Here is a 72,089-nt window from a genome sequence, read left to right on the forward strand (position 1 = left end):
TCACTCTATGTAGATAACAGCGGTTAAGTATGTGTGTACTCTTCTCTGAATTAATGAGCTCCTCTGAGATTCATGGCTTCACACTGAAATAGGGCTTGAACTTGTGTTAATGGAAAAAAGCTTATTCCTGATAGCCACCCACCTCTTGACACATGGCGGTTATCTTGCATTCCATGCTCAGCCATTTCAATTTGCTAATATTGATCATAATGAAAATCACTCTCGGAGCATGAACTAGCCAACAGTGCCCAGGATTTTGTTTACTGAAAGGGAGTTTTTCATTAGAAGACTTTCTTCAATTACAAACAGAATAAAACTGTCATCATTATTTGTCATTTTTACTGCAAAACAGGCTCAGGTAAACTGCTGAAGAATGCTATCCATGGCTCTTCCTGTGTACACTTCAGTTTCATATTAGAACCTCACAAGTGGTCTTAATTTACTATCTACATGCACTGCCATTTATTTTACTGTTTGTTGCCATATTATAATGTCAGGAATTGAGGCAGGAGGCGAATGCAAGTGCAGGCTTTTATTTAAACTAAGGGAAACAAAGAAATAACCAAAAACAATCTATAAGCATGAACCTGGACTCTAGACGAATAACAAACCATAACATGGGTGACGCATGACAAAAGGTAGACAAAGGGTATGTCTCAACCAGCTCCCTAGTTCAGTAGATATGAATCAGTATATCGTGTACACAAGTTGAGGCACTGGTAAGGACCCTGGCTACACATTGAGAACTGAATTTCCAGCACCATGACTACATACTCGTGTTATACAAAATTTAAAACACAAAAATATTTAAGTTTTATGTGTCATATAAATTTGTTAGCTTAATCACTTGTATTTCTGTCATAATATGTCAAGCAGAATCACAGGCAAGCTAGTGGATTTAAAAATAATAATAATAATAATCATTAAAGACTTAAAAGTTGTTAGACTCAAACAAACTGTGTATAGAACATCAAATAAATATGCATAATGAAGTTCCTCACAACTATATTGGATGCATTTCTTTGTAAATTGGCAGACAAAATGTTCCTATAAACTTCTGAATTGATTCTGCTGCTACCATCATGAGTTACATCATCAATAAAGATTTGTGAGCCTGTTCTACAAGCTCAAGCAAGAACACTCCCTCCACCATGTTTCACAGATGAGCTATGTTTTTGATCATGAGTAGATCATTTCTTTCTATACACAGTTTTTATTTTGTTCATATTAATTATTAGGTATTTTTCTTATGTATGTGGAATAGATGTTAATATATTTCATGTGAAATAGCTTTATCAGGGCCCCTAGAGGGACAATTTTTCAAAGCTTTTGCGTTCTTTCACAAAGATACCTATGTAACGCAAAATCTGAGAACATCAAAAATTTCACCCAAAAAATAAAAACAGTAAGGCGGGTGCCTTATTTCTCAAACTTTCCCCATATTTGGATAGTGCATTAGGGTGGTCAAGACTAAGAGAAGAGTACAGATTTGGTCTCCCTATCAGACTTAGCTTTGCAGTATACTTGAACTGGAAGAGGGTCATGACATGTCGCTGTCCCAGGTTAAAACGGAGGATGGTGTAAACGCATGGTGTGAATTTGGGGAAACTCTGACAACATCAAAATTTCCCCCAAAAAATAAGAACGTAAGGGGGTGTTTTTTGTGGGGTGAAAATTGTGACTTTCCCAAAATTAGGATAGTGCATTAAGGAGGTCAAGACTGAGACAAGAGTACAAGTTTGGTATTCCTATCACACTTAGTTTTGTCCTATCACACTCCAAAGCTGAGATCCTCCATTTTCACAGGACGTTGTTCCTCACAGTTTCCATCATCAACTACGTTTATTTTCCTTGGCTGATCTGTTCCATGTTTGGTTGCAAGTACACCAATGGTTTCTATCTTTTTCAGGACATTCCAAATTGTTGCATTGGCTATGCCCAATAATTGTGCAATTAATCCTTCAATTCATATTCGAGCTAAATGTCACTAGATGACGTCATACGCTAATTAGCATATTCATTACATCATCACGTCCACGTTTGCATAGTGCCTAGTGTGAGCTGTTTACATTTGCTTCTCTCTTACTCTCTGTGCTCACATACTGTATTTTAATTCCCAAAAAAGCTGTTCTCATTTACTTATTTTTCTGTTGTTAGACAATGGGACGAGTATGAAATAGTGACTGAAATATGCCCATTAGGACATGCTAAGCAGCAGTCACTTCCAAGCTGCTGCTCTGCACTGCTAACAGCCTGATTTTATAACCGCGACGTCGTGTGACAAAATCATTATACACATAACTTAAAGACAACGGCTGTGCTGTGATTTCAGCTATATTTACCTGTAAAATGATCGCTTAGGGAGAAAGTTAGAAGCGAATGAATGTGCTGCTCCGTGAGAGAGAAAGAGAGAGAGAGAGATTTTCCACGCTCTTCTGGGGAAAGTTGCCAAGGTTTGCCCAAAACATCGTCAGATTTGTCGCTATGGGCTTTTTTGAAAGAAGAAAAAGTCGCTAAAGGGGATTGAGAAGTCGACCAGAGTTGTCTCTGTCACAATGAGTGAGTGAATGACTGCGTTTACATGGACAGCAGTAATCTAATTATTGAGCTTACTCTGAGTAAGATAATAATGTGATTAAGGTGTTCACATGAGTCGCTTTTGAATACTCCTGTCATGTTCCCGTTTTACATGTTATAGAACATAATTAGATTAACAGCCCGCATCATTACGTCACACCATCCGACGTCCCTCCAGAATTTCACGTATGGACATACCGTTCGTCTTCGTTGTGGTACCGTATACAGTTTTGGGTGTTTTTATTATTTTTTTTACGAACGCTTTAAGTGCAGTTAATTATTAGTCATGCTGTACGTGCAAATAGACGACTGCTTGAAGCGGTGGGTGTGTCCCAAATCGCGTAGTTACCGTCTATATAGTAGCCGAGATACATGTATTTTTCCCCACTACAGGCCTATAGTAGGAAAGTAAGCGATTTGGGACGCGGCCGAACTCTCTTGTTCACCGTAAAACGTACAACTGCCGTGTGTAATCGTGTCCTGTCACAAAATGCGGTGAAAACTCCCTCACGACGTTCATAATGTGATTAAGGTGTTTACATGTCTGTAATACACGTCCATAATGCGACTAAAACAGGAGTACTCAGCCTGTCTTAATTAGATTATTGGACCTTAGATTAAGGTCTTAATCTAGACCTTAATTAGATTATTATGACCTTAATTAGATTAAGGTAAGTAAAAATTGCTGTTTACATGGTAGTTTCTTAATTAGAGTATGGTCTTAATCGGATTAAGAGTGGATTATTGTTGTCCATGTAAACGCAGCTAATAACAAGTGTGGGTCACTGCAGGTTGGAGTAATGGGCGTGTCGGAAGGAAGGAATTTTCAATTAGTCGCGAAAGCTGTCTGTTCCACTGAAAGGCCGTAAGCTTAAACACTATTGGGCAACAGTTTATTAACAGGAAGTGACGAGCAGAAGTAGAGAACGGGTGTGGTGTGTACCTTGTAGTCACTATCCCTAAATTTATTTACTTTCTTTGTCTGCAAGAATGATAAGATAATCATTAAAAATATTAGATATAAATTTATCTTCGGAACTTCTTTCTGTCCATTGAGACAGCATAGTCGCGGGTTACTGACGTCATCACCAGTTTGTTTTGGTATTGGTGTACCAGCAGTTAGTTCGGGGTACTGTTGATGGGGATCATAAATAAGTTACAATTATTATTTGAATGATAATATTGTGGAAAAATCTCTCCAACCAAAGTAAAAAAAACAAACAAACAAACAAAAAAACTTCCAGATACCAGGGGTTATGGATGTCAAAAGAAATTATACTTTATTTAAAGCAAATAATGTGAGACTTCTGCAGACAGCCTAAATTATGCAAAAGAATGTAGTTTTTGATTATACTTCTAGCTGTTGATTATGTTTCTAGTATATATATATATCGATTATGCCTGTTAACTCATTATTAGATTATACATATTGATATATTCTATAATACTAATATCTTAAAAGAAGACTGTTAAATTCAGAAGTTCAAAATTTGTGCATTTTGTCTGAGAAGTAATAAAGCCATGGAAACACTGGAAGTGTTGATCAGAAAACGTTGCAACATTAAGCACATAATTATTAAAAGGTAGACTGCTGCTTCTAGATGATAAAGAACTATTCAGTCACCTTCTATTAATTGGCATTAAAGAATTAACAAACACACACAATTTTGACCAATAAAAATTTATTATTTTATCAATGGCAGTAGTGTGGCCCATGTGTCCACAAGTCATTTTGAACAATTTTAGACAAATCCAACATTTACACACACTGACATTCAGTCCATAGAGCAGATTTTCAACTTTGAACGCTTTGAAGAAAAATACAATCTGTGCTCCTTCTTACTGTAATATGTGTCTGCTAAAAACAATAAAAATAATTCTCAAGCAGCAGAACTAAAGCAATAAATTAATTATAATTGTATTGTAATTTCACACCACTTACCTCCATCTTCCTCCAGTCTAAAGCAAACGACGTATCTATTTGGTTAACGCTGATTGGCCAACGCAGTTCCAAGCAAGACACTCCTTTCACCAATGAAAAACCTTTAGACACGCCCATTTTCTCTGACCTGCAGCTATCCCTATCTCGCTGTGGAGGAGGGGCTGCAGAGGTGGGTCATGTTTTAAGTGAAAGGATTTTATTTGTGTTCAGTCGAAAATAAACACACTAAAGTTATTAGAGAGTTCGTATTTATTAACTTTTTATAATTCACGCACTTTTTAAGCACCACTAGATCAAGTATGTACTAAAAAAGTACTTACATTTCAAAAAGCTAAATTCAAGCACTTCAAGCACCTTGTACAAACCCTGTTTGAATGACACAGCCAGAGCCTAGACCTGAATCCAGCTAAAAATCTGTGCGGTGGCCTGAAACTGACTGTGCACAGGAGATGCCCTCACGCTTTGATGGATCTAGAATGTTTTTGTAAGAAAGTGTGAGAAAATATTGCCAAGTCAAGATGTGCCATGCTCATAGACTCTTACCCAAAAATACTGCTGTAATAAAATCAAAAGGCACTTCAACAAGGTATTAGTTTAGGAATGTGCACATTTATGCAACTGGGTTATTGTAAGTTTTTTACTTTCCTTTTAAAAAAAAAAATTCTGATTGTTTTCATTTTTTAATTTTTATTTACTTGCTGTAATTTCACACTGAGGGTGGAAAAAGTTCTGGCATGATTTACCTGATGATTAAAACCTTTTTAACCGGAGTCTGTAGACTTTTTATATCCATTGTATAGTGTGGTAGTTCTCAGTTCAAATTTTGACTTCCAAAGTGATATTGGGTTCGAAAACATGAAAGACCATTGCTCTAAATAATCCAAGGCTTTAAAAAACAGGTTTAAAAAAATTTGCCGTTATTTAACAAAGAAAACCAATCATTGAGGGTTTCTTTTAGGAAATGAGAGGAGTCTTCAGTGTCTGCCTTGTATAACAGACAGGAGGTTTTCTGACACAAGAGAATCTTCAAGACACAAGACTAAGTTTTACTGTTTCTTGGTAAGATAACAGTCTGCATGTATTCACTTCAAGAGATAGAAAATGGGAGGCTATTGAAGGAACTACAGCTTATAGCTGCTATAAGTGATAGCAGGAACTAACTTGCCTTGCAGATGTTCCACAACATTAAAACAGATAAAAAGCACAATGAGTCATTCATTAATAAATTAGAAGTTAAGTGTTGACAAATTGCTGCGGTATAAAAGGAATAAAACACTCCAAGGCTGCATCCCAGCACCCCATTGCTAATTTTCCTACAGCATACCCATGCCTTCATGACACAATCTTAGAATTAACTATATACTTTAAAGTATTATTCTATCCTTTCCTTTCGCTTAATCTCATCCAAGCATATTTTATTTTACAATCTTAGTAAAATTTTAGTTTTTTTAAATAAAAAAAAAAAAAAGAAAGAAAGAAAGAAAAATTTACAACCATTTCACACAAAAGCATACTAACAAAGCATTGACAACAGTAGTTTATAAAAAAAAAAATAGTGGAATGAGTTTGGTTTGATGAGTTTCTGATATGTGCCTCATGCAAAGTAATGCTGTATGTTCATATCTGGCATGAGACACTAAATGTAGACCCAATGTAGAGAAACTGTTACGAACCAGCAGTCTCCATTATTCTTTCTTAAACTTACTGTCACTTCTTTCTTGAGCCACAAAAGCACCTCCCTGTATTCTGATAAAATATTATATCAAATGGTTTGAAGAACCCATCAGACCCTTAGTAATACTCAGAACCACCATGACCGGGTTCTACTGGACAGTAGCAATATACCAGCACCAACAGACCCCTAGAGAGACAACCTGTACAAATGGAAAGATGTGCCTCTTAAAGCTTTACATTCATTACATTAATTCTATTTTAATAATTAAAAGCAAGTCTGTTATAGTCGAAACTAAGAAATTGCTTGTAGTGTTCTGTAGAAATCAGAAATGGAATTCAACCGTTTTAGAGGCAGGTGACCTCAGCTACACTTTTATTTCCCTTTCTGTTTTTGAGGCCCATTAAAATGTGGGTGCTGCTGGTGCATATTAGGACCCAACAATCCTCATGAAATATTGCTTTATAACAAAATAGTGAAATAATCATAAAAGGAACAATAATAATAGGCGTTGACAGTGAGATCCAGTCTATAGTAGTACACACAACAGCAAACCCATCAAATATAAAATGCACATACAAACATACTCTGCACACTTAATCTGAAATTCAACAGTCCTTTTTTCTGCCGTAGACTCCAGATAGTAATACATAAGGCTTTCGCGTTTGTTTCAGTGGCTAGTGTTCACAACATCCAGAGTATTCCCATTTCTACTTATCCTGACTCTTTGTCTCCAAATGATCAGGTAATTTCTCCTATTTTCATCTGCACCCATTTCAATGCCCTCCCCTCTGTGATTTGCTTGTGCATACATCAGCGAGTGTTTTGAACTTAGGTCCAAGAGAATCGAGGAAATCCAGTGACTCCTGTTCACCAAGGGTACTACAGCACCCAACAGACCCTGCAGGAGAGCCCATTCCCTCATACCCATAAGGCCTCAGGATATCGTCTGCAAATCGCGCATCTGCATCCTCCCGAAAGTAGACCAGTTTCTGCCACAAAGAAATGGAGTAGGCGGAATGAAGTGAAATGAAATCAGATGAAAGAGTCACTAATTCAGGACAAAGCAGTTCTTTAAGTGGCACAAAAGCCGCAGAAGATTTTAAAGATAGCAGGAGAAAGTGTTCAATGAAAAAGAAAAGTAATGCAAAACCTGCAAGGTGATCGTCCCCATCATCCCCCCTCCCCTCTCTTTTGCATCAGGGCATAATGTCTGCTATGTGATAATTAAGTTACCTAATGCAACCCCAGAGCACAATAACCACCAAGCAATAAATAGATATAGAGCTAAAGACCATATAAGTGATAGTGGTTATCTACGTGTATTAGAGCGTTTGTAAGATGCTAAAAAGTCACCAACTCCACTTACTTTATCAAGCTGAAGCCCATTTTCCCTCCACCCATCCATTGTTGACATGGTGGAATATTTCTTATAGGAGTTGCCATAAATGCCTGTGTTGTACTGTCCAGAGGACAATGTGTTGGTGTTCATGAAGCCTTGCATGTTGTTGTGGTACATGCTGCCTCCAAATGTTTGCTTCTGTCCAAAATTTGCTCCAGATGAGCTCAGCATGGTCTGCTGGTCCAGCAGGGCTCCTCCTTTATAGCTGTCCACTATATCTGCCCCACTGCCAGGCATCATCAGCAGTGCCTCTTTCTGTTCATGGTATGCAATTTTATATTAATATAACTACACATTACATTATGCAGAAACATTCATTAAAGAATTACATACACTATGTGGCTAAAAGTTTGTAGACACCAGACCATCACATCCATATGTGTTTGTTGAACATCCCATTACAGATTCAGTCCCCCTTTGCTGTTATAATAAGCTCCACTCTTCAGGGAAGGCTTTCCACTAGACTTTGGAATGTGGCTGTGGGGATTTGTGTTCATTCAGCCACAAGAGCATTAGTGAGGTCAGGCACTGATGTAGGGTGAGGAGGTCTGGGGTGCAGTCAGCATTCTAGTTCATCCCAAATGTGTTCAGTGGGGTTGAGGTCAGGGCTTTGTGCAGGCCACTGGAGTTCTTTCACTCCAACCTTGGCAAACCATGTCCTCATGGAGCTCATTGTGCACAGTTGTCATGCTGGAACAGGTTTGGGCCTCTTAGTTCCAATGAAAGGAAACTGTAACACTACAGCATCCAAAGATATCCTATATTGTGGCAAAAGTTTTTGGAAGTACTATATATGGGTGTGATGTTATGGTGTCCACATATTTTAGGCCTTATATAGTGTGTTTAAGTGTACTGTTAAGGATTTGCTCAGGCATTACATCTGTAAGCAATAAAACTCTGGTCTCAGGCTGTATTTAGCCCAAGCATCTATGCTTAACAAAACATTTATAACGTTGCTATCTCCTGGCAGTAGGACAAAATGTGTTCTCACCACTTCCTCCCCTGGAGCTTCAAAGTTTGATTTGAGCAGCATTCCACCAGAGCCAGGTACATCATCATCAGTCAAAGCCAGTTTCTCTCCCTTTGTGCTGCACGCTAATATGCATAGCAGACCTGTCCCAAGGAGAAATGCCATTATTCAATTACCACATTAAGAATTAATAATACTGTGCCAGCCCATCCACATTATTTGTAGAGCTTTCATATTTTTATTTGTGTATTGTACATAATCCTAGAAATAAACTAGAATATGACAAGCATAAAATCTAAATAAGAGAATACTTCAGTCCTTAACACTTCAGAATGCAGTTTAACATGCAAACTGTCCTGCTTGAGACAATGGGATATCAAGTGACAAGCAAGATAGGTACAGATTTATATAAAAGATATGCAACTATAAAACCAAAAAAATTTTGATGCTTGAAGGCTGTGATGAGCAGTTATATGAAGTTGTCATTAAAGACCTGTGCGATGCTGCCTGCATCAATACAGTAATGTCAATGTGTCAGTGTGTTGGTAAGTGTTTGTAACCTATGGCATGGCCAGAAAGGGGCACTTACAGAGCAGTAGAAGTAGCAGCAGTCCCAGAAGCATGGCGAGGACACCCCACACTCCCAGTGTGGTGGAAAAACGTTGAGGTGCACACACTCCCTCCATCGTACAATCACATACTCGCACTGACACAGTTTGCTCTTCCCCAAAATCCTGAAGGTCCTTCACTTGTATTGGGACTTGGTACATACCATTGGGCAAGTCCACAGCTGGCTCCAGCATTACTGAGGTATCTAAAGAACAAAAAGGTGCTGTCTTAGAGAAGTGTACATTAAAAGAAATTTGTGGGCTGACTTTCATGGTACAGTTTTAACTGGCTGCCCCAAAAATATTTCACCACCAAACAGATTTCTATTTACAATTATTACAATTTTACGATTCTTAGAATGAACCCAACAGACTCCTACAGAGATCTCCTTGTTCTCTTGACATACCTGTGGCACTTTTTAGCCTCCATTGTTCAGCATTCACACTGCCCAGTTTAAAGTTGAATGGAGCAGAGTATGGCTTCTGGTCAAGGTCTTTAGCCTCAATGAGTATGGAGCCCCGCCTACCATCTTTGTTGCACAGGACGTGGTCTGATTTATTGATTATTGGCATATTATCATTCACATCCTCAATGAGGATCAACACCGTACCAGTACCAGTCTTCTGACCTAGGAGTGGAGTGGGAAAGGGGTATTCAGTGTGTGGTGCAATAGCATTTGTTTTATTACCAGCATAAAGATTTATGACCTATTCTTAGGCTGTTCATATATGGCTGAGAATGGTATTCTGATGGGGGACTTACTGTTGGAGCAAAATGCTGAAATAGTGTTTACTATAGTGAATACTGTACTTTCACACCCACATAAATATGGACATACCACATATCCAATCCATAGGCTGTGAACATATGGTCTCATATAGCTTATTGTCTTCTTGTTGTTTTAATTAATACTACTATTCTAAGGGCAAATAAACATGAGTAAAAAGTCCTGACGCGTTCAAGTTGTTTCTTGTTCTTCAAGTGGCCTGAACAAGCAGAACCAAACCAAACATTTTAATCAGAGTTTCTAACTGATCACCCAATATTGGTGTAAGACATAAAAAACTTTCAGAACCAACCATGCCCTATATCAGAGGTGTCCAATCTTATCCTCAAATGGCCAGCGTGGGTGCAGGATTTCATTCCAGTACAGCAGGAGCCACACCTGATTCCACCGGTTTAATCACTTGATCTTGGCTTTCAACGAGAGACTCAGGTGTGGCTTCTGGTTAGAGTGAAAACCTGCACCCACACTGGCCCTTTCCAGATATGATTGGACACCCCTGCCCTATATTGTTCATTTTAGCAATTAAGACTGAAACATACTGTATTTTGTAAACACCCTTTTAAGATTTAAAACTATTGTGAATGGCCTGAAACTTGACACTATCTCCAATAGAATGTAGTTGTGTTTCACCAAGCATCAATAATTCTGTTACACATGTACTCACTCTTATCCACTGCTTTGACAGTGATGTTATATGTATTATTATATACAAGTGGTGATTCTCGGTCAATGGTCATTGCTGTCTTCAGCTCGCCAGTGCTGTCTATCACATTGATCCAGGTATCTCGTTCAGTCAACTTGTAGTATCTGTCAGAGGAAGACAGTTTGGGATTATTTTTTCCTTTTCATGTTCAGTTCCTGGACTGCACAGTGGTTCATAACATCACTGGTATTGCAAAAATTATTTCATTGTACCTGGACCATGCACCAACAGGCACAAGAATCCAACAATCATATATCAGTAAGTACTGATATAATCAGTATTTACTGGTATCAGTACTATTAATCCATTAATCAAGAGCAGAGAGAAATTGATTCTTTTGGTTCGCTTACTACTGGGATTGCATATAATTTAACCAACCACAAGGCAAAAAAAAAAAAAAGGCTAAATAAAACGTAAACGAACTTTTGCCAAGTGTGGACAGAAAACAACCGAATAGAGAACACAGAGCAGGCACTCAATAAATTGCTAGATTAGTATACAACTTAAACCAGAGTGAGACCAACTCACTCAGTCTCAGATCAGTTATTTTCTTCCATGCATGAGTTACATGTCTGTGTTCACATACATACATCTCACATACAAATGAACTGCATGAAGGGGGAAAATGCACACAGGATTGATTCAAATTGACTAAACACTGCATACGTGAAAGCACCCTAAGAATCACACAAGTGCATTCCACAAGTGTCCTTACTTTATGTCCTTACTGCTTTTGGTCTCTGGATCAGTGGCTGTGTAGGTTCCGATTAGAGTCCCATTAGGTACATTCTCTTTAACTTTGAGCTGGAGTATAGGTACAGAGAATTCTGGTCCTTCATCCACATTGTCTACATTGATCTCCACGGGCACTTTCTGCCAGGTTGAGCTGCTTCCTACTAGAGGAGCCTCATTACGTGCCATCACCTCCAGGTTCACTATCTGCTGCTTCTCATAATCCAGAGGCTGATTGCAAGAGAAAAGCACAGAACAGAATAAAATTTAAGACAGAACATAGTGAAATTTATGCTAGAGCAAGTATAATAAAAATTTGTATTTATGTCTCATTTGTGATTTCTACAAAATATGTGCTGTTTCTTGTTCTATGTATGTGTTGAATTTATATGCCTTAATTGACACACTAAGGAGATTTTTTTTTTTTAATCAGTTGTTATGAGCTCATAGGGAACTCAACATGTATTAGCTTGCTGGTCTGAAGGTAGGGTGTGACTGAGCCTACAAAACACACAAACATGTCTGACAAGGCAGCGCCCAGCCAGTCTCTCTCACACCCTGCTCACCAATTGCAGTCCCAACACTGTAAATCTACTATAATTAATACATGCAGAGCCTTACAAAAGTCACTGCACCACAGAAACTGGAGTTTCAGGGGGTAATGCCATACATTCAAAAGCAAACAAACTACAGCTAAATACATCTATAAGCTGGGTTGAAAAAGGACTTTAAAAGGACTCATGCCAAGTACATATACAGTTGCAATCAAAATTATTCAACACCCATTGCAAATCAGGTTTATTGTCAAAATTTACAGACTTTCATCTGTTTGCAATGAACAAATCAAACAAAAGCAATTGAAATAGTTCAACACAACAAATGCTTCAAGGGCTTTCCCCAAATTCAACTGAAAATGCAACTTATAATGTCTTCTCCAGCCTAAAGAAACTACATATGAACATCCTGTTAAACAGTTTTAAGTTTAGTGATGATAGCTCAATCTAACCCTTGTCAAGTACATGCTGAAAGCTTATTGGCTGATGGAAGTTGTAATCAGAAATCCACATTACAGCTTAGTACACAGGTGCAGAACACCACTTTCACTTCAAGTTTGAATCCATGCAACCAATAAATCATGAGTTACAGCTGTTTATGTAAACCAAGCTCTGGCATGCTAGGACGTATTGTCATTTGGTGGCCATATTGTTTAGAAGCGTCAACACGCATGTTTTTGATAATTACTGACATTTGTCGAGTCCAGTGAATATTTTGCCACCAATTTTGTGAAAGAATCAGAAGTTGACGCTGTGCTATAGCGCCACCATCAGGCTGATCAGGCTCTTCACACTTGCCAGAGTAGTGGGAGAGACTACTACCTTTCAACAAGATTATGACCAAGTTCATTGTCTGTACACCCTACAGTTGCATCTGCATTAGTTGTTTTAGAGGCGGAGGAGGAGAAAACTAAGTCAAAGCAATACTTGACCACCCTCTGCTTATAGAAATATAGTTCAAGCCTACCCTCTATCCTCTTACCTTTGTGACATAAAGGAGTCCTTCATTTGTGGCCGGATCCGTTTTGATCAAGAAGTTGCCACTCTCATTGCCCTTGGTGATTTCATACACTGCTTTCCAGTTAGGGGTGTTCTTCAAGTCCTTGTCATTCACAGGGATCCTGAGGACCAGCACATCTGCTTTGTTCTCCGTCACCTGGCCTTTGTACTATAGCACAACCACAGCAAAGAATACTGTAGGAGGTATACTTAATACATATTTTATTGTTTAACATGTATATAATTAATATAGATTTTATTGTTTCACTTTGTATTAATTTGGTAGTGTTGCTTGGTATTGTATGTTTGTGCTTTGAGTTTGTGCCCTCTATAGGTGAAGAGAGGGAAAAGATAGACTGAGCCATGCCTGAAGTAAGGTAGGGTCATGGTGGAGCACACGGTCGGTCAGTCAGTATGTTTACATGGACAACAACAATCTGATATTAATTCCGATTAAGACAACACTCTAAGAAACTAGCATGTAAACAGCGATTATTGATGACCTTAATCCGACTAAAGTCATTCTCAAAGTACAAATTGAAGACATGGAGTATTCCTGTTGTAATCGCATTATCGAAGTGTATTACGGACATGTACACAGCTTAATCACACTATTAACGAAGTGTGGGAGTTTTCACCGTATTCTGTGACAGGACATGTACACACACGGAGTTGCTCAACCGTTTGACGGCAAACAAGAGAGCACGTCTGCGTCCGAAACGGCATACTTACCTACTATATAGTAGGAGAAATACAGGCATTTCAGTTACTATATAGTATGCGGATTCGGACATAGCCCACAGCTTCAAGCAGTCGTCTATTTGCACGTATAGCATGACAAATAATTAACAGCACTTGAAGCTTTCGTAAAATTAAAAATGTAACACCCAAAACTGTATACGGTCCCATAACAAACACGAACTATATGTTCATACGTGAAATTCTGGAGGGAACGTCAGACGGCGTGGCGTGGGGACGTAATGACGTGTGACGTTAATCGATCCATGTTCTATAACATGTAAAACGGGAACATGAAAGGAATATTCTAAAAGTGACTCATGTAAACAACTTAATCACAATATTGTCTTATTCAGAATAAGGTCAGTAATTATATTACTGCTGTCCATGTAAACGTAGTCATTGACTATGACCGTGTACAGGCTAACACGGAGATGGGCAACAAACTTGATGGCTTTCAAAAAAAGTGTTTTAAATTTCTATGCCTTTATTTTGTTTCTAGTTTATGTTAATAAAGTTTTCTTTCATTAAAAGAATGCCTTGGGACCTCACTTATTACGAGTTAAATGGAACTACCTACAGTGAAGAATTTGGTATTATCCCCATCGAACCTGTTTTTTTGCCAGTAGAAATACCACAGATGAGAGTTGGAAGCCCTTGTCTTCCACGAGCTTTTGTTTAAAATATAAGGCTGAGTTGAGGGAATTTAAACAATAGATTAACCTTTGCTCTACAGAAACCCTTTGTTTTGTTTGGACCTGAGGAAATGCCTATATTACATGCAAGTAGACTGTTCTGTTGTTTATTGTATACTAATGGTCATTCCAAAATCACACACATGCAATAATTATACAGCATGATTCAATTTAAGAGCCCATATGATGAAAGACCCAATGGTTTCCATACAGGCCTAAACATTTTGAATGGTGTTTCTTATTTCACTTATGAATACGACTGCCAATCTGAACAGAGGCTGTTCGGTCTTAAAGACCCAAAGCCAAATATCTAATATACAAATGTAATTGACAATGTTTGGAATATGGCTTAAATGTTCAAAATAAGGTTTTTCCTTATTCCATAATACCACACAAACAATACAAAAAGTTGAGCAAATTTAGAGCTGAAAATTAAAAAGAAGAGAATTGTACAACGTCAACCCTTTGAGTTCAAAAATCTTTAATGCAGTTGTACATTGTAAAATGAAAAAGTGATTTTACAGCTAAGACTGACTGGAAAGGAAAATGATAGCTGAACTTACCACTGCTTGGGTAAAGGTAGGAGGATTATCATTGATATCATTCAGAGACACCACAGCCTTCCCTGTGCTGAAAAGACCATTAGAAGCTCCATCCATGTCTCTGCACTGTACTGCAAGAATGTACTTCTCTGCTGTCTGAAGGAATTTCACAATTGTAATCATTTATAAATGTGACTTCAAATACGGTCCTTCAAACAGACTATATTTCAAGAGACATTTTGTTCTAGAAGCATTCAAAACACAGGGAAGTACATGAACACACACAATTTTTTTTTTTAATGTGTACTGTCCACATTTTTTTTTTTGTATTTTTCCAATGCAATTGAAATGCTTTTACATAGTGTACTGTCCTTTCTCTGTGTAAAATATATCGTGTCATGATTTTTTTTTGTCCTGTTTTGAGGTCTTTTTTACATCCATAATTTCATAATCTATCAGGTAATATTTTTAGTGCTGAAGATGTTCTAATGCTACTCATTTTAGAAGCTAACAAAATTATTTAGGGTGATTTTCAAGATCTTCATCTGCATAGTGCCTTGGTATTTTAGAGCATAATTCATGAGCAGCTTCCAAATTCATGTGTAGCATATCTGTCACTTGTGCATTTTTTTTTTTATAATCATTTAATTATTTTTAGTATTATTTAAACATTGTTTGGATTATTCTTATATGGGAATTATGCCCTGTTGTATGCTTGTAAAGATGTTATTCTACATATCACCCCACAACACAACAACCACACACAAATGGACAATTGTAGCCAAAACACACACACACACGTATTTTAATTTTATAGGCAATACCTCTCTGTCCAATGTGTTGGTACTGGCAGAGATAACTCCACTGTAGGGGTCAATACGGAACAGGTTCGTGCCATTCAGTAGAGTGTACTTGATCTTGGTGTGAAGGGTGTTCGGTTCGTCCTTATCTGATGCATTCACTTGACCTACAACAGTGCCTTAACATGGATCATAAAATAAAATTAATTCTTGAACGTGATAGACCATATAATATACCAGATTTCATTTTCATAAACCTAGTTAAGATTTTTGTCAATAAATCACTATGAAAGTTCTCTAGCTGGTGTATTCATTTTGCATCGAGTCTCTTTGCTCCAACTCTTCATGTAAAAAGCTGTCAAGGTGCCTTACAGTGGCTCCTTGTGTCTTAAGGACATGTCGTCTTGTTTGTGGTAATGATCAGTTTCTTTCAAACTGTAAAAATTGTGCTGGACCCTGAACATTAGAAACATACAGATGACTTCTGTTACCATGTGACCTTTTACAGATTTTACAGGTTCTTTCTTTATCTTTTACTTACCCATGGGGCATTGCTCCTGCACAGCAAAATCCATAGGGCCAGAGAACTGTGGAGGATTGTCATTCTCATCCTCTATGAGCACAGTGACTGGCAGAGGTGCATCGGTCTCTTGTTTGGTGTATGTGTTGTAGGCATAGGCTGTAAACTGTGGGAGGAGACCAGAGTCTAAGAGACTTCAGGATACACCAGACTTTTCCTGACGTGTCATAGGATATGTACTTTTATTTGCATACATATCATTCTCCCATGTTTTATGTCAAGAAGAGTATAGGAGGAAAATATGGTTTACTTACTACAAACTTAGGGTACTGCTCACGGTCAATGGTGGAATGGACTTTTAACAGGCCATTCTGTGCGACAACTGAGAACAGACCCACAGGATTATCCGTAACACCAGGTCCCTTAATCACATAATAAACTGAGTAATTTGCTGAGGAGTCTGATGCAATCTAGGAAGAAAGAGAAACACAACATGAGAAATACATCCAAATACAGTACACTGCCAAAAAAGACAGTGAAATGGGGAGATGCAATGAAGGTTGAGGGTCCAGCAGAATAAGAGAAGAGAAATGCATAAATCACACTGCTATGGGCTTATTTATACAAGACAATCAGCAGGGAAGTGATAATGAAAAACTAAGGGCTTTACCATCTCCATTTCTTTGGGGAAAGGACCCCTATCATTTTCCCTGATACTGAAAGGCGGAGGACTCCATCTTCTTTTGGAGCGTTTGAGAACTGCATTGTTGGACACCTACAATCAAAATCAACAGAGAAACAAATTCGTCCACATTCCATCTGTTTGAGCAAGTGGTTCCTGGTGATTAATTAAATCTTGATTAATCAGCATACTGTGTAATACTGCACATTACCTGACCAGTGGGGGAAAGGCTGACATCCACAAACCATCTGTGACCCTTGCTGTTCTGAACAGTTATCCAGAAAGTCTTGCCATCCCCTGGTACTGTGGTTATAAGGACAACCTGGATGGTGCCATCCATTTGTACTGTGAAAGCTGGGTCACTGGAGGTCAAACCCAGAGGCCCAACTCCACAACCATCCAAATTGACTATGGAAAGAACACAAAGTGATTATGAGAAATTCTTAAAAGATAAATTGAAGCTAACATAACTAGAGAACATCACTGCAATTACTGAATGAAAAAAATATTTTGTCAGGTATTGCAACTGATGTTTAAACTGATGTACTAAATAAGCAATCAGAAAACTGCACCTTGAGAAACAACATAACCAGGCTCCAGCATCTCAGGAACCTGTGCTTGGATATGCTTCTGGACACATGACTCCCCGCAATAACACATCAGCTGAGAAAAACAAAGAGAAAGGTGTAGGCTCAGGTTCATCTTTAATCTGAATTCACATTTTGAGCTAGAGCACAAATTGCGCAGCATCCAAAAATGTTTTATTGACAGCAGGACATTCCATCTCCCATTTACAGCTATCAATGTATCTGTGCCTTGTTAAATCAGCATTTACCACTATTGCCAATACTGTGTAAAAACCTATTAGCAAAAGCTGAAAGGGTTTTTCACGCAAAGGAGTGACTATCTTCACTTGTCGATCTCATTATTTCTGGTTCTGAATCCTTAGTTAATGCTTTGGTTTGATTAGAGATGTGATGAGTAAGTGTTTTTATGTTGAAATCATAACAGGGAAAAGCTTTTTAAAAGAAAGGGATTTTTCCCTTTCCCAGCATTACCACCACATGCTAATTGCATGACATACTTCACATGGACCCTGTATACAAGCTGCTCTTTGGTTTAACAGTTGCAGGAAATGACAGATTTCCAGTTCACCTCAAGTACTGTCTATGCATTAGTCATTTTCATGGGAAGACATCTGAACAACTAATCCACCCCCCCCCCCCAACAGCTGTTTGTCTGCTTGTACAATGGCAGAAGTGTGACTACATGCTAAGCTATTACACTGAATAATTATGATGGGTAGTGTACAGTTGCAATCAAAAATCAAACAAATCGAACAAAAGCAATTGAAATAGTTCAACACAATGAATGCTTCAAGTGCTTTCCCCAAATTCAATTGAAAGTGCAACTAATAATTTTTCCAGTTTCAAAATTATTCAACCCCTTCATGGCAAGCATATTTAGTACTTAGTAGAGCACTCTTTTGCTGTTATGACCTGCTGCAAACAAGATGCATAGGCAGACACCAGCCTCTGGCAGCGTTCCTGAGGAATCTTAGCCAATTCCTCATAAGCAATGGCCTCCAGTTCAGTAATATTCTTGGGTTTGCGTGCTGCAACTTCCTTCTTCCAATCCCACCAGAGATTTTCTATGTGTTTCAAGTCAGGTGACTGTGATGGCCCTGTAGTATCTTCTAGCACTTCTTCTACAACCAAGCCTTGGTGGAATTTGAGGTATACTTGGGATCATTGTCCTGTTGGAAGGTAAAATGATGCCAAAGCTTCAGCTTCCTCACAGACAGCATGAAGTTTTCTCATAGGATTTCCTGATACTTCGATCTGAATCCATCTTGCCTTCCACATGCTGCAGGTTTCCAGTGCCAGAGGGTGCAAAGCAGCCCCAGAGCATCACTACGCCACCACCATGCTTAACTGTGGACAGAGTGTTCTTTCTTCATCTTTCTTCCTCCAGACATACCAATACTGTAAGTCTTGGAGTTCTGGCATGGAAAACTTCTGCGTTAATACGTGCCATACTGTGCTCACTGAAACCTCAGTGCCTGTTGCCACCAAGTATTGCTGCTGGTTTTTTGCAGTCACTCGAGGGTTTTTCACAACCTGCCTTCTCAGAAATCTGGTTGCAGCTGTTGATAGCAACAGTATCTACTTGGCTGTAATATATTCATAAATCTACCAAAGCTTAACAAAGAAGGCAAACAAAGGGATACTGTGACACTAAAATGACTCCGTGAATGCCATGCTTGAGATATTTATTCCAAAGTTTCTACCTGACACACCTCATGGGTTTATTTATATACCAGACACTATAAAACATCAAATCAAGTTCAAACCCTCACACCACTGTACTAAATTGTATGTCAAGGTAGAACACTACATTTCATTGTTTGTATCACGCCACTTGTCTGTGTTTACTACATAAAATTCCAATTCTACTAATGTTGTGCAACACTGAAACTGCTACTACACTTACTACAGGCTGTCAATCTGTGCGTTGCATGGCAACACAAAGGCAAGGCTCAAGCCAGCTGTGACTTCTTTGGGAACTATTTTCACAAATGGAGGAAAAATAAATAAAATATTTGACCATATTGTGTCCAACATATCAGTTGCTTGATGTTATCTTTAGAGAACTGTTGTATAAAAGCAATATGAAATTGTGCTGATATTCAGTTCATTCCTGCTAGTGTGATGTTGCTTAAAAAATATTCTGGAGCATTATACTGACATCTTAGCAACCACACAGACTCTCTCTCAGCCTCTTTAAGAGAAGTTAAGTCCTGTGCACATATGTGTAATCTGTGTCATGGCAACACTTGTTAATGGTATAAAATATGCCAGTGTTGGTCAGTATCAGATACAGTAACCAAACCTCAATATCAGATCAGTGCATCGCTATCAAAAACCAGTAGCAGCCACTTCAATTGGGCTTTCACCTAACCAGATGCAAATCTGGAACATCATGCTTAATATTCACCGAATTTTGGTGTTTTAAAAGGTTTCCTTTCAGTTTACTGTAAAACAGGATATATCCCTACATGACTGTCCAACTTGTTGAATCTGTACAGCACTTTTTTTGAACAACATGTTTTGTAATTAAATGTGCTTGATAAATAAATTGAATTGATCAATTTACATTTGCGAACACACCTGTCATGTTTCCAATATTCCTGCCAATTGTCAAGCCAAATAACTGACCAGAACACACAGAAAAGTGCTCATATGTGCCTGTGTTTCAACATCTGGTACATTTTGCTTCATTTACAATACCCCTATTCAAGCTGTAATGTCTGTTAATTGAAATCTGAGGTGTTGCTTTGATGTATATTTCATTCTGAGCTAGAACATACTAGGTTTATTATGTTGCCTAATGTGACAATAAAAAGGCACAACAGACCAAAGAGGTACCCCTAGTTACTTATTAACCCAAATGGGAGTGACCAGGTAAGGTTATGGAGTTGTTTTGTTTTGTTTTTTATGTGAAAGACATTACTAAACAGTTAATAGCGTCGAGCTAACAATACAAACATATAAATAAATTATATATATAAATACATTTTTATTTTTATTTATATTATATATATATATTATTTTATTTTATTTTGTGTGTGTGTGTCTCAGGATTTCGCTGGTTTTCCCTTAAAGACATAGCACACTTGTACTCTTCACTCCATGTTTTTGTGTTAAATTGATATAAAGCCGCTAGTAGTTCATCGTCCGCAGGTAACTTTAACGGAATGGCTAACTTTACAAAAGGCTTTTCCACATCTTATATTAGCGAAAAAACAACATACTTTTCTGAAATAAACTTACCGAAAGGAACAGGACGTGACAGAAAACGCTGACCCGAAACATGTTCAACACCGACTAGTTTCTGTAGTCCGGAAAAGAATGGCGCAGCGAGGCGAGGTGAAATGTCTTCTCTCTGGGCAGTGAGGAGTGGCGTAGGCGTGGAGACCAGCCTCTCTCTCCCTCTTTCTCTCCCTCCCTCTCACTCTCTCTCTCACTGTGTGTGTATGGGTGTTACAGGGCGTTGGCACTGTAATAAAGTAGACTCACACGTACAGGGAACCATTTGCACTTTCAAAATGTCTGTTTTGTACACTATATGGCCAAAAGTTTGTGGACACCTGACCTTCAACTTACACAGTATGTGTTTCTTCCCCAAAACTATTGCACAATTAACTGTGTTTAATGTCTGTGTATGATGTAACACTACAATTTCTCTTCACTGGAGGAGTGGAAGAATTTCAGTGTCTTGCACAGAGCCCTGACGTCAACCCCACTTAACACCTTTGGGAGGAACTGGACCGTGCCAGGTGTCCTCGCATGACATCTGCACCTAACCTCACTAGTGCTCTAGTTCTCTGGTCACCAACCCTTTTCCTGAAGACTTTAGCTCTAACCACAATTGTGCCGACCTGACCATCTAATCGTTGTCTTAAGAAGTTCTTGATCAACTAAGACAGGTGTGTTAGATTTTAGTTGGAGACAAAACCTGCAGGAAGGTAGAGCTAGAGGAAGAGTGGTGGGGACCACATGCTCTAGTGCAGGGGTCTTCGATTTTATCCGTAAAAGGCTGGTGGGGCTGCTGGCTTTCTTTAAAGCCAAATTGATGGTACACTTGACTAAGAGACTAAGTTGAACTGATTAAACCATTAAGTGAAATCAGGTATGGGTCCTGCTTGGTTGGAATGGAAACCTACTGCCACACTGTCCCATTGTGGATAAGATTGCAGACTCCTGCTCTAGTGACTGAAAATACACAATCTAGTGGAAAGCCTTCCCAGAAGAGTGGGAATCTGAGCTCATGAAAGCTGACTTTTTACAGATCCGTGGTTCTCACAGGACAGCGACGTTTCAAACATATGATGATCTTATAGGATATGATGCATTGCTGTAGATTAAACTACCAAACAGTATATAAAATAATTCAAATCAGCTCAAACTTAAACATATACAGCAATTTTTGTAACATATGCATTAATGGAGCGGTAATATCAATCCAAAAACATCATATATAAGAGTAAAACACTGACAGAGACCATTTTACTGCATAGTGAGCATGTTTACTTTAGAAACTTTAAATTAAATTTGCTGATAATACTAGGGTACATTTACTTAAGTAATTTTTTGAATGCAGGAAATTTACTAGGGGAGTATTTTAATAGTGTGGTATTAGTACTTTTACTTAAGAAAAAGATCTGAATACTGCTGCCACCACTGAGTTCTGTCTGGATCTGGGCATGCATTTCAGACAGTTATACGAGTCTAATCAAGATCAGTGACAGTATGCATGCTGTGTTTTGGGGAAAAAGTCATAGTTGGGTGGGAAAAGGCTGGGAGTGTTCAGATTTTATGATATGCGTAATTCATAGAAGATCTGTACCGTCGTGTGATGAGAACTGAACTTACACAGTGTTAGACACAGAGTCATCACCAAAATAAGCTATTTTTCTTAAACATTTTGATTGCACATTTGACAGTGTTCATTTTCTGACACTAGTTTCCTCATTATTTTCATCTTCCCCTTCCATTCCAGGAAAAGAAGGATCATCAGTGTTTAAATTAAAGATCCAGATTTACTTAAGACAGTTTACATGAAGTGCTGAACAGAGCCATGGTGTACTGGAGGAATGTCTCTAGCATCTCCGACAAGAGGAAGGAGAGAGGTGATACAAGCGTTATAGCTAAAATAAACTATTTCTGAAAATAAATATCACATATTACTGTTTGCCAGAGCAGAGGGTGTGGAAATATGGTGGGCATTTGACACAGTATCACATTTGGTTAGTGTGCTGGAATGGGGTCTGACAGTGAAGCTGTGGAATTTGGTAAATCACTGTGAGTAACACACCCCTCTCCAGAGCTCTTGCACGCCTAGTTTAAGTGTGTAAAGGACAATGAGCTGTAAAGTAGTGTAGACAAACACATAATCAAGAACACGCCAGAACATCAAGACAAGACAAGAACATCATCATCTCCTGTTAATCAGTATTAATTAAATTACTATCCACAATTTGCTGATTAAATACATGGATGAGTTTAGCATTTTGTTATTTCTCCTGTGTGTTTACCTACTAAATATTATAACATAATACTGATGATTACTTATTGAATATTAAATCCATCATATGATATATATTATCACATGAAAATGACTTAGATCAGGACAGCATCATGCATTAAATGAATCAGGGACAATAAATTACAGAAATACAGGTCTGGGCGTGTCTTGCTAGGCTTCAAACACACCTGGTTACACCCAAAAACAGAATGTCCCATGGTTAGTAATATGTTTTATTCCACTTGGCATGTTATGTCTGAATCACTAGGTGACAATGTGCATACGTGTGGAAAAGTGAGAGTGAGAGGAAGTATTGCATAATACAGTAGGTTTACACTGTTGCTTACACTATGCTTTTTTTGTATGTGATTATCTGTCTTCTCAAATGTACGGGCAAATATCTGATATGATTTATTATTAAATAAAAAGAACTTGTTGCATTGTTCCTTATAAACCACACTGAGTTGCCATATAAGCCACAGGTTAACAGAGATGTTGTAAATTAGTTGTTTAATAACAGGGTTTCACACTCTGTGGTTTCCTACTGTTCAAGCACTGATTTGTGCTGGTAATTCTAGAGCCAAGACCTCAACACACTCTCTGTTAAACATTCTCTCTCTCAGCCCCCTTTCTGAGCTCAGGTAACTGTGGTGGCTCGCATCACCAACTCGATTAATGCCCCTTTCTATCCTCTCTCCTGCTCATTGTGTTGTATGAGAGGACTGGGCACAAAGACAAAACTGATTCAGATGTAGTGTGCACTTTAGTCTCCCACCTCTCTCGGTCAGGCTAAAATAGAAGCGGTTAGAGTGAGGCCCTGCAGATAAACTGGTTCTGTTGGTCAAAAGTGGTGAGATAAGTGGTCTCAAATTCCACGTTTATGTAGGATGGTTAAAATGGACATTTCTTAGAAAAAACCTTGGTTCAGTTATCATACACATCAACACACATTTTTTGCGCAATATGTTACTTTGGGTGTGGCAACATGCTATCAATTATCTGTGGATCTGTGGATCTCTCTGTCTGTCTGTCTGTCTGTGTGTGTGTGTGTGTGTGTGTGTGTGTGTGTGTGTGTGTGTGTGTGTGTCAGAGGGAGAGAGAGAGCAGGAACAGGTGTGATCACAGACAGGTACCCTACAAGTTTATGACAAACAACACACAATCTGATATTTGTCATCTGATATAATTACGTGATCATGAAAATACTGTCACATTCACAAACATAAACACATTTTCTTTGACTCATACTTTCAGTGAGTGATGAATCACTTCCAAGAATTACAGGCCTATGAGACACTGAGAGTTTGTGTCATAGCAGAATCCTGATTAAATAAATGCACCTGGACCATTGGTTTTATTCATTGCTCTTTTTTATTTGTTTTATTTAAGGTGAGCATGAACACAGTACTCATTCAGAACTTGGCTTATACAAACAATAAAATTAAACAAACAAATAAATCAATAGATAAATATGAAAATCAAGTGAATCAATGTCTTTGTATTTATGTTGCATCCAGAAAGTATATTCACTAAAGAGATGTATCATTGGTATACCTTTTATTTTTTACATTTTATCATATTAGTTTGTAACACTTCACTTTACCATTCAACTTGAATGCCTTAGTTTTATTACAGCACATTATTCTCCATCACCATTCACTGTTTTTTATTTTCATTAATGGATTAGTTTTATTTTCCTTGTGTCATGTTTTATCAGTATGGCTTTTGTATCATTGTACAAGCTTGTATGGTACCTGTCCTTTATTATGATGGTGTTTTAGTGCCGTGTAAAAAATAAACAAATGAATTAAGATTTATTAAGTTGTAATAGCTTGAGAATAAAGTCAAAATTATGAGAATAAACTCGTAGTAATTCAAGAATAAAGTCTTAATATTTGGAGAATAAAGTTCTTATTTTGTTGTGAATGTCTTTTAAGTGATGTAGTGTACAAGCAGGTTTGCACCAGTGAACTTAGATTAGTTTAACGGTGGACCACAGCTGTACAGTTGAACTGGACATTCGGTGTACATCCGAGATTCATGCTTCTATTTCTCAAGAAATAATAATGAGTCTTTATTGGTCACATATACATTACAGCACAGTGAAATTCTTTTCTTTACATACCCCAGCATGTCAGGAGGCTGGGGTCAGAATGCAGGGTCAGCCATGATGCAACCTGGAGCAGAAAGAATTGGGGGCCTTGGGAGTGCTGGGGTTTGAACCCCCGACATTCTGATCAGTAACATAGAGCCTTAACTGCCAAGCCACCACTGCCCCAAATAAACACACCAAAATGGCAAAATGTGTATTTTCTTGCTCTGGAGTGGACAGACAACAAAGTAAAACTGAATATAATTTTTAATACACATTCTGTCCTTTTTGTGTGTTTATTTATTGAGAAATAGTAGAGTGAATCTCGAATCTGCGAATGTCCAACATAAAACCAAATTTACCACGGTGTAATTTTGACTTCTCAAAATATTACGAGCTTAATCTTGTATTGCTACGATTTTAATTTTGTATTGCTATGACTTTATTCTCAAAATATTTCAACTTTATTCTCGTAATCTTCATTTATTTTATTTTTTATGTGGCTCTAAAACACCGTTGTACTTTATTGTACACTGTGGTCTTTTATTTTATTTTCCCTTTCACAAATAAACTCGACGAGAAGCTTCACATGAACCCTTGTAATTAAACCTGCCTTTAACAGATTACTTATACTTTTTAATCATATGAGCCATTTAAATGAAGCTCTAAAAGAGCTCTTGAGCTTTCAGAAACAAAAAAATGTTGCAGGACTGGCGGTGAATGATATCCATTGATTTAACTTGTGCTACACTTTTTAATATTTTATCTTTTATAGAATTTTCTAGAAAAATTCAGCCATTTCTCTCTCTCTCTCTCTCTCTCTCTCTCTCTCTCTCTCTCTCTCTCTCTCTCTCTCTCATTGTTTCCCGTCTCTTTCCCTCTCTCTCTCACTTCCTTATCACCCTGCTCAAGTTTCACTCCCTGTGGTTGCTATGGAGAACTGGGGTTGTTTTGTTTTGAATGGTGCTGTTAAAGTGACACACACACACACTCACACACACAGAGAGAGAGAGAGAGAGAGAGAGAGAGAGAGAGAGAGAGAGAGAGAGAGAACAGGAGAAAGAAGTTAAAAAGTAATAGAATCTAATATTTTTGTAAACATTGTTTAGTAACATACAGTACATTTAATGACAGACTATGTAATCTTTAATCCTTCAAACGTAAACTTCTGTAGCCAAAACTGTAGACAAAAACAAATGTAAAAAAAAAAAAACAACAACAACTTTTTTAGCTGCATCATAAATAACTTACCGTGATGATTTTAACTGGTTGAATAGTCACATTGTGTTTTCAAAGTGCTTTTTCTGGTTACATTTACCAATTTCAAATACCATATATTCCTAAATCACATATCTACTCCTTTAAAAAGTTAGATCAGCATACTGACCTGCTTCTACTATTTACTACCTACTATAAACTTTGCCTGATCTAAAATTACCTAGAACTGGGAGAAAAGGGAGCGTGAGAGACTGATTACAGAAGGGGGTGAAGGAGTCAAAAGACAGTGTTCCAGTGTGAGTGTTACTAAAGAGGCCAAAGAACCTCATAAACCAGCAGGCATTTTGCACACATAGATACGTCTAAGCCAATACATTATTTAGCAGCTTCGGTACAACACAGACAATGAACTGTGACTCTGATATATTGTAAACCCATATTTTTACGTCAACCTTTGCAGCATTTGTATGCTGCTGTTTATGACTAATTTACAAACGGTGTTATACACATTGACATTGTAAACTAATGTGCATTTATTTAATTATTTATGTATTTATTTAGTTAGTTCCACTAGCTTACTTACTATCTTTGAAATTGTCTTAGACTACTGTGTTTTTGCCAGTCTTTGTCATGCACCTGTAATGTCTGGTCTTGTCTGTTCTGGGAAAAATTACATATGTGCCACAGAAAAAAACTGCCTTGACTTGCTTGACTTGTATTTTTGACTGCATGTTGCTCAGACAATAAATGATTATGTGCAGACAGATTTAAAGCAAACCTCACTATGGCAAAGTGACTGGCATTTAAGTGCCACGGTCTTCACAATCAGTTTGGATGTATCTGTACACAGCAGAGTGAATAGAAAGGTTATAAGAAGGTTTCGTCTTGGCTCCAAAGTTGCAGAATATTTTTTAAATAATGTTTTCTAAGTTAAACACTAAGTAAACAAGTCACTAAGTCCTAAACCTCAAATGATAACACCAAGGGCATAGCATTACCATTTTTGTTTTTACTTTAAATGCAACAAAGGATCTTGTTCAGGCAAGTTATCTATCTCCAGAGTTGGCAGATTTTATTCCATGTGGATTTTGGACACCTGTCTGAGTGTTTAAATCTGAAGCACCTTTGGTCTATAATACCTGAAAACATGATTCATCTGTGTAGTAGTGTAAAGTAACCACCAAAATTTGAATCACAGTGATTGACATGGGACACTGTCCTGTATGTAATTATAGCAACACCCTTGGACACACACCCAGTTGAAAGTCACCTGCCACACCCACCCTCTGTTTCTATACTTCTATTCTTCCAAGCCATACTCTGAGTCATCGCGGCATTCTGAATGTGTTAAAGGCATGCCTGTATGCTGACGGCAAGGGCAGGCCTGACCGTGTTTGTGGCTGTTTACTGCTCGAACAAGGGAGTTTCCTGATAGACTGGTTTTCTCCATGAGTCTTTGTCAACTTTGTTTGCTCTTCTCTAACTACCTTTCATTTCCCTGTCCTGAAGTTAACTCTTGGGAACCAATTTATGGAGGATCAGCCCTAGTTAACATGCAGCTCTTGTTCAGTTTGTCCTCCTTTAGCTGCTGAGGTGCGGTTCTGGTAAAATACATTTTGAACAAGACCTTGTGTATTCTAATGACTATACTGGGCAGGGTTAAACAAGTACACAAGGACTAAGAGAGGTAGGCAGATACTATATGTGTGTTTGTTGAGAAAATAGAGAGGGAGAGGGAAGGGAGGAAGGGAATGCAGAAAGTAAAATTTGTCTGTCTCAGCATGCCTAAAGGCAGGGCAGGTCAAGTAGGAGCCTTGTTCATGTCTGTCACTCTTTTTTTCTCCCTTAACTGTTCCGCTTTTCTCCCTTCACAGCCAAGTCCCTCTAGCAAGCAGATACCACCTAAATGCACCAGGGCACGCCCAGAGTTGCGCCCTCTCTCTCTCTCCCATACTCATATGACCTCTGTCAGAATCTCTCTCTCTCTCTCTCTCTAACACACACACACACACACACACACACACACACACACACACACACACACACACTTTTTGTCTTTTCAAAATACAGAGCCACAAATATTAATTTAGGTTTGATTATTTTTTTCTGGTGACATGACATGAGAATGTGAAATTATAATATTACTATAATCTAACTTTTTAATGATCTCACTGTGTCGAGTTTCTGTCTGAACACTGAACCTGTTTAGGCCCTGGTCCTCATAAAGCAGTAAAAAAGTGATGCATTTTTAAATGTAAGCTTAAGTGATTATGCATTGCCTTTGTAGGTTCTGTCCTGAGATTACCTGACAAGCTTTAAAATAAATACTCCTTAAGCGTGCTGCACCAAACTGACGCACCACACAGTTTAAGACGTAGCCACTCATAAAACTAAAGACATGTGTCTATATACGTAAAAGCCATGTCTTCTCAAAGTATGTTACACATCGTTAGCTCAAGAGACAAAACTCATGCAAAGGAATCAAAGCTAGCAAATAAACAATATACGTAGAGCACATAATCATTACATGTAGTGTAAAAAAAAAAAGATGTTTTTCTAAGTGCTGTACATTCTTATTTATAGTGTAAAAGATGGTATGAAGCAAACTCCACTGAATAATTGTATTAAAAAAATACATGGATTTTTTTTTTTTTTAAAAATCCCCTGATGAGCGTAAATGAAAATGAAACACTAAAACAAAAGGAAATGCTGTAACCAGGTGCAAAACCAACAATCTGCCAAATCAAGCTTCCTTGAAATGTATGAGATCAGTTGTTAGTTTGCAAAATGACCTACCATTTTAATTATTATCTCTTATCATAGGGGTGCATGAGTGATTGGGAGATCTTAACAGAGATAATGAATTGTTTCACTGTTACAGAGTTGTGGCACCCATATAACCCAAATCAGGCTGATTCTGTACTAGCAACAGAACAAAAGTGTGAGCAAGACGAAGGGTGGGGATCAGGTGCAATGCCAGTTGGGCAGTAGGCATGCTATGGACAATACCAAGCTGAGGGGTTTTTACCAGTGAACATAATCATATCTCATAGATTATATCTCACAGTTGGCTTGGGAACGTCTGGGGATCCCCGAAGAGGAACTTGAATCTCTGGTTGAGGATGGAGAAGTCTGGGCCGAACTTCTCAGTCTGTCATTGCCATTGTGACCACAACCATGAAATGGTTGAAATCCTTTGTTACAAAGGATTGTTATTGTCGGGTAAAATGGGTTTAATGCTAAGTAGGCTGGCATGTTTGTGAATTGTAACTTGGATACGCACCCTCTCGCTCACACACACACACACACACACACACACACACACACACACACACACAAAACAAGAGAGAGAGAGAGAGAGAGTCAGTCCCACACCTTCCTCTCTCTGCGTTGGATCCTCCTCTAAATTCCTCTAAAGGTGAGGGTGTGTGGTGGTTTTGAACGTACAGACTTCATTCTATCTCTTGTATTCGTCGCACAGTATCTGTTGTGGACACATTCAGCCATCCAGATATACTACATACAACAGCGCTTTCTACACAGAGCGCTGAATTTGACGCCTGCTCACGCTCCGGAAATGGCCCGGTTATGGCGTTCACTGCCACTTCTCTTCCTGTTTTCTTTCGTTATATGGGTAAGTTTTTCTCCACATTAGTTTTATTTATTTATTTATTTATTTATTTAACAATGTCGTGTCTGCATATGTAGCCTAGACAAGTCTAGAAAAGTTTCCAGTACTGCATTGTTTGTGTTAAAACAACCATCATCTGATTGTTTTTACGTTTCAACATTTAACTAGTGATTTGTCGATCGAGACGAGTCGGCTCTTTGAACGTCGGGAGTCGACTCGCATGTTGTTTTTTAATTAGGACAGGACGATTAGGTCAAGTGATGAACTCGCTGAATATGAGTCAATATTATTAATAGCATAAGGTAAAAGTGTAATTGAAAAGTGAATTGTATCATGTAGAGCCAGTTTTAGCAAGAAGACGTGTTTAATGCGCATTTCTGTTACATTGTTATAATATGTAGTGTATCATAATGAGTAAGTAAATATGAGAATAGGACAGGAATCTTTTTTTTCAGTGTCTTATGGAAGCTGAGTTTAGAAACCTCAGAAATTCTAATGGTTTCCACTACAAATACTAATAATAATATATCCAAACCATTACCACTAGACATAACATGCCATCAATATAAATCAACAATTTACCAATGGAGACCCACAGGGACCATTACAGTTTCCATTAAAACCAATACAATTCCCATTATAACCATTAAAACAATTACAAACTCTATGAGGATTTCTATTGGGGTTTTTTTTTTCCAGCAGGGACAGCAGCACCATAAAATTAATGCAGGAACGATTGCCTTAGGTCTATTAGTAATCAATGCAAATATGTGGCACTTTGCTATTTTACATGTATTTAACATAACAAATGCAATGCAAAGTATAATACTATTTTTATAATCACAATGAGATTCACTAGTGATATGCAAAAACCAATAACACTGACTAATTTTGCGGAAGTAAAAATGTTGGCAATTAAGCATTAGGAAGACGAAAGTGTCGGTGCTTTTTAGTGAGCTGAGCCAAGTACAGTGGCTTACTGAAAAGAGCAAAAATTATCACTATTCGTAACATTCCCGTCATCCTATTGCCAAAAGGTAAATTGGCTGCAGCCTGTTTATTAAATTCACTAGAATTGCTTTGTTTCCTACTATTGACCCAGTTCAAGTGGTTTTTCCAGTGTGCTCACAAGCTGTTGGATCACGACATGTCATTCTTTGTAGTTACAGACAGCCCTGCTGGAAAAAAAACAGTAGAAAACATCACAGAAGTTCGAATGGTTTCCACTACAAATACCATAACAAACCATCAGTTGTTAACCATTAAAACCATTATCCAATGTCAAAGGTGTTCTACTGGCCCTAAATGGTATCCATTAGACAAAACATACCTCCAATAGAAGGCAATAAATTACCAGTAGAGACCAACAGGGACCATTACAGTTTCCAGTAAAACCAATAGAATTCCCATTATAACTATTAAAACCATTACAGATTCTATAAGGGTTTCTGTTATTTTTTATTTCAGTGGGGATACTCCACAAGTTTTTGCAAAACCTTATGATCCATTGTTGATCAAATCCAACTGCCAGACAGCAGAGATATGAGATTAAATTTGTGCCAAAAGTACTGAATTGATATTTTCAAGAAATTAAGAAAAATATACAATGAAAATGAAAACAGTGAACTCAATGGCAAAAATTAAACACGGTCTTCAAATAAACTGCATTCTTTTTCTAAGCTTTGTTTTTGCCAATCTTTTATGAATATTTATGAATTTATGAATGCGCTGCCAGAATATGTGGGCGGCCTTAACAGAGCAAGTGAGATTTGGATTGACAGATCGAGTGTCCAGCTAAGGAGGATGGTGATGATGATGATGACAATTAGGAATGTCACGAGAACCGATACTTCGGTACCAAGTCGGTACCAACATTCTTAAAACGTGATGGTACTTGTTTTTCTGCACTAGCGTTCAAACCGGGTCTAATGGAGGTACCGAGGTTGCAATTCTTCCGGACCTGATGGGGGCAGCAAATACGCACAATTGTTTTAGTCGGTCCACAAGTGGTGGTGAAGAAGAAGAACGCCTACAAGCACACGGAAAAACTATAGAAGATTAGCTTAGCTTAACAAGTTTAGCTCTGCCCCAACTCGTTGAGAGGAACAGAGAGGACAACTAATATCGGTTTCCGGTGTGCAACCAATTCTATCGTTCATTTCAAACAAAGCGAGGAAACACATGGAATTTGGTGAAGCACCTGAAAGACAGTCCTATATTATGTTTGTTTGAGGCAGCTGGCATTTGTCGCCGTGAAACCAGCTAACGTTATGCTCCATGTAATGTTAGCGATAGCCAGTTATTTGTTAACGACGCTAACACATTGCAAACTACCTCCGAATGGGCCTCTGTGCATCGCCATTCAGCCCGTGTCCTGTCAGCAACATGTAGCCTAATGTCACTAATAATTATTTAAATGTTCATGCTTTTAATAAATCTTTCTGTCCTGCCACCATATCAGTGAATTTAAACTAATGCTTGCATTCCGAGTATAAAGTTTGTGTGCGTCTGTGTGTGTGTGTGTGTGTGTGTGTGTGTGTGTGTGTGTGTGTGTGTGTGTGTGGAGGTGCGTTTAGGAGTGCACCTCCACTCATTGTCAGACAGTAATATACTGACTAAATAAGTAAGTAAGTAAGTGATTTCCACTACATAGTACAAACACTATTACTATACAGAGAACCGCATCCATAACGCTCTCCAAAATTCATGACACTGAAGACTCTACTTCCTGATGAGGGAGCTTTCGATCCAAATATCACTAGCCAATGAGAGTAAATCACTGTAAAGCCCCGCCCACACAAGAGATTTGTGCCGGATTGGCAAACGTAAACGAAAAGTTTGGCACTGCATTCATAAACCATGATTAGCGAAAACGAAGCTTACAAAACTGTTGACAAAGAATTGTGCTGTAAGTGTGTTATATACGTGTTGTGGTAATGTGCAGAGTCCAGGTGTGTGCAATCCATAATCAGGTGACACGCAGAGGCTGATGGGTATTGTAGTTCAGCGCCCTTATCTGTGCTACCATGACACCATCACAGTGTTGTCTGAACACATGCTTCAGTGGAAGGGATTAGACTCATGATAATCTGACCTTTTGTACAAAAAGTTAACATGGTCAATATCACAAACTTAAACTGAAATAGTGACCTAGAAATTGTGCAACATCTTGAATAGTCAAGATGCTGCACATTTCTCTTTTATTCAAAATTCTGAAACTTTCCGTTTATTTCCAGTATGTATAATATATATTTCAATGTAGTCTCAGACCACAAGCTATACAAGCTATATATTCACATTAAAACCTTAGAATCTTCTGTAACTGCCTTGCTTTGGAAATACAACAACCATGGCTTTTTAATGTCAGTATATCAGCTAAAATGTGGAATGTTAACACGTATCATACTATGCGTGCTGATTTTTGTGTTGTGCTGGTGTTTCATCAGGTTTAGCAGTTTGTGAATAGGGCTCTAAGCACTAGTCTGGCTTGTTCGTGTGCTGGGTGGTATTTTCTGTGAGAGACATTTGGATGAGATGAACACAGTGTTGTAATAGACAAATATCCAGGCAAGCAGCCGCTTGTTTACACAGGACTGTGGCGGTTCTGGATTTGTCAGCCATTTTATGCCGTCTGTGTCGTGGCAACCAAAACGCGTAATGTTGGTTCATGCGCTTTAAACAAAATCTACATTTTCAGCACAATATAAGTAACAGGCCACAGCCTTTATAGCAGCTGACATTATACTGGTGTAAGAAAAACAATCTTGCTACAGTATGAACAGAGAAGACTGACACTAACTTCACTATAAATAAAGGCTTTAGGCAACCATACAAATCTGTTATAATTAAAAAATTAACTACATTGTGAATGCCTCTGTCTTTTCCCCTAGTGTGTGTTTGACACTGAAGCCAAAGCAGACCATTCTGTATCCCTCCAAAGGCACAGGAGAGAATGGATCGTCCCTCCACAAATTTTGGAGGAGAATGTAGACTACAGTAAACAGAACTCTATTGCTAGGGTGAGAATGCTTTCATTAATTAATTTAAATTAATTAATTCATTCATTTTAGTTTTCTACTCTTAGACATTTGAAAAAGAAATCACATTTTGCTACTTTATTACAGACTTAATCTTTATTTACTCATTGACAATCATTTTGTTATGATTCTGTTTCTTTTAGATTCGTTCAGACAAGGAAGATGCAAGTAGGGGCCCAATAAGATATTCCTTAAAGGGCATCGGTGCAGACCAGCCACCCTATCACTTGTTCGTTGTGGAGCCTTCCACTGGCAATGTTCGAATAACTGGGATCCTAGACCGAGAGACCATTGCCCAGTACAATGTAAGTTAAGAACCACTGAGCACTGATATAAACTGTAAACCGGATGTTGATGGCAGTAATGATAATGATGTTACCTTTCTGATGATGATGGGCTTCACAGCTCTCTGGAGTTGCTACATTCCCTGACGGCACAGTGGCAGAGAATGATATTCAGCTGAGAATAAAGGTGAAAGATCAGAATGACAATGCGCCCATCTTCTTGCCCATCTCCACAGGATCTGTCAGTGAGCTCAGCGCTGTAGGCAAGTCTGCAACACTAACAGATGATTTATTTTTCCAACAATTTAAAATCAGCACATTAGTAGGTCTGAAATACACAAGGGGTTGATGAGATGAGAAGGATGTTGATAGATACCAGTGTTAACATTGCTAATGAAATGTTTAGGTACGACCGTAATGAAAATAACAGCGACCGATGCTGATGAACCCGGGAACGTCAACTCTCAGATCCTCTATGAGATTGTTGATCAGAATCCTCCAGGAAATATGTTTACAATCAATCAGAATGGAGAAGTGATTGTTAACAATGAAAACTTGGACCGAGAGGTGAGGCACTAGAAATTTGTACAGAAAGCCATAACAAACCTGTTACGATAAATACATTGAAATAAATTGCTAGTATTTTTTGTTTTAAATATCTCTATCTTATTCCTTATGAATTTTAGCACAGTAAACACAATATAAAACACCAGACAGTTTATCTTTATTATTACATACACCATAAGATGAACGTCTCATTATCATACTTCTCTCTCTACAGGCAGTTGACCAATATGTACTTACTGTAAGAGCCTCAGACCTCAATGGGGGTCAAGGTTGCAAAACAGGGATGGCAACATTCAATGTCCAGATCCTGGACGTCAACGATAACGTCCCAATACTGGAGCATGAATCTGTAAGGCACCACCTGTTTAATCCCTGTGTTCCTACTTGTTCCAGTGTTGTGAAATTAGACAGTGCTTCTCTAGAATATGTAATATGCAAGACACAGAAATATATCACTATAGATGGGCCAGTGAGACAGTTATACCTATTTGTTTCTCCTTCTGTGTACAGTTTGAAGCCAGTGTTGAGGAGAACACTGAAAACGTGGAGGTGATGAGATTTAAAGCCACTGATCTGGACCTGCAAAACACTGACAACTGGCAGGCTGAGTACAGCATTGTGTCAGGCAATGGTGGTGGGCATTTCAAGATTGTCACTGATCCAAAGACCAATGAAGGAGTCCTGATGCTTGTCAAGGTTGTCAATGTTTTATTTCCCCAATTTTCCTGTATTGGTCATTGGGTCATTTGTCACTGGTCACTTATATTGCTATAAATTAGGACAAATATGCCATTTATAAATGTTACTTTGCCTTAGTATGAGTGCTTGTACTGTGCAGAAGAAGTAACCAATATTTTATATTTTAACTTTACTTTCAGAGTGTAGATTATGAGGAAGTAAAAGACATGAATCTGGGCATCACTGTGAACAATGTGGCTCCATACTATGATGGATCTGGGTCTTCAGGGATAACAGGAGTGGTGGTGTCAGGAGGAGGAGGAGGAGGAGGTGGAGGTGGAGGAGGAGGAGGTGGAGGTGGAGGTGGAGGTGGTGGAGGATCATGGGGAATGATTGGCAGTGGGGCAGGAGGAAGTCTTGGTAAAGTCTACAATATGCATGTTAATGTAAAGAATCAGCCTGAAGGCCCGGCCTTCATTCCCAAGGTGAAGGCAATTCCAATTTCTGAAAATGGCAAGATGGTTGATATAACAAAAGTCCTTACAACGTACACTGCTACTGATTCAGATACAGGACGGCCTGCTGAGAGAGTCAAGTGAGTCCCCGTTATTATTTTTTTCCCCTACATATTTAATTAACAAATCTTTTTTGAGCTATTCTGACATACAAATAGGTAACACCACAGAACATGATAGGCTTAATTAATGGCAGTATCAGTCTGGGAATATCTGCATTTAAAATGTCTGTATGTGAACTTTACTTCTGGTTTTCCTCTCTCAGATATGTTAAAGGGTCTGACCGAGACAACTGGCTATACATTGATGAGAAAACCGGTGAAATCAAATTGAACAAAATCCCAGATCGAGAGTCTACATACCTGGTCAATGGGACTTACATGGCAGAAATCCTCTGTATTAGTCAAGGTTCCTAACTCTTAACTAATAATTTTCTTATAAACTCTTATAGTGTATCTTCAATCTGCTCAACATGAACAGTAGATATTTTACTTCTTTTAGAAAGACTGAATATTAGCCAGTATTACAAGATAAAGAACACAGGGTCCAAATGTCTGAGAGTACTAGTGAAAATGCTTCTGTTTGGCATTATTTTTCAATTTAATACAAAGGTTTTCATTACAAGTGATATTATCAGCAACCACCTGAGTGAAAAGTAGAATCTTGGAAATATTTACTTGAATTTCTTAGTATTTTAATGACAGTGTGCACTCAAGCCGGCATGGACTCCACAAGTTTGTGCCAAATCTTACAATCCGCTTTAGATCCAATACAAATCCAGTGTCGTCTGAACAGGTGCTTCAATAGAAGAGATTAGGCATGAGGAAAATGTCACTTTTGTACAAAGCAGCGAATATGGCCAATATCACTTATTTGCTTGCATTTAAATAGGGACCTAGAAACAGTGCAGAATCTTTGAATAGTCAAAACATTACACTTTTCCTTTTTGTTTTAGAATTTCTAGTTTTAAATAAATAAGTCCCAGATTTTCAATGTGGTCTCGGGTTTTTTACCTAACTGTATGTGCGTATATTTAACCTGTTCAGTATGTATCACTCCAAAATTTACTTATAGATTTTAGAAAGGTTTGGGTTTCCTACCACTGGCTGCCATAGCAACATAGGTGGCGCAACTAGCGTTCCACTTTTCACAACAAACCAGTTTTGTTGCTGCTAAAATAAAACATTGTGGAGGGAGAGCGATCTTATATAAAATTCACCAGTGTATATATAAACACACACATCATATCCTACGAGATGAAGGAGAAGCAGTGTGTGCTCTTTGCCATTGCGGCCATCTCTCAGCGGCAAAAGCGCAAGCGTCAATTAGCTTAGCTTATAGCCTTAGCGTGTTTAAAGCAAAATAATAATAATTAAACACACTTCCTTTTTGTTGCAATTAAGCAAAATCCTGGTGTAGCTCCTTTCTCAGTAAGTGAGCATCACCATCGGTGTGTCATTCACTATATGTTTGATGGTGATCGGGAAGCTTCCTGGGTGAAGTGTCCGGCTTGGTGCTGCTCATTCCCGGGTGCCGAAGCAGCGACAAACCAGATACTTCACCCAAGATAGGAGCTACACTGGAATTTTGCTCGATTGCAACAAAAAGTGAGTGTTTCATTATTTTTCATTTATTTTATTTACTTATTTTGCTTTAAATCCTAAGCTAAGCTAATTGGCTACTGTCATAATGGCACTGCTTCTGCTAATGAGCAGGGGGTGGCCACGGCTGCCATGCACTCTATTGTCTTCACTCCCATTGTTAGTAACCTCAACAAGTCGTTCCAAATTTGCATGAAGTTAAACTTTCCTCAACTTTCTAAGTTGCTGGACACGCCCACATCTGGTCGCCAATTGTCGCCGTCACTCATGTCGCCAGCTCTCGTTGAAAATGAACGCCTCCGGTCTCTGCGAGTCGCTCTGTGTGTGAATGTACCTTAAGTGCATTACAAAAGCTGATGGGAGGCAATTAAAGTGCCATGTATTATATCAGGAGCAATTTATTTATTTGACAAAAGAAATAGCAAATAATGATAACTAGATACATAAAAGTGTTTCTTCTTCTATTAGTGTAGAAAGAAAGCAAGTTTGATAAACTATTAACACATTTGGCCTCTCCACATAGCATAAGTAGATTTCTGGAAGACCAGGCAGGGGCGGTTATATAATCACTAGTATAGCATATGTGCATTGCTTTTGCAAATAGTAGTAAAAGTTTATTCTAGGGATTATGGCACCACTTGTCCAACAGGTGGAGCCATAAAACGACTTATGATAGCATGTAATACGATAGATCACACAATAATAATAGTAAATTATCTCCTTTACACCTTTGTTAACATTGTTTTTCAGTTTTTTTGATCTCTTAAATCTATTTTTCAATATATCCTTTAAAAAAAAAACACCTGCATTATAAAAGGGCATCAAAATGTGCTATTCAAAATGTAATACTTTCCATCTGTCATTGTAGATATGCCCTCTAAGACGGCCACGGGCACTGTCGCCATCCAGGTGGAGGACTTTAATGACCACTGCCCTACTCTGATCAATGAAACACAGACGATATGCACCACTCAGGAAGTTTTGTATGTCACTGCACAGGACAAAGATGCTTTTCCAAATGCAGGTCCCTTCACATTCCTCGTCATCCCTGAAGGGACAGATGGAAAATGGAGTGTGGAGCATTTAAACGGTATATATTTTTAGTAATCTGCCGACATTCAGGGCAAAGGGTCATATTTCATAGTAAAATTACTGTAAAACCCTAAGATGGTGATTTTTTTCTTACAGAGATTTGGGTTTAGGTAAAACGCATAGCAAAAGTAGGTTGTCACATTAGGATCTTGTTTGTTATTGCAACATATATTAATGCAAAAGTAAACTGATCTATTAAGGAAAATGAATGTGGACAGTATCTCATTATTTGCTCCTTACATGATGTCATGTTATTGTAGCTACATCAGCCATGTTGAAGCCCCAAGACACACTGTGGCCAGGCCCTCATCAGGTGATTCTGGAAGTTCGCGACCAACAGGGATTGTCATGTCCAGACCGGCAAGTGTTGAAGGTGGATGTATGCACATGTGATAAATCAGCAACATGTGGCTCCATTCTGGGTCAAAAGAAGAGCTCGAAACTTGGCGGTGCCGGAATTGGTTTGCTTTTACTGGGACTCCTCATGCTATTACGTAAGCATACTTTCATCTCTGTTCCATCTGTGTTGACTGGACTGTTTTTAAATTAGAGAGTTACACCAAGCATGTAAAGACTATAATGATGCATTCTCCCGGACCAAAATGGCTTCAAAGCAGTATTGATTTATTATGACTGTGGTAACCAGTAGGTGTTTGGCCTCCTTGCAGTGCTACAAAAAAAGAAATGACTGTAACAGAAGCCTGCATTAACAACTGATGCACCCTGTAGGACAAAGAACTATGTAGATGGTCACTATATTTTAGCAGAGAGTGATAAATCCACCTGTCTTTACAGTTATTCCACTCCTACTGCTGCTATGTCAGTGTGGAGCAGCCGGCATGAGCGGAGCCTTCACTGAGATGCCTTATGACACTAAAGAGCATCTGATTTCCTACCATACAGAAGGGCAAGGAGAAGACCGGGTAAGAGAGATAACTCAACCGCTCATTCAATTTTCAGCCTCATTTAGTTATTCCAGTAACACTTTATATGTATAGTCCAATGAAGAAACTCTACAAGCCATCTATAGTCTGCCTTGAACCAGCCTATCTCAGCACCCTGAATCTCAACAATGAACCAAATGATGTTTGGTTACCTTTCAACATGTCATAAAGTGAAACACAAGTTCACATGATCTGAATTTGAAACTGTGATAGGACAAGATGAGTTGATAGTCTATAGCTGATCTACTAAACATCACAAGCTGTAAACTGTACTATCCAATAAAAGTGAAAGCAAAAATAGGTTATCTATTAAACATCAGGATCCCTAAACTGTTGACATTGTTTAGTATTAGTTGAGGAGCTTTTTTATGACAGCCACCTGACAATATCTTGACAGTCTATAGATGGTTTGTTGACCATATCAAAATAAATTGTTACCAATAATCATAGTTTGGAAATGCTATGATTAATTCAGTCGTTAAAATTCAGCTGTGATACAAAATATTGAAGTAACTAACATCTGCTATTTAAATCAAATTACTTCTATCTTTGACAGGATGTGCCCTTACTCATGAGTGACATTGATGGTCCTGGAATGATGAACATGAACTCAAAAGGTGGCTTTGGGGGCACCATGGCAGGTTCTGCTTTTGGAGCTGCAGGAGGTGCTGGTGCTGGTTACATGATGTCCACCATGAACGGAGGAGGTCACCTCTATAATCAGATGGAAATGACTTCTATGGATCAGGGGATGAGTGGAGGACACCTTGGGATGATGAGGGATGAGTATTCCACGTATGACAGTGGAATGGCTCTTAACGAAGACTTCTTGAATCATTACTACTCAAATGTAAGTGGAGACATATTAGAAAGTAAACACACACACAAAAATAAAGACTGGAATTTGACATCACCCAAAGTATGGGAACTAACCCCAGAGCTGCAGGGGCACAGCACTACATAAATTTGCCTGCTTTTAGTAGTTTTTAGAAAAGTCTGAGACTGTTATGTATGGTTTTATTTTCATTAGTTGAGAAAAACAATTGCAGTTTCGTAAATGATGTTTCACAAATCATTTTCTATTCTGGAATGGATAACACACAGAGGTCCAGACTGATTGAGAATATTGGAACATAGTCATTTAGAGATTATAACAATAATGACTGTTGTGCATGTGTAGTGAGAAGTATAATACCAAAAATGTTCCCCTTGGTATAAAGTGTTACCATATATATATATATATAAAAAATGCATTAGTGGAATTTTACATGTAAAGCAGAGAAGAACTGTAGCAAGTTCTCCAGGATGCCTGGAACAACCTACCAGCCAATTTCCTTAGAAAACTGCATAATGTCCTAGGAGAATTTGGCTTTTTTTTTTCTTTTTTTTTAAATAAAAAGGCAAATTACAATTATTATATATTTATGGTGGTATTAATTTTTGTTAAATTTTTGTATTTAATTTTAAATATTCTTCAGGGGTACCAATAATATTATCATCTACATTTAGTAGTATGGGTGTCACTTATTGTGTGTAATCTTTCCATCTATACAATAATTTTGGCCTATCAGTCACAACTCTAATGTGTTAGTGTCTACAATCTACTATATAAATTCTATAAAGTCCCATTTAGTATGTTAGGATTGGTGCTGCAAAACCATCATTTTATATGCAGTAAAGCATGTCAAGTGCCTTAAATTATTGTAAGATGGCATATGAACTTGACTGCTTTAACATGCCTATTTGTATCTTGCAGAAAAGTCAGCACTTATGTACCACAGCTGAAGACAATTTGCGGTTATTTGGGTTTGAGGGTCAGGGCTCGCCTGCTGGTTCTGTAGGCTGCTGCAGTGACTTGGGATCTGATGACAGACTGGATTTCCTTAATGACTTGGGGCCAAAGTTCACTACTCTAGCTGAGATATGTGGAGGCACAAAGTTCACAATGGCTGCTCCCACCCCTCCTCCTCCTCCAAAACCTATCATGGATCACTCACATCATGAGCATCATGAATCAATTTCCACGCACACCAACATTGCCAACGCTGTCAACACGGCTGTCGTTGCAGCACCCTCTACCATGCACTCGGAGGAGAATGTGGTAGTTACAAACACCCATGTAGTGTCTGACATGAGGCCAGTCCAGACTCTGATCGATGTGCCCACCCAGACCCTGAGGGTGCAGCAGCAGCCAATGTACTACATGGTGGAACCGCAGGTCTCTAACACTGTGCTGTTGGCCGAGAGGCCCAGCATGGGACTGACCCAGGGGATGTATGTGCTGAACGGAGCTCCAATGAATGAAAGAGTCCTGGTCCAGGGTGCTGGGCAAGCACAAGGTACGATTGGTGGCGACAGAGTGCTGTTGTTGGAAACTCATGGAGGATCCACTACGGCACTGAACACAGGCATGCTCCAGTCCGCTCATTTGTCTGGATCGCAGCTCTTCCTGGTTGATTCAGGTGCACAAGGTGGCCAGGTCCTCCAAGGAACACTGCAGACAGGGGCCATGTCTGGATCTCAAGGCATAATGCTAGTGGAAGGGCAAGGAGGGTCTGCAATTCATGGATCCCTCCACAGAAATGTTCCTGTGTCCGGAGCGTCTCAGAGTATGCTACATTTAGTTGAGAGGCAGGGAGGGACTTCAGGAATCTCTTATGGATCTGTACAGGGTGGGGTAATATCCACTGCCATGTCCCAGAATGGGACTATTGGATTGAACACAAGCAGTGTACATGGACATCCCAGCTCACAGAAGGTTGTTGTCCAAGAGAAGAAGGTTGTGAAAACCAACCTGTAATGATGGATACATTTTCCTAACACTGAACACAACACCAGTAGTCTGAGGTAACGTCCTCAATGCTTTAAAGCATAAAATACAAGCATTTTGATACTCAAAGGCTCTTATATTCATTAGTGCAAAAACTGTACACGTCTTGTGATTATTTCTAAATTTATCTGTGTATTTGGTCATTGTGTTTTCTTTTTTTGTTACATTTAACGTTGATTTTAGGGTTCCTGTGTAATGAAAAGTCATATCACATAACACAACTTAAAGGTTACACATTATGTCAACTATGCAAATTCAGTGTTTCAATCTGTAAAAAAAAAAAAAAAAAAAAAAAAAAAGTTTATCATTCTGTATTGTCAGAGCATATTTCCTAAAGAAAACTCAAAATTTAAGAAACAAACAAACAAAAAAATAAACAAACTTGAATTCCAAGCTTTAAGAACAGCAGACTGACCCTCCATTATATTGGGAGCAGTTAAAAGAGAAACTAATCAAAATGGAAAACAAAAATAGCAAAAGACTGTTGATCAGTGTAGGGTTAATTTAGAAAGTAACAAGTTTCTCATAGAGGTATAAAAAATGTGTACTAGGTTTGGAGTGTTTTCAAAAAAAGAATTGTAACTGCACTGCAAAAGAGTTATATGTTTGGTCACAATTTTGAGGAAACCACTTGTACTTAAGCTAGTTAAATGTTCAGTATTGTGATGTTAAAATCACATAATATAAATAAATCACTGATATAAATAAGTCCCTAAGGTGCTTTAGACACAGGGTCTTTGGACACTGATTTAAAAACCAGTTGCATGTTTTACATTAACACATGAGGCATGTGTTCACAAACTATAAACACAAGGGCTTAACTGTACTATATCTGCTTTTATACAACTAAATATTCACAATATCCTGTTGCATTTATTACAGAAAGAAACAGGACACTGTGACCTTACATTTGATGTCTTCTTAAGACAATCATGTTAACAATTTAGCTCTTCTAACCTTTTATAATGTTAGTTTGATGTCATTTCCTTTAAAATATCAGAATGTAAAGAGATTTTTTAAACCATAACATGCTGTTATGCTGGTACCAACATGCTGGTAGTTTTGTAGCTTCCTTTTTCAGTTATGAATTAATGTCCAATTATAACTCCTTCTAGCTAACGGGTGTCCATTTGTATCAAGCGATATTGGGTACTGGATTAATGTGGGAACACTGAAATGTAATGTTCTCTTGAGGTCAAATAGTAGTTGCTGTTAAATATTTTAAGGGGAGCTTTAACTCAAAAATGGGACTACTTTATTGTGTTAATTTTTTTTAATGTATAGATTTTCAACACTTGCATCAGCGAAATGAATGTGCTTCATAGTAAACTGCCATTTACTATCAAAGAGAAAGCTTTATCTTTGATCTGTGGGTGTTAAACTGGAACCGCTTGGATTTAACTTCTCATTTATTGTAGATTTTAATACAATAAAATGACAAACAAACAAACAATGTTTTGAGAAATATTTGTTATTTTAATGCCTCATTTAATATTATTATGATAAGCCATTTTGGACCATCAAAAATGAGCTCTAAATATAGGTTTTGACTATAAATTAGTAATTTTTTGTGTTACACAATTATTTTGGTTACTGTGTTGCACAATGGATGTTGAGAGAGTAAGCCGTTTAAGCTATAATTCAAACATGAAGCCCCACTCACACAAATAACCACACCCTCTTATACACACGATCACTCACTCTTCTCTCTAAAACACACATAGACACACAGCCATACTCTCACAGATTATCAAACACTCACACACACTGTCAAACCCTCTCAGTAGTTAATATCATGATCTCTTTCACATGCACTATCAAACCTTTGGAATATTAAAAAAAATATTTTAATTGCTGGTTGCACAATGTTATGCAAGTGTGTCAAAGCTTTCATAGGAAAGGTAGTTTAGGCAATAATTCATCTCACACACACACACACACACACACACACACTATCATACTCTTGCACACACCCTGTTACTCTGAGTTTGTTCAACTTGCATCATGAAACAGACCCCAGGCAACCAGAAACAACAACAAGAACTAGACAAACAGCATTCACAATGGCTTGGTACCATCAAGAGAAAAATCTGAGCGATACTTCACAGTGAGAGTCCGTTTCTGTGTGTTATATAGTCATGGATGTAATTAAGTCCAGGTGCATGCAATCAGAAATCCGGTGGTCCTGTGGCAAAGAGTGTGTGTGAGTTGTGATGTGTAGTCCTGGTCGGCCATGCTTGTATGCAGAGATGGATTCTGTGAATTGTAGTTCTCGACTTTGACATTTTAACTTTTTTGAGAACTTTAATGAACTAGCAAGACCTCACTAACCAATATTGAATGGCAATCCACCAACTCTCAGGAGATGTTTTCAGCACTTCAGACTTTGAAGAGCATGCTTTGTTTGAACAGACCTATGATACCTGCACTCAACACAATCTTGTGGTATACTAGCCAAATAAACATTTTTCACATGTGATTGGATTCAACAAGGTCATCATGCACCTGCTACATACCCTATCCATCAGTTTCACCTAAGCATAATGGTTAAAATGGGAGATCTACATCATTGTCATTCAGAACCTCTGTCTTTCCAGGATGCCCTTTGTAAAAGTTCTGCCCTGCCCGGTGCAGTAACTTTGTTTTTGTGGATGGAGCCTGATTTCTAGATGTTGAAAGCATGGAGTATTGGACTGGTTTTGCTGTATGTGTACAGGGTTGGACAGAGCACAAATTTAGATATGCAGCCTCTCTTTTTGTTTCCTGATACACTTTCTCTTCTCTTTTATCTCTTCAAAGAACTCTTACATGGTCTCCTAATTCTGGAGAAAAAAGCATTTTTCTCAACAGGGCATACCCCTAGCCCATGCCACTCCTTTAAAGTTAATTGGCTTATTGATCCAACAGAGAACTGTGCTTGTCACAAGGACATCAAAAACCTGGTTCGCCAAAGCCAATGCATCAGCCAAAATGGTGGCCAATATAAGAAAAGAATGGAACCCCTCTTAGGATACCTTATACCTTGGCAGTGGTGGCTTAGTGGTTAAGGCTCTGGGTTACCAAGCTGCCACTGTTGGGCCCTTGAGCAAGGCCCTTATCCCTCCCTGCTCCAGGAGTGCCGTATCATGGCTGACCCTGCACTCTGACCCCAACTTCCTGACAGGTGAAGAAAACAATTTCACTGTGCTCTACTGTATATGTGACTCATTATCATTACCTTAACGAAAAATCTCTGGATGAGGCGAGGATCTGGGGTAGTCAGCAGGAATAGTGGAATGGCTAAACTGAACCATAAAAACTTTATGGTGTCCCATCCAAGGTGTATTTCCGTCTCATGACCAGTGCTCACTGGACAGGGTCTATATCCACTGTGATCCTGACCAGAATAAACTGGTTTCTGCTAGTGAGTGAGGGAGTGGTCCAGGAAAAATAGTGCAACCAGGTGGAGCATCTGGCTGCTATGACAAATAATGAAACACAGAGCGACAGGTTACAGCCCTCATGAGTTAATTACAGGACAGTAGATGTGATTGTTATTAAACCTGCAAACAGAGATGGTCACACCTAGAATGGGCACACCTGACTGGCTGAAAAAGCTTCAGACTTCCCTAAAAGAAATGTTTCAATGAACAACAAATTCAGTGGGAAAAAACAGCAATAGTATAACAAACCAACAAGACAGTAGAACTAGTTAAAATGGGACAGGATGCTATGATTATAATATACATTTTGGTGGGGCCATGTGAGGTAAATTGGGCATGGCCATTTCACATCATAGGCAAACGTAGCCCTGCTTTGTATAAATTAGCATTCCATAGAATGGGAAGGAATAAAAAGCAATGAAAATTGTTTCACATCAATCAGTTAAAAGTGTATGTGAAAGGTCCAACTTCTATCACTATCTCTACAGCCTCACACACTCAGTAATGTTTGGGAATGTAGCTGTTTGAGTTGGGTTTTTTTGTTTTTGTTTTGTTTGCAGGCTCTGAGAACTGGGCAAAACCTCCCAGATGTCTGTTATCTTAATGTGTTAATGCAAATTATACTAGTGACACACCTGTGTATTATGCCTTGACACAAAGTGTTTATTCATGTAATACTGAGTCCTAAGTGAGTAATTAGACTTGTTATTCAACAATAATCATCTTAAGTAAGGAATAAAACTTGATAGGGTGTGCCTTTATAGGAAAATAATCCAATAATCAAAATACTTTCAGAGTCCTGATTAGGTGGCATTTTATGTAAATACAGTACTTATCTGCATTGTTGAGTGCATTTATTGTCCAGTATGTCTAAACAGAGGGGAAAGTCCTTAATTCAAACCTGATTTGAAGATACTGATTTTTCATTGACTTTTTAAATCTTGTAGTTATAAAGTTTCTTTCGCTTTTCTTATGTTTACATTTTTCTAAGCAACAAAATATTATATAAGAAGAGTTCTGTGAATAAATCTGACAAACATACCTTGGAGATTTTATTTTACTCTTTTATATTTCTTACAGTATCAAATTGCTTTTAAAGTCTGTCAACAACTTACTTTGTAGGGGTCATAAACCCTTTATAGTCTCTACACTGGGTGTCCATTCACAGGAAAAACTAAATAAGCTCAAATTCACACAAGACAAGAGAAGGCTTCAGGTGTAATGTTGACCAGAACGTGTCCAATGAAGGTAACTGGGTAGACTAATACAAACCACTGTACTGGTTTGTTGATCAATTTGATCAATGGTTTATCAATCAATGGTTCTCAAAGTGTCTGTGAATGAAAATAAGTAGATAAAGCTGTGAACATTCCATATACACAAAAACAGAAGAAATTAGGATGGGTCAAATTACTTTTTCACAGCACTAATATTATATATATAAATATATAGTACATTTACTCAGTTTAAACATTTAATATGTTTTCTATATATATGGGCTTGTGAAATTTGCATTCTATTTTTTATTTACATTTTACATAGTGTCCCAACTTTTTTGGAATTTGGGTAGTACTTAACAAATTTACATAAAGTAGTAGTGGATATAATATATACATACTGTCCACAGCCATAAGTGTTCTTAGGTTATTGTATTTTTTTGGTATTGTATTTTTGCAAGAACACAAAAATATGCTGACGTTGTGATGAAACGAGAAATTTTTGAGAAATAAATACATGTAAATGACATGTAAATGCCTCTATGTAATCATAGCTATGCTTAAGGGCAGCACTGTCAGTTCTTAAAGGTGCAGACTTGTTTTTAACTCATGGCTATTTAGTTATTGGTCTTAAAATACATTGTTTGGTAAACTACTAGGAGTTCAATAACTAAAGTCAGACTAATAGGAAAGTTAAGTGGAGTAAGTGAGAAATACAAGTCTAGACCCACTGGTGAAAAGAGAGAAGACTGTAATGAGTTAAACCAGTGGTTCTCAAAGTGGGGGCCACCAGGGGGCGCCCGGGGGGCCGCAACTATTTGGTGTGCCCATCCCTCCCACTAGTATGTTTTCTCTTTCTCACTCTCAGACAACCACACACTCATATAATCAATTCCTAAGGTAATGTAAAGATGTAACATATTATTATTAATTATTAATAAATAAAAGGGGGGGGATATATTCAGAAGTCTGTATTTTTAATGTGTTTTAAAGACATCTTGAAAAAGGGGCTGTCATCACTATCACTTACAGCTGCTGTCTAGTGCGCAAAGCAGTTGAGAAAGACTGGGTGTGGTGATTTTAAAACAGTTCACAAACAGGCATTAGTGTGGGTTCTTTTAAAGAGTCTGATGAATGCAGACACTTCAGTGATATTCAGAATACATAAACAGAGTCGCTTTTATACTGTTGCAACCCGACCCTGCTGATTAACTAAATCTAACCGTGCTATTTTTTAAAATTTTGATTTGATTTAAAACTTAGCTTAAAGCTTTTCCAAAGCAACTGCACAAATAGTAGCAGCACCGTATAGCACTTATATGTACCCTGTCTAGATGGATAACCCACTTGTAAACATTCATGAAGGCATTCAATAGTTCTGAGAGATCTGCCGTACATACTGTGTAATACCTCAAACCATTGAGAAACATAACAGTTTTAATGGCCAGTGTTTTTCTTATTATGTAGTGTCTTGCACTAAAGTCAAAATCATATGTTTCAAAGAAAATGAAGCTGGATAATTAGACAAGACAAGAAAGTGCTGTGAAGTGTGTGGAAAACAACACATAACAAATGCTACAACCTGCATTTTAGAAAGATTTAATTGAACAAATCAATCTTTGCCATATAATATGTTTACATTTCAGACTAGTGAACTAACTATTATGTCTCACTTTTTATTGTTGCTTGGGCTGAACTTCACCCTACATTTGGGTGTGGTTGTTGAAAGCGAGACATGGGGGGGGTATGTCTACAGGGCAGGTAGCAGGTGGAGCTGTAGGTTTAATCATGATAGAAACATTAGGGCCTAGAGCAAGTGAGACATACTCTCCAAAGGTGTGTATGAAAAGATAAGTGGCCCTAGGTACAGTCCATATGCTAAGCCTATGTGAATTGCTGTGTTCAAATGGGGTTATGATCACCGTGTTTACAAGCTGATACTACAGGATGTCCGAAAATTCTCCATACATAGGGGAAATTAACACTTCTTAGCAAAATGTCCTCCAAAGTTTTTCATACATAGTTTATATTATTAACATATTTGTTCAGATAGTCTTTAAGGGCGCACTGTGGCTTAGCAGTTAGCATGTTCGCCTCACAGCTCCAGGGTCGGGGGTTCGATTCCCACCATGGCCCTGTGTGTGCGGAGTTTGCATGTTCTCCCCGTGCTGCACGGGTTTCCTCCGGGTACCTCGGTTTCCTCCCCCAGTCCAAAGACATGCATGGTAGGCTGATTGGCATGTCCAAAGTGTCCATAGTGTATGAATGGGTGTGTGAATGTGTATGTGATTGCGCCCTGCGATGGTCTGGCACCCTGTCCAGGGTGTACCCCGCCTTGTGCCCAATGCTCCCTGGGATAGGCTCCAGGTTTCCCCATGACCCTGAGAAGGATAAGCAGTATAAAAGATGGATGGATGGATGGATAGTCTTTAGGAATGATAAATGGCTGGACTGGGAAGCTGTCACAAGGTTGCGATGGACATGTAGTTTCATGCATAACACCAGATGTGTTAACATGAGTTCATCATGAATGAGAGAGACGACTATATGTGTGTTACCAAAGAAATGGCAATCATGTACAGGATGTTTTGTAAGTAAAATTACATTTTGCTTAAAAGTGATCATTTTTCCAATATATAGAGACTTTTAATACACCCTGTATATGATATTGCCATGTTTGTGGTATTCACCTCTTCTAATAGTACCAAGTTCGTTAGTTGTGAAAACCTTTAGCTTAGTATTCTTCTAGAGTCTAGACTGTTTGTGCTTCAGCATGGTCATTTTGAAGAAGTGAAAACATGTGATTTTGAAAGGAAAAACGTGAAAGGTGCAGATGACAATTGGTCATTTAAAAACAAACAATAGTTAAAAGTAGTATAGTCTCTGAATTATTGACCACAGATTTCATGGTTATGGCCCATCCTTAAACTATTTGTAAAATTATTTTGTATACTAAAATATTTCAGATTCAATCCCACACTATGACCCCAAATAAACAAAAAGGTCCTTATCATGTCTCTAATTGATCCATTTCAGAAAACAATGGCATCTGGGACAAACATCCTTAATTTAAGCACTTAGGAGGCAGTTCTGGCAATTAAAAGTATATTGTTTGCCAAAAGCAGGCACCTTTAATTTTTTTTTAATGACATTTGGAATCTGAGCCCAAAAAAGGATGAAATGCAGCATTATACGGTCTGGACCAGATGAAGTGCGTGTCATCATTGGGCCATTACCAATTTACTATCAGGGATACCACTTGGATGGAACAGTAATGTATGTGGCCTGGGTCATACCATGGAAGAAGTACATTTGAGGGCTTTGGTATGTTTTCCCAAACAAGTCTTTGCACCTGCTTGAGATATGGAGCTTGTGGCATTTACAAAGCACGGTAGTAGTCAATCAGCAGAGTAACAGAGTAGCAATCATTCATAAACCAAATTTGCTGCCTCTCTCTCTCATTAGGATGCTTGTTTATTGGTTTTGGATTCTCTGTGAAGTACCGGTTCATGGTTTGTTTGAGAAATATTTGCTCTGTAGCAAATCTTTATTCTGGGGTGAATATGGTAAATGAAATTATAGAAAGGCCAATCAATGTACAAAATTTAGAAAAATATGTCACATATCAGAGTTTAAGTCAAAAGCAGGACTGAGAATAGAAGAGTTGTCATATTTGAGATAAAGGGGTGGAGATTTGTTTTATAAGCTCCAAGTTCTCATGATGGTAATGAAACTACTGCAAGTGTCAACTTATCCTCCTATCCTGAGGCATCTTCTTCCTGCTTGGCACATGTTGTGAAGATGTTCAACGCAAAAATGAGCTCTGATAGCAGTTGGAACTAAGGCTGCAACTATTTGCTACTTTTGAAACCTGTTTTTTTGTTGTTGTTCATTTTACTATCAAAAATATCAACATGTTACTTTTAACTTTGAAGTGTATTTATTTTATGTGTAGATGTTAATGTAATGTATAATGAATGATGAATGAGTGTATATTTCTATGCTGACATGTGGAGTGTGCTTTTGTTGTTAGTAGTAGTGGCTTGATGATGTCGGAAGGGAGGAGGAAGAGATGATATCCAAGATTGACATGCTATCTGTCTGACATGAAAGAATACTTAATCTCTTAATCTCACACTGAGGAACAAAAATATTCTCACAATTTCTCATGAACATTAAATTAGCGATCCGTCTAACTGAGTGATACAAACACCAAAAGCCAAAGAAGCTGGATGACATTTTTAGCAACAGTTGCCTACATGAAGAAATGTGAAAACATTCTTTCTTCATGTGGTGATTTTAGCATTTATAACATTTAACTTATTGCTCAATCCACTAGGGGAAAAAATGCTTACTATGCTATTTTCCTACACAGGACTTCTATTCTCACATGAAAAGCACAATAAATAAACCTTTTGGAGGAGGTTTCTCTAATGACTACTCAAGTTTAGTATTTGAAGGAATGAATGTACAGACAGGCCTCAAACGTGGCTGTAAAAATGAGCGCCAATGTTTCAGCCACACCCAGGAGGTTTGGTATTACACCACACATTTCAGAAGACTTATAATACTACATAAGCTAATACCCAATATTTAAAAGATAATATTATGGGACAGTTTATTATGTAAATTTAACAAATTGCTGCTCAGTTTATGGGATGCTCAGATCTAAATTTTACAATTAATATCTTTCTTAGTGAATCAGTTGATCAAGTGGTATAACAAAGCTTGATTTACTGCGAAGTAACAAGTATATGTGTATATACTTAATATATGTGTATATAAAATTTCACAGATAAAATCTATTAAATGTACAGTGGATATAAAAAGTCTACACACCCTTGTTAAAATGGCAGGTTTTAATCATCAGATAAATCAAATCAGAACTTTTTCACCCCTCAATGTAAAATTACACTATATAAAAATTTAGTGAAAAACAATATTTAAAAAAAAATAAAAAATTACGGGAAAAAGGAAAATAAAAAACTCACAATAATGCCACCACCATGCTTCACCATGGGTACTGTAAGGTATTCTTTTGGTGCTGTTTTTTTTTTTTTTTGCACCAAACAGCCTTTTGGAATTGGTCTCATCAGACCATAATACATTTTGCTACATGGTTTGGCGTGATTTAGGGGAAAAAGGAAAATAAAAAAAACTTACAATAACCTTGTTGCATAAGTATGCACACCCCTAAACTATAACTTTGTTGAAGCACCTTTTGATTTTATTACACCACTCAGTCTTTTTGGGTAAGAGTCTATCAGCATGGCACATTCTGACTTGGCAATACTTTCCCATGCTTTGTTGTAAAAACATACTAGATCCATCAAAGGGCAGCTCCTGTGCACCGCCTGCTTCAGGTCACCCCACAAATATTTAGTTGGATTCAGGTCTGGGCGGTGGCTTTTGGTTAAGCCATTCCTTTGTTGGTTTGGATGTATGCTATAGGTCACTCATGCTGAAAGGTGAAATTCCTTTCCATCTTCCACTTACTAGCAGACACCTGAAGGTTTTGCACTAATATGGATTGGTATTTGTAACTATCCATGATTCCTCCATCTTGATAAAACGCCCAGTTCCAGTTAAAGTAAAAGAAGCCCAAAAGTATGATGCTGCCACCACCATGCTTCACCATGGGTACTGTAAGGTATTCTTTTGGTGCTGGTTTTTTTTTTTTTTTTTGCACCAAACAGCCTTTTGGAATTGGTCTCATCAGACTATAACACATTTTGCCATATGGTTTGGCGTGATTTAGTTTAGATTTTTTTGTGATAAAGGGCTTCTGTCTAGCCAACCTACTCCATAGCCCAGAGTTGTGAAGAATAGAAGAGACTTATCACATGCAGAGAGTAATCAGTACTTGTCAGATATTCCTGCAACTGCTTTAATGTTACTATAGGTCTCTTGGCAGCCTCCCTGGTAAGTTTTTGTCTTGTCATTTTATAAATTTGGGAAGGATCTCCTATTCTTGGTGATGCCATTGTAGTGCTCTATTTTCTCTATTTGATGGTCTTTACAGTGTACCATGGTACATCTAATGTTTTGGAAATTCTTTTATACCATTCTCCTGATTGATACCTTTCAACAAGTGAAATGCCATGCATGCTTTGTAAGCTCTTTGAGGACCATGAAGGTCAGATGAAACCATGAAGATGTGAATAAAATAATACAGGGACAGTTGGGGTTATTTGGGGTTAATCAGAATAGTTTCATTGATGACAGCTGTACGATGATTACTTTTGAAAATAAGATTGAATGGATGGATGAAAAAACGGTAGGGCTAAATGCAAGTCAAGTCAAAATAGGAAACATTGTATTGTGTAGTATTTTAGATTGTTGAATTCGGCGAAAACTGTGGCAAGAAGCTTTTTCAAATGTACTTCACTTTACTTATTTACTGAGGAAATTAAGATTTAAAAAATAAATACACTGGGAATTTTTTTTAGTAAAATGCTAGAGAGTAAGTTTTAGATTCAAGAGGACAAGCTGAAGACATGCCTACAGTTGTTAGCATTTGTTATAGATGAATTTATGAGATATATATATATATATATATATATATATATATATATATATATATATATATATATATATATATATATATATATATATATATATATATATATGAGAGAGAGAGAGAGAGAGAGAGAGAGAGAGAGAGAGAGAGAGTCTGGAAAATAGCACTCTGCTTTTGGATTTTTTGAATGAAATGCCAAATGACAAAGTGATAAAACTACTTGGCAAACTAATGATAGAGTGAGAATAAAAGTATGCGTATAGGAAGACAGTTCATGGTATAGGTATTTCATAGCGGGGAGTTGCATAGGGATCCTACAGAAATGAATATTCTTGTACCTGTAGGTGTAACTAAACCGAAAGTGTTAATTCACAGGCCTGATGCTTAGCATCTCCCCTACTATAACTGACAAGCAGGCAACCAGTCCTTATCAGCCAGAAGCAAACGAGGGGAGGGAAGAGACAGGAGTGGAGAGTGCTTGCTACTAACTGCAGGCCCTCAGTAATCATGGCTTTCCTAAAGCTTGGAAGACTTTGTTTGCTCTCGCTAATGTTCATGGCTATGGTGAGTTACATTAGTCCACTTATTACAGCATTACTACTTTTATTTTGTACTTTAATTAGTCTTAAACTTGTCAGCTGTACTGAACAATCACAGAAGTCAGAATGTTTCCTAATATTTTTGGTTTGCATTAACAAAGTATATATTTTATAAACACATAAAATGTCAAAATGAGCATTTGCATTTCAAAGTTTATTTAACTCATCAATGTAGAAGCAGTATTAAAACTATTAAATGTGAATGTTAAATAATAAAGAAGAACACAATCATTTAACACCTGTGCAAGTTTTAAATATTCTTGAATTTTCTTATGTTATTTATAAAATTTATTACATAATTATTCTGTATATATCCTGGGCCTGTACCTATAGGGGGGAAAACACTAGTAGTTAAAATTAAAGAAGCCAAAGTAAAAATGTCCTTGCTTAACTCATATGCATATGTAATCAGACAATTTATTCAATTAGTGCTACAAATTGTTTGATGTACCCTGTTGTTAGGGCAAGCTTAGCAACAAAGAGATGGTCAAAGAGATGCAGCTGTTTCATAAGAAAACAAAGATCAGCATTCATGTGGCATTTGCATGTAGCGAGACGTCACATACATTGAGTGAGAAATAATGTAGGTAAATTTTTTGAGTACAGTATTACTGACTTACATTTAGGGCACATGTTTTTGAGGTAGGACATCGATAGGGTGTAAGGTGTGTTCCTGTGTTTGAGAGTAAACAGTAAAGGCAGACTGTATGTAGGTAGCTAAAAAAAAAAGTCCACAATTTGCATAAAAGAAGTATTTATCCTATTATCAACAACTTAATCCATTCTTTCATCATACTTTTATAATAGTGTATGGTATTTTCAATAATGATTATATAGAATTGCATAGTGAACACAGTTTGGTGATTTCCATGTAACACACCTGCTGGTAAATTGAATCGGTCATCTGCAGTAAGTGCTTTATCAGGGTGATGGTGATGGAGCATGTGTCAGGAACACTGGGCGGAAGGCAGGAATATACACGCTGAATAGGAGATGGTTCCAAAAATCAAGTTAGTCATCGCTGTATTATTCTTTTTTTTTTCCTTTTTCTGTAAAAGCTGGTCTAAGCCAAAACAAACTTGCCAAGCAACATACTAAAAGTTTCTATGAACTGTAGTGAAGATAGCCGCACAAATACACACAAACACAATCACATTTATAAATGTAGAAATAACTTAAATATTTGTGTTTAAGGCAACAAAAACTGCAACAGGGTTCAAGAGAAAGAAGCGAGAGTGGATTCTCCCACCAATGAAACTCAGAGAGAATGTAGACTACACAAAGCAAGAATTCGTTTCAAAGGTAAGCATACACTGTTAAATCTTGTAAGTGAAATCTAGGTTTGAGAACATATATGAAAGAAAAGCCTGGAAGAAGACAGAGATCAGTTTTCTCACATAACTTTGACATGTTAAGATCAGTTTTAGAGTTCAGAGCAAGACTCAGCCTATGAAATACGCCCTAGGGACATCAGAGAGGAACTTGACTTACAAGTTTTTCAAACTTAAAGGACAAGGACAAACGTTTTACTTTTTACATTTGGCCAAATATATGAGACAGAACTACACTCCTGGTCAAAAACAAGGCCCAAGCTAAAAATGGTAAAATATTAAGTCTTAACAACAAATCATTTGTCAGAAAATCAGCAAGACTTAAACAAATGCACTCCTAAGACCTGTGCTAGCATTTGCTCATTTACATTTGCTGCAGGGAACAACTACTTTGACCCAATTCAAACTAACATGTCTGGGTGTACTAAATACATACAATAAAATAAAAATAAAAATCTGTCAGCAAGTTTAGCCACAAGCCTTAAACATTTCAAGAAATCAAAGGGAAAAGCTGTAACATACTAAGTTCTTGCTAATTTCCTGACCAAAGATGTGCTGTTAAGACCATTAAAAGCTTAATATTTCGCCATTTTGGGCTTGGCACACTTTTTGCTCAGGAGTGTATGATTAGTCCTACGGTGAGTAATTTAATAACGGTCATGTTTTACAATAACAAGGACACAAAGCATCATTTATGTGATGTGATGAGATGTTTGGTTTGTCTTCACACCCTGGGTGAAGTAGACAGGATTATAAGGGAGGATCACCTGAATATTTCCTCATAGCATAATTGAAGCCTGTTGTGGTTCAAATGCCAGAATTGGTTTGCTTTCACACAGCAACATGGTAATGAAGGTAAAACAACAACATAAAGGAAGATGTTTTATGGGGAAAATATTTTCCTATTTTCCTAAGTTGAGAAACTATTCTAGCTAAACCTTGGTGCAAAGCAAATTTTTTAATACAAAAAATACATTTACACAATGTAGACAAATTCCAAGTAGTGAAAAAGGAAATAGGGTTGACAAAGACAAGATTCATAAAAGATTTTAAAAAGGTGAGAAAAAAGGTGAGAAAAAAGGTGATTTAAAATGTGGTGACATTCACAAAAGCATCATAAATGTGGGCATTCACCAAAACTGTCTGTCTAACTGTCATCTAAAGATGGTTATTAGTGTGACCAAATCTATTTTAGAAAGATTACATTTTGGGATAATGTAAACTGGCTTATGTATACAGTATTATCCCAGTAAATCATAACATCCCCAATGTAGTCAATATCTAAATTTTTATGTAAAAAGTAACATTATACTACATAAATTTTAATTAAAAAATTTTAAATTAGCATTTGATTTCTTTACAAAGAGAATCAAAAAGTCAAATGGACAATCAACAAAAAGGGGATGTACTGACTCACGCTAAAATTGTGTTTCCAGATTTCCAAATTTGCCATCACCTTATTTGTGGGTTTAAATAGATTCTTCAAACGAATTTGTCTGGCTTTATTTGGGAAATCTAAGTATGAAGAAATGTCTATTTGTCAAGTCATGCTGGCGTGGGTTCGTGGTAAGTGCTCCACCTTGTGGAGGATCTTCCTCTTGTTAAACTTGAGTGACTGAGTGGGTGAGACACAAGCCAGATACATAAGGGTTTAATGCTTGCATGGATAGCTAGATGGCTGAAGAATAGATTTGTTTTGATTTGTTTAGATAAGGTCTGATAAAGAAACTGAAGGCAAACCATTTGAGTACCAACTGCGAGGGCCCGGTGCTGACCAGGAGCCATTTAACCTATTTGTTGTCAACCCCCAAAACGGCTTCGTCAGAATCACAGGGATTCTGGACAGAGAGAATGTAGCACAGTACAATGTGAGTTGGAAGTTTTTATTCTTGCAGAAATTATACTTGCAATTTCCATTTGCAGTTATGTACAAGTTTGAGCATTATTTAAAATCTTGACTGAGTGATATCTGTATGATACACGCTCGTACTGTAGCTGACTGGGATTGCTAAGTACAAAGATGGCAGACTGGCTGAGGAAGAAATTCAGCTGAGAATACAGGTTGAAGATGAGAATGACAATCCCCCAAAGTTTAAGCTATTCAAAGGGTTTGTAACAGAATGCAGCAAAATAGGTATGTATGCACTATGAATCCTTCCCTTAACTAAAATCCCCTTGTCTGTAAAACAGACTGTGATAGATTTTTCCTCCTTATATAAAAATGTGGCAAATTTTTTTAATACCCAATAGCATGTTTCCAACACCACTGTAGGAACCCCTGTCATGCAGATAACTGCTGAGGATGCAGATGAACAGGGGACACCCAATGCAAAGATTGCATACAGTATATTGAGGCAAATTCCAGAAGAATCTGGCCCTATGTTCACCATTGACAGAGATACTGGAGAGATCTATGTTAAAGAACGCACCATGGATAGGGAGGTATGTGATATTAAGATAATCTGTCGACGAATGATTGTGTGTGTGTGTGTGTGTGTGTGTGTTTGTTTGTGTGCGGCCAATTAAGCAATCTTAACTTTAAAGTAACATTAACTTTGTAACTTTGTAACAGTAACTTTAAAATGTCTAATGAATGGAAGTCTCTTACCTCTGGTTTATCTCCTACAGGTATATGATTCATACACTTTAATAGTGCAAGGTGTAGATATGGATGGAGCACTGAACGGTAACACAGGAACTGGAACGGTGGAGATTAAGGTTTTGGACATAAATGACAATGTTCCTACTCTTGAAAAAGATGAGGTAACAAAGTAGATTTATAATATTTTAAAGTACAATATGTTCATCAATCTGGTAGCTATACTCATTGACCATTTTATTAACTACACCTGCCACTCAAGTCAGCTTTATTTCAGCTTTATTTCTATTCCTACAGAAAGCAAAGAATGTAAATACAGTTTGCTTGAACAGTAATAATAAAACAAAAAAAAGAAAAGCAATTTTAGTCAAGATCATTAACTAAGATGTTAATACTTAAATATTACTATAATTATTGACTTAATATATGACTGAAAGACTGTAAATACAGTATGTACATATATACACATTATTTCCTGATGCATTAGTGACTAGTGCAGGTATTAATTCATTATTCTGAAAGCATTAGTCAGATATCAATATGCAGTCATAATGCTGAAAGGTATACACAGGTTTTAGAGCAACATATACTTCCATCCAGATTCCATCCCATCTTTACTTCTGAAAGACTCTGCCTCAATAAGATACTCTTTTTATACCGAATCATGTTACTGACCTGCTGGCAATTAACCTAATTAGTTGAAAATTTTTCCTCCAGCTGTTTCTTTTAATATCACTTACTTTCCCAGCCTTTTGTTGCCCCATCCCAACTTTTTGAGACGTGTTGCGGCCATCAAATTCAAAATTACCTTTTTTTTTTTTTTCTTAAAACGGTACATTTCCTAGTCTAAACATTTGATATGTTTGCTATGTTCTATTGTGAATAACATTCAGGTTCATGAGATTTGCAAATCATTGCATTCTGTTTTTATTTACATTTTACACAGTGTCCCAAATATTTTGGAATTGTGGTTGTGTAAATATGAGGTTGTATAAATATCGTAGGTTTATTGTATCTTTAATTGTTGTGAGTGAGGTTTTTAAGATTCAGGTAGGTAATTACATTTAAAAATGGTGGTCTAAAAGCAAAAAGCCCTACCACCTGATGACTTTTTTCATTATTTCTCATAGCTCCTCCCAAACTAACATGCCAATATCACTGTCAATTTTGCAATAGTAAATCTTTTTATAAGTAGTACTATATTGGTTCCTTTTCACTAAAGGTTGAAGCAGAGGATTATCCAATAACTTTCAGTTATTGTACACGTACAAAAACTTTCAGTTATTGTACACGTACAAAATGTCCTTTATGGCAGTTGTGCCTGATAAATAGGCCAATATATGAAGCTACAAGGTACCGACATGCAATTTTCCCTCTTGTACAATTACAAATGAATAAAATTATAAATAGGTATGATGCATGCTTAAATATTTATGCATAAGAAATTGTCTACTGCATGAACTGTAAATATTGGCTAAACAAACCGGGACTAGTTCTGACAGGGAAAAGGTTGCTTAATTTTCTACCAAAGAATTATGTTGAGCTACTTATGACAATTATGTTTTTGTCTCCTACTTTAGTATACTGGTGCTATTGATGAAGGTGCAGTTAATGTGGTTGTGATGAGAATCAAAGCTCTGGATAAAGATTTGAAGAATACTGATAACTGGCTGGCCGTCTTTGACATTGTGAAGGGTAACGAAGACGAACTCTTCACTATAGAAACAGACCCCAAAACAAATGAGGGCATTTTAAAGCTTGTCAAGGTATAAATGTTTGTTGCTGTTGTTGTTGTTGTTATTGCGGGGGGAGGGGGGGGGATACGCTCCTGAATTTCAATTGTTCTAATCATATTTTCTTTTTTTCCTTTTCCTCATCTCTGCTATCTTACTCGATGCATGAAGCCTGTGGATTATGAAAAGGTCAAAATGCTGGATCTTGACTTGGCCATTTCAAACGTAGCTCCTTTTATAAATGGAACTGCACTGTCCTTGGGTCTCAGTTTTGATTTCGACAGGCCTGAAGGACCTGTAATCATTGCTGGGCCTGGAGCTGGGGCAGGAGCTGGGGCAGGGGCAGGAGCTGGGGCAGGGGCAGGAGCTGGGGCAGGGGCAGGAGCTGGGGCAGGAGCTGGGGCAGGAGCTGGGGCAGGAGCTGGGGCAGGAGCTGGGGCAGGAGCTGGGGCAGGAGCTGGGGCAGGGACAGCTGTAGGGGTTGGATTGGATGTGAATACAGACATAGATGTTGGAGTAGATGCAGGTGTAGATGCTGGGGCAAATGCAGGTGCTGGTGTAGGAGTTGCACCTGGTGTCAAACCTGACACCAAGCCTGGAGCTAAACCTAATGACAATACTGGCTCCAAACCTGGAATTAAACATGGTTCTAAACCAGGCAAAAAGCCAACACCAGGAGGAAAGAACTATCCAGTAAAAATCAGCATAAACAATTTGCCTGAAGGCCCAGGCTTTTCACCATCAGTGAAGGAGTTGCCTGTGTCAGAGAACCCAGAGGAAATGCATGTTCCCATGGTCATTGGTTCCTTTCCTGCCTTGGATCTTGATACTGGAGAAATTGCTGAAAATGTCAGGCAAGTTTGAAGATAAATTTGATAAATCAACTTCAGGATCTATATTCAGCAGTCCTTAAAACAAGATTACATTTAATCCCATGCTTATAGCAGTGAGAAGAATGTTCTGAGAGATTAAACCTTCTGAATGTAGTGTTTGGAAAGTTTTTAATGCCTTTATTGACATATATTAAATTGCAAACACAGGTATGCAAAAGGATATGATCCAGAGAACTGGCTATCCATTGATGAGGAGACATCAGAAATTAAATTGATGAAGATACCAGATCGAGAGTCAAAGTCCCTCGTTAATGGATCCTACATCGCAAAAATCCTCTGTATGACACGAGGCAAGACGGACTGTGCTAAGAATTTGTTCAAGAAAATAAGAATTTTGTATTTCATTTAATAGGGATGATATATACACTTACCATGGGGAAAGAATGTGACTTTGACAGGGATGTGGATGTTGGTTTGAGTATTTCAGAAACTTCTGATCACCTGGGATTTTCCCACATGAGTATATAGAATTTAAACAGAATTGTGCAAAACAAACAAACAAAAAAACATCCCTTGAGGCAGATGAGATACAACAGCAGAAGTCCATGTCAGGTTACACTTCTGTCAGACAAGAACAGGAATCAGAGGCTAAAGTGGGCGCAGACTCACTGAAACTAGGCAGGTGAATAATTGGAACAAAAAAGGTGGTGTTTTTCCAATCCTGTCCAACCGTCCAGTTTCGGTAAGCCTGTGTCCATCTACAAAATGGACACTCATTGGATGGTTTTTTGTTTTATGCATTATTCTAAATAAATTTCTGTTGTGCATGAATATCCCAAGAAATCAGCAGGTGATTTTTAAAAAACACCATCTTTCACCAATAGCCCATCTGTCACCAACAACCATACTATGGTCAAAGTGACTGAGATCACATTTTCCCCCATGCTAATGGCTGATGGGAACGTTAACTGAAGCTCTTGACCTGAATCTGCATGATTTTATGCATTGTGTTGCTGCCACATGATTGGATAATTGCATGATTGAGCAGCAGTACAGGTGTTCCTATTAAAATGAGTCTCCTGTTAGTGTACTTTGTCTCTCATTATACTGTATTTGCCCTACGTGTGCAATAGAATTTTAAGTACTTTTTTTTTTTTTTTTACTTACTTAGATGTGCCACCCAAGACAGCTACTGGAACAATAGCCCTAAAGGTGCAGGATTCAAATGACCATTGTCCTACACTGACCAGCACCTTCCAGAGTATCTGTTCTGATAGTAATGTGGTAAACGTGACTGCATTCGATGAGGATGACTATCCCAATGGAAAGCCTTATAAATTTGTTCTGATAGAGGAGGAGACTCATGGAAAATGGGAGATGGTTCCTGTAAATGGTAAAGCAGACAGCCGTTATTCTAACTTATTATATTCATTCTAACTATTAAAACGAAGATATGTATATTATTTTCTAAAATGTGTAATACTCATTTACTGATTTCTCTTTTTAAGAAACAAGTGTCAGCTTCCATGCTAAGGATTTTCTGTGGCTAGGATTTTATGAGCTCAGTTTGGAGATTTTTGACAGGCAGGGTTTGGGATGTAAAGACAAACAAAAATTTCAATTAGAAGTGTGCACCTGTCAAGAAGGTGGCACATGTGACCTCAAACTAGCCCATCAGCATGGTTCTTCAGCCAAATTGGGGTTTCCTGCCATTGGAGTGCTTATTGTGGCACTAATTCTGCTCATCTGTGAGTTGAATCAAAAACATTCATACAGAATTTTCATGTTTCCTCCTGTTTTATAGACCACTGCCCATCATCGATGTTACAATATGCACAGAATTCAGTGTTCTGTTTGATACTGATAGCATGTTTTGCAATTTTTTTGCAATGTTTTCAGTGATTCCACTGTTGCTGTTATTCTGTCAGTGTGGGACATTTGGGGAATTCTCACAGCTGCCTTTCGATACAAAAGAATATCTTATCGAATACCACACTGAAGGCCAGGGGGAAGACAAGGTAAATTACAACTATTATAACTTCACACATTTTTATGATGCAGCTACAGCATTCAAAGAAATAATAAATGTGGATTTTGGTTGCAACAACTGAACTTAATATGGAAAGTGACCAACAAAATGGAGGGACTGGTTAAAATTTGTCTGCCAAATTGCTTGCCAACTTAGTGATTAAACTTCATACCCAAAGTATTTTTCATGAGACAACAACTCATCTGACAACACTGAAACAATACTGTACTTTTACCATAACATACATTTCACTAGTAACATTTGTATTGCTTCTTTGCAGTTGGTGCCTCTGATGTTTGCTCCCGTTGTGGCAGACCAACAAACTGTGGCAGCGTTTGGTAACACTTTCAACAAGGCCTCCATGGTGCAAAGCGCACAGGGCTTTGATACCAGGGTGCTCAATAACAAGCTACAAAGGGGGGTTATGGAGGTTGACAGCATGTCTGAATATCAACACAACACACTACAAGCTCAGCACGCTCTAGAATCTACCCATAGAAACACTCTCCATTCTGCATCATTTCGCCAGAAGGTGCATAATATTTATGAAGAGATTGCACTGCCAGATTGCTATCTCCATGACTATTTCTCTCAGGTAGGAAATCAAATACATCTTATTCATATGTAGTAGGGATGCTGAAACATCATCAATGCTAACGCTACAGTGGACAATAAGTGCAAAGAACAAAAACAAACCAAAAACACAACAGCAAATCAGAAACTGCAGAACCTGAGCTCAAAATGGTAACGTAGGTGCTTAATAAACATTGCAAGCTTGTTGCTGATTGGACATGGCTTATGACTATCACAAGAATTATTTCCCTTTTTTTTTTTAGCCTGTTGCATAGTTAGCCTAATGAAAATGATGTTATAGTAAAGAGCAGTTCTTTCTTCTGAACCACCTCCTCAAGGCTGGTTTTCAGCTTTTGTTTACTTATATTAATGCTGTGCAAAACTGATAGCACATTTGAAATACCATCATATGAATGTCCTTAATAAGAATAAGCATGAATAAAAGTATCCATAGATTCAGTTTGACTCATATTTCCTTGGTTACTAAGTGGGTATTGGAACTGAATCAGTTATCAGCAGTATTTAGAAATCTAATAATATATAATTAATATATATATATATATATATATATATATATATATATATATATATATATATATATATATATATATATATATATATATATATATATAGGATTAGGACATATCTAATATGTAGGCCTATTTTTACATGCTCATGTAATCCCACAAATACTGAGAATCATTTCTTACCTTTCATTACAGAAAGCAAGATTTCTGGCTGACAGGCCTGCTCTCAATGACAGTCTGTTGATGAATAACGATGAAGGCCAGTACTATCCTCTTGACTCCGTAGACGGCTTCAGTATCCTTGAGGCAGATAATGACCTGGGTTTCCTCGATGACTTGGACACAAAATTTGTGAATTTAGCAACAATTTGCAGTCCTCCACCACCCAAATTAGAAGAAGTTGAACATATTGTCAAGTCAGTGGAAACCAGCATCAAAAGTGAGAGTTCTATAGCCAGTGGTGCAGATCTGGTTGTGAAATCTGATCAGCCACCACCACAGCAAAGCACAATCACCAATGTTACCGAGACTATCAACAAATCAAGCAGCATAAGTACTAGTCCAACACTGCTGATTCAACAGCAGCCTTTGTACTGCCTGGTGGAACATCAGGCACCAAGTGCTGTGATTTTTGCTGAAGAGCCTGTACAGGGAATGTACTTAATAAATGGGCTTGCAGCAACTCAGGGGCTAGTTCTCCAGGGTGGTAATGTACTACAGAACGCCGTAGAACAACAAGGAATATATCTGATTGATGGGATGCCTATGTTACAAGGAAATATAATGTTAGGCAACTGTCCAAATCGTGTCAGTGCAGGTAACTTAGCTGTTTCCTCTGTGCTAGTTCAGAGAGAGGAAGGCAGGGAACAACTCCAGGTTTTTCTACCTCAAGAGGCACAACCAGGGCAATCAAAGGACAAAACTGATGTAGAGTCGGGCAATGTAAAGAATATTAAGCCAGCAAAGACTCAGGTCAAATCAAAGAAGAGAACGTATGTACGCTGACTTGCCACTTTATTAGATACACGCTTTATCTTCACATCAACTGGACATATTCCCTTAATTTATATATCAGGCAGTCAGACCAGATTTTTTTATTATTATTATTATTATTATTATTATTATTTAGATGATCATTTAGAATTCAATAAAGCATTTAAATGGTCAGGACAAGTTACCTTCGCTGTCATTCTGGAATTTTCTTGCACAAATATTTATCAAGAAACAACCAGTTGCATAACAGTTTGTGGTTCAGATGGGTGGCCAGAATTGTGAAAACCAGATAAGCATTAACCAGGCAAAACACACCCAATTTGAACAATAGTATGTATTAAGAGCATGTCGGGTGCTGACGTCAGCAAATAACAAAAGTTCTGGAGGAGAATTGGATGACTGAGTGCAGTGGAAAAAAGTTGTCTGGTTGTTATTCCTTTTGTTATGATGATGATGGAAGGATCAATATCCTTCCCATAGAGAATCCATGGAGCCGTTCTCTGTGGTAGTGTAGTAGACTGCATCTCTTTATGGCTAAAGTTTATCCACACTACAATGGATACTTTCTTGACACTTACAACACGTGTATAGTCACAAAAGTATTCCCTAAACAAGACATTTTGTTTTTATTTCTGCAGTGGCTTGAACAAATGCTCAACCCTTCTCAACTTCATTGCACGTCTTTGGGATGAGGTAGAAAATATTGTTTGCAGCAACACTCGTTTAAGTATGTTACAACATTACAGTTCACTTCAATTCAAATCAACTTTATTGTCATTATATAGTACCAATACAAGGGGTGTACAGTATAATGAAACACTATCAGGCTATAATTGTCTATCATTTGTATGTGCAGGTCAAGTGTTTGGATTAATGTGGTCTCGCACAACCCAGTGGCTACAGCCATTTTTCCTCCGGCTTCACAGCCTTTTTAAATAGCATGTAGAACTTCCTCGTGACCTTGTTGGTATTACTCATCCAGGTGCTTAAAGCACCGGCTCTGGCGGTCAGTAGAAATGAAATAGAATGATGGTTACATATGTAACCGCGGTTCTATGAATTTCAGGTGACCGCCAGAGCTTGGAGCTAGAAGATTGCCAAGAGGTCACTTCGGGGTGAACCTGCCTTTAGTACCGGGGCAAAGGGCATACATGACCCAGGACACAGGTGACTGCTAATACAAACATTCGACCTGTACTTACATGTGATGGACATCCAGGTGCTTAAAGCACTGCCTCTGGCGGTCAGTAGAAATGAAATTATAAATGGGGGACGGGGGCAACAGATTTTCAATGTGGTCTCTTGGACTGTTGTACCCTACTGTGTATGTGACCTAAGATGTACTTGTCACTGATAATATGTTGTGTCATTATTCAAATTATTGCAAATGTGAATTTACCATTAATTAAATTCTTAAAGTTTTAAAAATCATTTAAAAATCCTTTATGTCTCCATATTCTGTGCTTCCATGAAAGCTTTTTTGAGATGCTATACAGATAGTGTATAAGTATTTTTGTTGGATGTTTTGGAGTTGAATTGTTGTATTTGTCATAAAACAATATAATATACCAAAGTTAATAAAAGAAAATAAAACACACATAATGCATACCTGTACAATTATGTTAATTTTCTTTGCAATAAACTCTGTTTGGTACCAATAAATCACCTGGACTGCTTTAGGTCAGTAGTAAAAGCAGTGCAAATAGCCACTAACAAAAACACATGTTCGGTTGGTCGGTGAGCCAAAAACATCACACAGCCAGCTCGCTGAATATTATTGTTAAATCAAGTTAGATCAAATATGATAAACAGTCAACCATTAAGAATTGCATTGTAACCTACAGATGAGACAGTTCTAATTATTGAGCCTTTCCTAACTATTCTCCAGCAGAGATAATGATTGCTTGAAGTTACACATTACCCACTTATTTACTGTGTCAAGGCAACGCCCCAGTTTTCCCCTGGAGTCACCAGAGCGCACAGAAAAGGAGCTAATTCATCTATTTAAGGCACATATTCAGTGTATGCATTCGTGTTCCACCATGGCCAGAGCTATAACTTTTGTCCTTTTTGCGTCAACACTTTTCTGCTGTCAGGCTGCTCCGGTGGTAAGAGTTCAATAGAATACTTCCAAGTGCAGACTTTGTTAAAATTAAAAGTTTAGTCGCGAACTAAATTGTTAAAACTGTGTCAAGTAACTTGAGACTTCTTAATCAGCTCATATTATGTAAAATGCCATAATCTGACATTCGTAGCTGATATACTTGTTATAAAACATTGTTAAATGTTGCATATAATTGCTTATTCTGGCTTTTTGGAAGAGTCAGAAATGTCATTATCCAATAGCATCACTTTAACAGCATAGTGAATAATAAGAATAATCATTATTGATTATTTAAATAGAATCATTCAAAATGCTATTAAAATTTGTTTGGTAGGTTTAAGAATAACTAAATAAAATATAAATCACACATTTTGAGCAATGTTTATTTTTGTTCTGTATTACTGTTGTTATGTATATTAGTGTGCTGTGATGACTATGAAATGGTCCTGATAATTTACAGTTGAGAAAAATGACAAAAGGAGTATGATAAGTTAATGTTAACCTTGTGTTTGTCTATGAAAAAACTCACAAACCACACGAGATCAGAGAATGCTTTGGGGATGCAATTAGGTTCTTTACTACCTCTTAGGATCCTCATGGAAGTTCAGATGTACATTGTCCTCTAAACGTAAAGATCCTGGACGCAATGAAAGGCGCACCTGCTGGAAATGTGGCACTAACGGTCTTCCGCCAAGGTGCTGATAAAACATGGGAAAAAGTTGGCAGTGGGTAAGATGACATCCAAAAATGATACATTTTAGGACATAATGTGGGGTTGTGATACATATTAACACCAATTTATTAATACCAATTTTCTTCACACAGATTATTTCACATAATTTGTTTTACATACAGACTATAAAGCAGAGAAAGCAGCCTTTCTGAATTGTTTGGTTACTGAAGGTTAAAAGTAACCTTCACTAAAAGTCTGTTGAAATAAAAGTCATTCTTTTCAGAAATGTGAAGCTCTAAGCGGATTCCTTAAGCTGTAATACTGGGTTATAAGCCCCACAGAAAATCAAGAATTTTGTATTCAACACTCATGATTACTGTGGGGAATCTGATTTATTGTAACAGATTTTGGTCTTCCAACACTGATTCTCTCGATAACCTCAATATCGCCTCTTTCCAGGAACACAAATATAGCTGGTGAGGTTCATGACCTTCTGTCCGAGCAGGACTTCATACCTGGTGTGTATCGTGTCGAGTTTGACAGCAAAACCTACTGGAAAACCGAAGGTCGCACACCATTCCATGAAGTTGCTGAAGTGAGTGGTCATTCTCTCTAAAAAGAGTTTACTAGAAGTGCTCATTGACTACGTTAACATGCAAATCAAATACGGTTTGTGTGTGTACAGACATCAGAATATTCCTGTACACGTGGTTGTTTTAAGTATGCCGATCTACACATGTACTTTTATTTTCATGGGAGATTCAAGATGCTGCCGTTCCTATTCACAGTTCCTTGCAGAATGCGCCTATCTCCTTTCAGTGGATTTTATGAATAAGGTGTTTACATGCAACAAATTTCCAATTAAAACAGGCATATTCCAGGGATGGGAATCATCGGATTGCAGTGTTTACATGACTCTTATATCTAACTCTAATATTGCCAAATTCCAATTAATATCAGAATAGTGATGTGAATGTAAACGTGGTTCCTTACAAGGTTTTTAACAGTTGCTTCGTGGATTAGACAGGAGACTCCAGAGACTAATTCATCAGTCTCCTAGAATGAAGAAAAAAAGAATTCCCAGATTTTTTTTTTTGTCAAGTTGAATGTATGGAAATTGATCCCACATGCGTCTTCACTGCTTACTTCTGTTTAAAATAAATAAAAATAAAATAGAAGAAAATCCAAGAATTTTGGTCAACCCTGAGACTGGGCTCTATTAACATTCCTGATTTGAGAGGCTAGATTTTTAACTTTGCCCAACAGTCTTTGAATGAGCACTGGATTCTGAAAATGTGCTTAATAGGAAAAAGTCAGAAACCCATTTTTCAGCATTGTAGTTGTGCCCAATTGAAGAAGACAACAAAATGGGTTTCGCTTTGAGAGTATGTAGTATGGCCCATAGTGATGAGTGACTGCATTTACATATGAGTGTGTAAACTGGACTCTGACATTCAGTAAATAGCATCGTTGAAAGACAAACTGAATCCATTTTTGGACTTCAACCGAGTGCTTCAATTTTGCCAAACATAGCACAGAGACACATCTGTCCATAAACCACCAGTTATTCAAACACGGTCCATTTGTCATAAACCCACTCACTGTTTTAGAACACAGTTCAAAGTATGTAAGCACTATATAAAGTTTTACATGAATATGATTATATAAACTGATTTGTTACCAACTGTATGATTGCAGGTGGTGTTTGAGGCTCATGCAGAAGGACATCGTCATTACACTCTGGCCCTGTTACTGAGCCCCTTCTCCTACACCACAACAGCTGTAGTGGGGAAAGGACATGATTAGAGATACGCGCAGTATGCCAAGTACCCACACCACCCACGTTTCCTCATACCTGTACAACGATTAGCTTGACAGGTGACCATGATGAACACATTCAGACAAGAAAGATTACTCTCTGAATAGGTTTTCAACTATAAACTCTTTTAATGGTCATTACAGACTGTAACGCAGTGAGCAAACCGGTAACAGTGAAGAGACCGGAAAAACGAAAGGGAAAATAAATGTAATAATAAAATCAGTCAAAGCAGTCAATATCTGTCATCCTGTTTCCAAAAAGACTGATGCAGAAAACATGGATCCTGAAAAACAGTACAAACACAGAGGAAAGTGTTCCCCTGGCTTTCTGCTCCACTTTTTTTTAGTTTTGAATGTTTTAGAAGACTACACATTTTTAATCCAGATTTAAATTAAATACTTGTGAAAACTAAATGTGCACTCTACATTATTTTAATTTTTGAAAACAGCCACCACACTGCAACTGTCAATCATCAATGCAAATGTGAAAAGAACTCAAGGCACAAATATGAATACTGCAAAAATGTAACACTGACAATTTGTAATGGTGAATACATTTTTCAAATTTTATATATTTTTTTCAATCATTTCAAAGACAGATGAACAAGTTCATTTTAAAATAAAAAACATTTTGATATTAAACATTTTATTTTAAACCTACAGGCCACCACCTCATGATGGTACCTAACTAAAAATGGGTCACAGGTTCAAAAGTTGCTCCCGAAGATACAATTTTGGACACAACATACTGCGAGCATAACCCAAATTAGGAATACAGGGCTAAGACAGAAGGCTTAAACACCTCCTGAGTTGGGACACTGAATCTTTTTTTTTTTTTTTAAAACGTTAACAATGCCATAAGTCATTTGTGATGAATGTTATGAAGATTACTAGTAGCTTAATAACAAGTTTTGACAATGTGCCCTTTGCAAGCACCTTGGTAAAGATACTTTGCGTAACACAGTTTGTAACTTTTAGTTTTGGTTCTATTGGTGAAAGTTCATTACATTTATGCATGAAAGGACTGATAATGAACAGATAATCATCATGCAGGCCAGGTCTAAGTGCACACGTTGTGTTGTAGTGTGAGAATGAAAGATCTCCTGTATTTAAACATAATACTGTTGCCCAGTGTCTGACCAGCATCCACAACAGAATACTGTCTACTACTCTGATGGGTTACTTATGATATGTTGTAACAACAATGTATTTTCTTTGATGTTAATATCTTCCATAACATGACACACTGAATGAAAAACTCAGTTTTCCAACTACACAGCTTAAGGGGGCAAGAGTTCATTAAGTAAAATAAATGCGGGTTCAATTTAGACAGAAACCCCTAAAGTACCAATCAACCTCAATTTTAAGACCACAAAACTGGTGAAAATAAGAAGCTTTACAAGCAATAAGAGTGAAGGACTGGATTAAAAAAAAAAGAGAGAGAGAAAAAAAGAAAGGTTTCACACAGGGGCACAGTGGGACTTTGGCACTTCTAATCTCCTTCACTGTAGTATTAACCTTCACTTCTTCAACCCTATTTCATAAACAGGCTTTCAGATTCCTTACCCCAATTGGTCAAAATCATATTCATATAACCTCCAACCATAGCAACTAGGTATGAGCAAACACAGGCTTTAATCTGAAAGTTTAAGAAGAGAAGAAATCTGTAAACAAGAAACTTGAGTCTACAGAGTACAAACATGCTTCAGCACATATATACTGTCAGAGGGCAATGGCTCAGCCTGGTCTTAGACAAGAACACACAAAGGCCTTTGCTTGAACACACAACAAGAACAGCTCACATCAGAGCACCTTGGAAAAAAAGGCAAGAGCTCAGCGCAGAGGAACCACAGAACAAGTCTGAGTGCACTACATGACCCTGCACGAGCTGTGAAATAGAGGGAATTACCCAGAGCATCGGTGAGCTTCAGGGTTAGGACTACGAGCATATGTCAGTACTACAGGGGAGAGAACTGACTAACTGCTGACTTCAGTGGCAGGGGATATGTGCTTCTTCAAGTATACATATACACCCAGATGCACGCACGCACACACACACAAACCCAGACAAACCCACGCAAACACACACACACCCAGACACACGGAGTGTAAGAATACCAATACCAGTTTTCTATTTAGGACCGATATAAATTAATAAAGGTCACTAGCAAAAAAAAACAAAACAAAAAAAAAAACAAACAACAAACAAAAAAAAACATCACCACATAAAAAATAAACCAAATTATGATAAATCATCTTCAACGTGAGGTTGTATATACAAAGGCAATCAACATGTACAAAGAAAAGCACAACTAACCAACAGCTCAAAACTTTAACAGCATAAAGTTTTCATTGCCCAAACTTTATTCCGATGCCATTCAAGAGTAACACTGACATCACTCTCTCATCCAGGCCCAACTTGTTTTATGACTAGAGTGCAACATCACAATGTACTTCATATGCACAGCTGGAGGATCTCTCTCACTCACTCTCTCTCACACACACACACACACACACACACACACACACACACACACACACACACGATTTTTATAGTATTTGAGCATTTAGCAGCTGTGTACCCGACTGCTCTACAATTACTCGAGCGACTGACCAGC

The 72,089-nt window shown here is 37.7% G+C and overlaps 5 protein-coding genes across 7 annotated transcripts in view; 3 read left to right on the forward strand and 2 right to left on the reverse strand.

Moving 5' to 3' along the window:
- Nucleotides 1–4,750: 4,750 nt before the first annotated feature.
- dsc2l (desmocollin 2 like) lies at nucleotides 4,751–20,902 on the reverse strand. Its single transcript, XM_017456233.3, has 16 exons — nucleotides 20,758–20,902; nucleotides 17,497–17,587; nucleotides 17,136–17,332; nucleotides 16,913–17,017; nucleotides 16,557–16,712; nucleotides 16,264–16,408; nucleotides 15,747–15,901; nucleotides 14,944–15,078; nucleotides 12,931–13,116; nucleotides 11,378–11,625; nucleotides 10,624–10,766; nucleotides 9,579–9,800; nucleotides 9,153–9,377; nucleotides 8,585–8,706; nucleotides 7,561–7,848; nucleotides 4,751–7,183 (listed from the first exon to the last, which is right to left on the reverse strand). Exons 1-16 carry the CDS (start codon nucleotides 20,797–20,799, stop codon nucleotides 6,968–6,970), a joined length of 2,676 nt encoding a protein of 891 aa, XP_017311722.2. The 5' UTR covers nucleotides 20,800–20,902; the 3' UTR covers nucleotides 4,751–6,967.
- Nucleotides 20,903–29,689: 8,787 nt separating this feature from the next.
- Nucleotides 29,690–43,953, forward strand: dsg2.1 (desmoglein 2, tandem duplicate 1). Its single transcript, XM_017456232.3, has 14 exons — nucleotides 29,690–29,955; nucleotides 33,843–33,971; nucleotides 34,133–34,294; nucleotides 34,395–34,536; nucleotides 34,680–34,840; nucleotides 35,055–35,189; nucleotides 35,351–35,536; nucleotides 35,719–36,113; nucleotides 36,299–36,441; nucleotides 38,503–38,724; nucleotides 38,987–39,220; nucleotides 39,522–39,649; nucleotides 40,227–40,520; nucleotides 41,427–43,953. Exons 1-14 carry the CDS (start codon nucleotides 29,899–29,901, stop codon nucleotides 42,468–42,470), a joined length of 3,432 nt encoding a protein of 1,143 aa, XP_017311721.1. The 5' UTR covers nucleotides 29,690–29,898; the 3' UTR covers nucleotides 42,471–43,953.
- A 10,125-nt stretch (nucleotides 43,954–54,078) lies between these two features.
- On the forward strand, nucleotides 54,079–66,606 carry si:ch73-74h11.1 (desmoglein-2.1). 3 transcript variants are annotated; one of them, XM_017456228.3, is made up of 15 exons: nucleotides 54,102–54,223; nucleotides 55,169–55,268; nucleotides 55,453–55,560; nucleotides 57,299–57,457; nucleotides 57,585–57,723; nucleotides 57,862–58,031; nucleotides 58,218–58,352; nucleotides 59,769–59,954; nucleotides 60,093–60,775; nucleotides 60,962–61,104; nucleotides 61,926–62,147; nucleotides 62,263–62,502; nucleotides 62,654–62,772; nucleotides 63,064–63,378; nucleotides 64,079–66,606. In XM_017456228.3, exons 3-15 carry the CDS (start codon nucleotides 55,510–55,512, stop codon nucleotides 64,886–64,888), a joined length of 3,372 nt encoding a protein of 1,123 aa, XP_017311717.2. In that variant the 5' UTR covers nucleotides 54,102–54,223; nucleotides 55,169–55,268; nucleotides 55,453–55,509; the 3' UTR covers nucleotides 64,889–66,606. The 3 variants fall into 3 exon arrangements, with proteins under 3 accessions (XP_017311716.2, XP_017311717.2, XP_017311718.2); XM_017456227.3 differs by lacking the exon at nucleotides 55,169–55,268 and having other exon boundaries at nucleotides 54,079–54,223; XM_017456229.3 differs by lacking the exons at nucleotides 54,102–54,223; nucleotides 55,169–55,268 and adding an exon at nucleotides 57,026–57,155.
- A 219-nt stretch (nucleotides 66,607–66,825) lies between these two features.
- On the forward strand, nucleotides 66,826–69,708 carry ttr (transthyretin (prealbumin, amyloidosis type I)). The gene is made up of 4 exons (XM_017456231.3): nucleotides 66,826–66,984; nucleotides 67,570–67,709; nucleotides 68,113–68,248; nucleotides 69,352–69,708. Exons 1-4 carry the CDS (start codon nucleotides 66,901–66,903, stop codon nucleotides 69,457–69,459), a joined length of 468 nt encoding a protein of 155 aa, XP_017311720.1. The 5' UTR covers nucleotides 66,826–66,900; the 3' UTR covers nucleotides 69,460–69,708.
- b4galt6 (UDP-Gal:betaGlcNAc beta 1,4- galactosyltransferase, polypeptide 6) overlaps nucleotides 69,577–72,089 on the reverse strand; it is a 26,334-nt gene continuing 23,821 nt past the window's right edge. Inside the window, exon 9 of the mRNA XM_017456230.3 lies at nucleotides 69,577–72,089. This exon is cut by the window's right edge and continues 1,116 nt beyond it. The gene's annotated coding sequence lies outside the window, so the exon portion shown is untranslated.

This window comes from Ictalurus punctatus, chromosome 25 (genome assembly GCF_001660625.3).
Source record: "Ictalurus punctatus breed USDA103 chromosome 25, Coco_2.0, whole genome shotgun sequence".
NCBI lineage: Eukaryota > Metazoa > Chordata > Actinopteri > Siluriformes > Ictaluridae > Ictalurus > Ictalurus punctatus.

Bases quoted from the DNA above. Each gene is read 5' to 3' on its own strand.
- dsc2l (XM_017456233.3), bottom strand. From the start codon at position 20,799: ATGTTTCGGGTCAGCGTTTTCTGTCACGTCCTGTTCCTTTCG. The intron at 17,018-17,135 runs GTAATGTGCAGT...TTTTGATTGTAG, and splicing joins GCCTTTCCCCCACTGGTCAG to GTGTCCAACAATGCAGTTCT. The intron at 15,902-16,263 runs GTAAGTAAAAGA...ATCCATGTTAAG, and splicing joins GCAGGAGCAATGCCCCATGG to GCACTGTTGTAGGTCAAGTG.
- dsg2.1 (XM_017456232.3), top strand. From the start codon at position 29,899: ATGGCCCGGTTATGGCGTTCACTGCCACTTCTCTTCCTGTTTTCTTTC. The intron at 34,537-34,679 runs GCAAGTCTGCAA...TGAAATGTTTAG, and splicing joins CAGTGAGCTCAGCGCTGTAG to GTACGACCGTAATGAAAATA. The intron at 40,521-41,426 runs GTAAGTGGAGAC...TGTATCTTGCAG, and splicing joins TGAATCATTACTACTCAAAT to AAAAGTCAGCACTTATGTAC.
- si:ch73-74h11.1 (XM_017456227.3), top strand. From the start codon at position 54,167: ATGGCTTTCCTAAAGCTTGGAAGACTTTGTTTGCTCTCGCTAATGTTC. The intron at 57,724-57,861 runs GTATGTATGCAC...ACACCACTGTAG, and splicing joins AACAGAATGCAGCAAAATAG to GAACCCCTGTCATGCAGATA. The intron at 60,776-60,961 runs GCAAGTTTGAAG...TTGCAAACACAG, and splicing joins GAAATTGCTGAAAATGTCAG to GTATGCAAAAGGATATGATC.
- ttr (XM_017456231.3), top strand. From the start codon at position 66,901: ATGCATTCGTGTTCCACCATGGCCAGAGCTATAACTTTTGTCCTTTTT. The intron at 66,985-67,569 runs GTAAGAGTTCAA...ACTACCTCTTAG, and splicing joins GCTGTCAGGCTGCTCCGGTG to GATCCTCATGGAAGTTCAGA. The intron at 68,249-69,351 runs GTGAGTGGTCAT...GTATGATTGCAG, and splicing joins CATTCCATGAAGTTGCTGAA to GTGGTGTTTGAGGCTCATGC.